This window comes from Erpetoichthys calabaricus, chromosome 3, assembly GCF_900747795.2.
Source record: "Erpetoichthys calabaricus chromosome 3, fErpCal1.3, whole genome shotgun sequence".
NCBI classification, from domain to species: domain Eukaryota; kingdom Metazoa; phylum Chordata; class Cladistia; order Polypteriformes; family Polypteridae; genus Erpetoichthys; species Erpetoichthys calabaricus.
In genome coordinates, this window is record NC_041396.2 from 237,378,007 (window position 1) to 237,441,195 (window position 63,189).

Below are 63,189 nucleotides of genomic sequence, written 5' to 3' on the forward strand. Positions count from 1 at the left end.
AGTAACATCAGGAACTCTTTAGAATGTGTGAAAAACAATACAGACACTATGCAATGCTATACCAGCACAACTTGAGACAAGGTTACAAGTATATTATAACATAAGTTTTAGAACAAAGTGTATGGTCAAATGAAACTGATCTTTACCAGAGTGAGGAAATTAGGAAAGTGAGGAGGCAAAAAAGGAACAACTTGTGTTCAAAATTATACAACCTTATCTGTCAAAAACATCAAATTGGACTCAAAAAAACTCACAGGCTGACACTTCACTGTGCAGCTGTGCCATAATCCTATACATAAAGTCAGTGCCTCAAATTGGAATCAAATAAAAAAAAATCATAGAACAAACAAAACTTAAATGTGGTGGTAGTACAGTAATAATAATAATAATTCATTACATTTATATAGCACTTTTCTCAGTACTCAAAGCGCTATCCACACAGGGAGGAACCTGGAAGCGAACCCACAATCTTCCACAGTCTCGGCAGAGCATTACACATCTAGTGAGGTTTATGGATTAGAAATGGCATGATCTGCAACCAGATACTGAATTTTATTTAATTTTACCTTGTGTTAAATTGTCCAATTACTTTTGCCCCTTATTCAAGTAATTGACTTGTGTACACAGCTGAAATTCTTACACTGTTTACTTAATATGAAAGAAAAACTCACTAAATTATACTTTTGGCAGTTGCACCCAGTCACTGTTTCATTTCAAATCCAAATTTATAATGCCTTTAAAAAGTTTTCTTGTCTTAAAACACTAAATCACAGTGCATTTCATTTGACTTTTTTGACACTGATCAACAGAAAGATTCTTTCATTTGAAAGTCAGAAGAAGTTTCTACAGGTTTGCTTAAATTTATTACAATATTTAAACAAAATAGATTACATAAGTATTCAGCCCCTTTAAATGACATGCCTAAATCATCACTGGTGTAGCAAGTTGGTTCTAGAGTGTAACAATTAGTTAAATGGAGATAGAGTTCCTATTTACAGTATTAAAATGGACAATATTGTAATTAGGGACTCTCCTAGAAACAGTTGGATTATGCTTTACAAATGCATATTTTTGAAGTATTCAGAACAATTTTAAAAAGTGTGGGCTGAAAAAAATCACTAAATTTGTCCTTTGTTGGAAGTACCTGACCATTAAGCAAAATCCGGATAACCCATATCATTTATGTTGTTTAACCTCTGAATACCTTTCATTAAAGGAGGTTTGCACCCTATTCTGTACAGTATGTATAATCTGCTACTTGATATAAAAGCAAGCTTATTACATAAACCTATCAAACTGCATGTCTAGGCAGGTTAGAAACTAAGGAGAAACCCCCAAATGAGCTCCTTCCAGATTCAGTGATAAAACACTGTCTACCCTGATCTACCAAACTGTGTCATATCCATCCATTCATTATCCAACCCGCTATATCCTAACTACAGGGTCACGGGGGTCTGCTGGAGCCAATCCCAGCCAACACAGGGCGCAAGGCAGGAAACAAATCCTGGGCAGGGCACCAGCCCACCGCAGACTGTGTCATATCACATAAGAAAATGTTCACCACCAATTCCCTAATAAAAACAAACAGCAAGAAGGATATGCCCATGTACCTAACAGATCTTGACAAGCTTGGTAGACTTCTCTCTGAGGAAATAAGGAAGGCCAAAGAGGACCACAGCTCTCTTATGCTGGTTTGAGTTTTGTAACAAAGACACTAGTGATCATAATTAATTTAAGTGGTACCCATTTTAGAAAAACAAATTGATCAGATTTTCTATTGGTTGACACACTGGATTTAATTTAATCAAAGTAACAAATGTCATCAATTATGATTTCTTTTTTTTTTTTGCTAAAATGCATTCAGTAATAAATCGAGCTTTGAAATCTAAGTACAAATACCAGAACCAAAGTAAAATATTAAAAATGCTTACATCAACATTAACAGACTGGACAAGGCTTCTGTGTTCTTCAATTCCTGGGTCTCTTGCACAATACAGCCTCAAAAATCCATCCATCCATCCATTTCCCAACCCGCTGAATCTGAACACAGGGTCACGGGGGTCTGCTGGAGCCAATCCCAGCCAACACAGGGCACAAGGCAGGAACCAATCCCGGGCAGGGTGCCAACCCACCGCAGGACACACACGAACACACCCGCACACCAAGCACACACTAGGGCCAATTTAGAATCACCAATCTACCTAACCTGCATGTCTTTGGACTGTGGGAGGAAACCGGAGCGCCCGGAGGAAACCCACGCAGACACGGGGAGAACATGCAAACTCCACGCAGGGTGGACCCGGGAAGCAAACCCGGGTCTCCTAACTGCGAGGCAGCAACGCTACCACTGCGCCACCGTGCTGCCCGCCTCAAAAATCCTGGCAGATATTTGTCAAGAACATCAAAAAAGGTTTTCTTAAGGTCTGCAGACACTACTCGTCGAAATTCTGCTTCAATCTGATCAAACGGCACATATACAATATGAATATATTACTCTTGTGCTGAGAAGATACAGAAAAAGATTATAGGAATTTGTTTTGAGATTGTCAGGTAGTTTAACAATCTTAATCATCTATATTGCAGTCCAGTAAACTGTTGAAAAAGCCAAGCTCCAGAAAAAGGATACTAACCTTTCTTTCTGTAAACAAAGCAGGCCACCTGGGGCCTCATGTATAACGCCGTGCATAGAACTCATACTATAACATGGCGTAAGCACAAAAGCGGGAATGTGCGTACGCACAGAAAAATCCAGATGCAGGAATCTGTGCGTACGCAAACTTTCACGTTGTTCCACCACATATATCCCGATCAGTGTGAAAAGTAACGCACGTGCACACGCCTTCTGTCCCACCCCAACTCCTCCCAGAATTATGCCTCTTTGAATATGCAAATCGATATAAATAGCCTTCTGTGAAAAGACAATGGGAAAAGCACGGGGGAAAATATAAGAATTTCAGCGAATACTAAGTGGAAGCAAAGGAAAACGTACTATTTGTTGGTTTAAACAGTGGTATAATCAACAAAAGAAAGTTGATCGAGTGACATAGTGTTGGAGAAACTCGAAAGCTCAAGTTCACAGTCGCACAGTGCCCGAAATAAAAAAGAAGTTGTCACATATCAAAGTTGGTGTGAAAAGGCGACTCGTAGCCGACCGTCTCAGTGTCATATAAAAGCTTATTAGGGTACAGAGAAAAAAAATAGGCACACAGTGGGGAAAAAAGCACAAAATGTCAACTTTAATCTCGAAATTTCCACTTTAAACACGTAGTTTATTTTGTCATTAAAGTAGAACATCATAAACTTCATCTTAAAATCGTTTATTTTACTAGTTTCTCAAATCCCATCGTAACTAAAGTAGGACGTTAAATGCTTTGTTCTGTGTTTGATCTTTTATGTGCTCTATGTGTGTGAATCACTACGTGCTTCCATCCTTTCTCTTTCTCTGACAGAAAACAGAATCCATTACATTCGTGATATTACAGGTCTTTGAATAATTAAAATACTGAGATGTATACGTGATATCTTTTTCATGATGATAGGAATGAAAGCATGTTATTAAACATGGGAACACGGTGGCGCAGTGATTGTTAATATCTCACGCAAGAGGCTTGCTGCTCCATGCGCGACCTTCGATGAAATCATTTATTACAGAAGTACTGTCTCTTTCAAACGTACTAACATCCAGTTCCTGTCCTTACTTTTCTTTCTCCAAATACCCAATCGCCACACAATCAGCTCTGTAATAGACGTTAAGCCATCTGTAAGCTTAGAACGCCGATTCTTCAGAACTTTTAAGGAACATTGAAATATCTTCGTAGTACATGTTTAATTATTCTATCCATCTATCCTTCCAGTGTCGCGTCAGCACCAGCAATAATACAGCGCAAGGCAGGAGCTATCCGTGAACTAGCTAGCGCTGCGGCACCGTGTCCTCACATGTTTAATTATTAACAATACAGATTATTTAAATGAAGTTAAAGTTTTATCTGTATACTATAAGCAACATATTTTGCTGCATTTCATCTTAAAAATGATATTGTCATCATACGTGCTTTATAAAGTGGCGCAGGTTGTGCAATATAACTGTAGTGCAAGTTTACAGTGGGGTAATTGTACTTATAAGTACAAACAGTTCTACAAGGAGCACTTGATGGACTAATTGAGTGCGTTTATAGTTCTTGGGATGAAACTGTTTCTGAAACGCGAGGTCCGTACAGGAAAGGCTTTGACGCGTTTTGCCGTGGCTGAGGTAGTGTGTGCTTGAAACTGTATACCGATAATTCTCTTTCCGATCAGCTGCTGCTGTGATTCCCCACTCAGATACGGTGATATAAATACTCCGAGTGGTGCAGTGAGAGTAATATGGAAAAAGATGATCCGCTGTGGCTGTGGAGCAGCTGAAAGAAGAAGAAGATGCAGTGAGCGTAACAATGCTAAAGCAGTTATGGTATTTGGAATACTATGGCTATTCCCTGGACCCTTATATTGCTACAGGTTAATTACAATCAGATGCATTACACTAATAAACAATATACAGTTAATTTCAGTGTATTTATAAAGCCGCGTCAGGAATGAGGGTCTAAGAAAGAAAGGGTAACCACACAGGAACAGTAGCACTGCTTTGACGCTGGGTGCCGCCAGTCTGCAAAACCGAGCGGAGAAATTGCGTACGCCAGGGTATGAGGTACCGTGGAAATGTGCGTGGCTTTATGCCAAGTTTAGGTTTTATACATTGCGATTTGAGCATGGAAACGTTCGTACGCAACATTTCTGTGCATATGCACCGTTTATACATGAGGCCCCTGATCATCACGTCTTTCACCTCAAAGAAAATTTACTGCCCATAAGGGCATCAACTGGCTTCCAGTCCACCACTCTTTTCTTTATTTCATACTCCAAAGTACTTCTTTCTGTTTCAAGACTGTTAACCATCCCTCCACACCAACCCCCCCCCCCCCCCCCCCCCCCCCCCCCCCCCCCCCCACACACACACACACACACCCCCGACAGTCAGGCAGAAAATTCACCTCTGATTTCTTAGGCTTCTTCACCATTTTAGTTTTTTCCCCCCAATGCTGATCTTTTCTGCCTGTTAACAGTAAGCTCCGAACATCCAGCAATGCGTAATTTCTGCCTGAAATTTCCCATTTTAAACTTCAGGCTGAACTTCCATCCATACCATCCACATGATGACCCAGGCTCTTTCAAACATGGATGCTTCTCTACCAGGGCTTTTGCAACAGGATTATATTGCTCTCCTCTTGGATAAGCCTTGATGGCATACATAGATTCTGCCAGCTTGTCAAGAATGTCAGTTTTCATGTCTTTGGATGACTGCAAGGTGAGTTTTTCGAAGAGGTGCCTAAGCTGACAGTGTCTAAAGAAGAGTCAGAGAGCTGTCAGTCAACTGAAAACAGTGGTGAGTTCTTCTGTATTATCTTTAGCGTTTCCCTCCCTTCAGGCAGGTCAGGTATGTTGGTTAAGTTACAAAGTTCATTTTGGAAAGCTGGGTCTTCAAATTGCAGGACCAAAGCACCTTCCAACCTCAGCTCTTTGCGCAATATGGTGACCAGCTCCTCTATTGTCTCTGGAAGGCTTTCAAGTGAAACTCTTCTAATATCATCAGGAGTAATGACAACTCAGAACAACATGGCTACTGAAGAAACTGTAAGGAGAAAAGAGAAAAGTTACTGTATAGATATTAATATATTCATTCAATGAAACTACACACAAAATTAAAGATGAAATAAACACCATATAGTGGTTAGCTGATATTTTGTTTTTAAAAAACTTAGTGAAACAGGCAGGAGATTTTATTTTTTCTTTTGTGGTCATAACATGGTAAAAGTTTAACAATATCAATCGCTTACTGTAACTATTGTACTGTGTCCCAGTGAACCAGAAATGCCTTTGGTGAGATGAGATTTTTTCCTTGGATGGTATATGATGAAAGTGGGCTATAGTCATTCAGGTCTTGTGGATCTACAATAATGATATCAAAAAAACCTTCTTCTGCATAATTCAAAACACCTGAGGTGCTCCACATACCATGCAGTATAAGGTTCAACAATGAATGAAGCCTTCTGAAAAATAATTAGCACTTTAACTATTTTTCCAAAGTTAGGCAGCCCACTTTTGTGACCAAAAGACACAAACATGCCATCAGAGTACTTTGTGCCATATAAGGATACAGCAGAGGTTAGACAAACAGACTCCACATTTGTATATTTACTCTGAATAGCTGTTTTTTCTGGAGATATTTAGAGAAATATTTGTTACATTCACTACCTCCAAGGCTGGCTTAAAGATAGTTGGCATTTCAAGATGGTAAGCAAGGAGGAGCTGATGATGTGTGGACATAGTGAGCAGAATGTTTCTGAAATTGTTCACATCTCTATCAACCTTTTTTAAAAAACTGTGCTTGCCTTCAAAGCGGATGATCTAAAACTCCAGTAAGGGGCCAAAGCACCGAATAAGATGTGGGTAATGTTCTAAATAATGGTGTTTGGGCCGCAACTTTAACTCTGGAAATACCTCTTGAAGCAGATGTCTGTGGTCTGATATTTTAGTTTCAAGGTAGCACAGAGATTCATCTATAAATTTAGAGGTTGACACAATTTCAACAATGTCTTTTAATCCCATAAATATTCCACATGTCTTGTTATTTTCAAGCACTAAATGACCAATCATTAGGGGGAGCAAACGCAGCAGCGTCCACTCCATTTTTCATGGCCATTGCCCCCAATAGTTCTACTGACATTAAATGTTTTTGGTATTTTCTGAGGTCGGTTAACTCTATCAGCAAATTTGTAAGGAAATGTCTAAATCATACTGTTCACGTCATCTAACGTAAAGAACATGCTAGAAACGAAATCATTTAAACAAAAACTTAGCTCTACTGCGAACTATGCCCTCCAACAGATCATGCGAAAAGTCTGGAGGGAATCGTCGCAATGTCTGAAAATGAGTCACTCTGTTCAACACACAATCCCTCTTTACAGCATTAAAACTTGTCAAACTTTCATTATGCTGCAGTTCAGATACACATTTATCAAGAGACTGTTGGGTTCTGAGGGGAAATAGTCAACTTCTTACTTCACAACCTTGTATGTCCACCCAACTTGCTAAACAAAACCTGCAGAACTTGTCTGTATTGAAACTTTCCTGAAACCCAGCTAAAGAGTGTGCACCCAGGTTATCGGAGGATACATAAAGTATGCTTCCGGTAACACTTGCACCCAGTCTCTGAACAAAAACACCCCGATTTTCAAGCAGTTCAATATCTTTTATAAGACGGCTTAAAACTCTACCATACCCAAAGGCTTTGATATCACTACTGTAACACAAGGTTGCAAGATAGATAGAGGACAAGGATGCTCTGTATTTAACAGGCAAATTAGCAAGCACCCAATAGACACTACAAATCTTGTGTTTTTTTAGAAGTACCTAAAGGGTTGCATATTTCAAAATCATTAATATAAAATTCCAAAGCAATGTGAAATCTATCTCCAGCAAGGAGATGGTTTTCTTTCCAAATTGTACTATCATGGAAGGATCTACATTGACCAGCTGGTGAGCTTGAACTACTTTCAGTCAGAACTTTATCAAGTACTTCATTTCGATTTAGTAACTCTGTGAGAACATTTAATACTGGCACATAAATAAAGTTTCTCTTTCTAGCAGCATCTAGGATGTACTGAACTGGTTCAATGACTGTGAAATTTTCTTTATAGAAAGTTGAACTTTTATGAATTGTGCTTAGAGGACCACCTTTTGAAAGTGTACTTAATGGATTTGTTTTCTGAATAATCTCAGACACCAAAGTCAATACAGAGCTATCAAGGTCACATTTATGTTGTTGCAATACATTTCTAATTGACCTATGGGCAGAATCTTGAGCTAAAAGGCTAATTTGATAAAGGTCTTCTATTATCTCTTGAATTACTGACTTAGAAACATGCAGAACTGTTTGCATTAGTAAAAACAAGGAAGCAAGACTACGCCTTATTGAGTCTTCATTAACATCTTCCTGGAGTTCATTCTCTTCATCAAATGGTCTATCAAGATCTATTGTGGCGTGTTCAAGTTCTACAACTATACTGATATCCTCATGCCCATAATGTGCAAACTCAGTTTTTAAATCTTGCATACTAGAAACTCGATGATATCTGCTCTTGTGAGCTTTAAAAGTATTATACACATCTGACTTAAAGGAACAGTGTTTAAAGGGGCAAAACACACTTTCTTTGTTTTTAATGTGCCTTCCTAAGTGAACAAAGTACTTGGTCAAGTTGCAAGGTTCACAAAAATTGCACAAACTGCACAGAAACTGTGTGTTTACTGGCTTAGAATCTAAACATCTTTCATGTTGTGTCACAAGATGTCTTTTTAAAGCAACTTGAGTTCTGAATGTACAATGACAGTCTATGTATATACATGGCAAAGGACAAGACCTCCCATAATGTCCATGCTTCATTCACTTTATAATGTCTTCTTATTATATGCTAATTTCCTGAAGAAAACGTGCAGAACTTACAGGTCCAAAACATAAGGCAACCAGTCTATCTGGTCCAGTGAAATCTGAACTTTGTAGAGAAAATAAATAAAATAAACATTAGCACACCTTAATGTGCAGCAAATGCTGCTTTAAATCTATTCTGAAATTCAAACAGACATCAAACAAGTTACAGAATACCAAGGAATTTACTTTAAAAAATGTTACTGTAATGGTGGTAAGCATAACCTAACCTGAACTTGAAATACTGAATTAAAAAAAAATATTTATGTTAGTTTGGACTGAAATAGTCTAAAAGGGAAGTTTCCTTGCAGAAGCAAACTCAAAGTAAATCCTCATTTCAGGGAGAGAAAAATGGAATAAAATAAGTAATTTCAATATATAAACTTTATCCTACATATGAAACTCCTGGTGGTCTCTAAACAACAAATACTGTACATTATATGTGTCCTAATGTTTCATATAATTTTCAGCAATCTTATCAGCGGAGAGTGAATTAGCCCAAACAATTGATTAAAAATAAATTACTTCTAAGTCTGTAAAGATCAAGTCAAGAAAAAAGCAACTTTGAATTAGAGATTTGTATTTTTTTAGATGTAAATAACTTTAATTAAACATACTATTGTTATATACTTTTTAAAACTGGAATTCTGTTTATAACATGAAACTCCCATCAGGAGAACATGCAGAGTGCCACATAGTGGATGGAGTGATGGAACCACAAATACTTCAATTACTGACAGCTTTTCTGTGTTATCTGATATTTGGCACATTTTATACAAAAAGCGTTATAAGCATGAACAGACATAATTGTCGATAAGCAGTTCTCCTAGATGAAATGCTGAAGCCATTTGGCGCAGTGAAAGTCAAATAAGCCCAACAATGTCTGGAAACAAACTTTAGAAATCTGCTAATGTAAATAATACTATCCCCTATTTTGAGCAAGATCACACTCGATTGCAAAGAAAAGACAGTGCAACTTGTGTGAACCTTTCATGGGCAATTTGAAACAAATCACTGGTGACAGTATTATCACATCACTCTGCATATCGCCAGAAGTGGACTGATACAGGTGCTGTTCCACTTTGGATGAACTCTCACACTTCCAATGGAGAAACCTATATAGTTAATGTGCATCAGCACGCGCTCTGAACTCCCCATCCCCAAATTAACTTGTGTATGGTGTATAACGCATCATGTTATATATGTACGAAGAAGAAGAAGAAGCCGACACGTCAAGATGCAACACCACTTAATTGTTCAGCTTCAAGCATTGACTTAGCATGGCAAGTAAGTTATTTGTCCAAAAGATAGTGACTGCCCCGCACTGAATAGAAAACAAAACGAGATGGGAGCTGCCAGACACCAACAACGTGTAGAGGCAGTGCAGAAAACACAAGCAGCAAAATAACAGTGAATCCAGTGCACGCCAGCCACAAAAATTATTGCAAGCTGGTGATGTATACAGCATAATACCTGCTACATCACGCTGCCTCACATTAGGTGACATAATTCGTGAAATATTAAAGTAATGTTGTAATTTTATGAACGATTCACTTGACAGAAAAATGTTGCTTTGACTTAATATTACATGCTTCCAGATGATCAAAAACTGTAATTGTGCTTTTTTCAATTAAATACTGAAATGGTTTTAGCCGTGTCAGAAATAAACTTGGTAAAGCCACTCATTCTCTCTCCCGGTAAAATGATGCATTGCAAAATTTAAGAATGCACACGTGCAGACACACAAAAGCTGTGTAAAATCATGTCACCATAAAAATAAGTTTCTACTTTACTATGTATTCTTTTATGAGCCCAGCTGAATTAAATGTGTTGACGTATTAGATAGATAGATAGATGGATACTTTATTAATCCCAAGGAGGAATTCACATACTCCAGCAGCAGCATACTGATAAAAAAACAATATTAAATTAAAGAGTGATAAAAATGCAGGTAAAACAGACAATAACTTTGTATAATGTTAACGTTATAGTCCAATTAGTCCAATTTGTCATCCAGCTTCACTCCCAGGTATTTATAGGTCTGCACCCTCTGCACACAGTCACCTCTGATAATAATGGGGTCCAAGAGGGGCCTGGGTCTCCTAAAATCCACCACCAGCTCCTTGGTTTTGCTGGTGTTCAGGTGTAGGTGTGGTTTGAGACCCACCATTTAACAAAGTCCTTGATTAGGTTCCTATACTACTCCTCCTCCTGCCCACTCCTGATGCAGCCCACGACAGCAGTGTCATCAGCGAACTTTTGCACGTGGCAGGACTCTGAATTGTATTGGAAGTCCGATATATATAGGCTGAACAGGACCAGAGAAAGAACAGTCCCCTGCGGCGCTCCTGTGCTGACCACAATGTTAGACCTGCAGTTCCCGAGACGCAAATACTGAGGTCTGTCTGTAAGATAGTCAACGATCCATGTCACTAGGTATGAATCTACTCCCATCTCTGTCAGCTTGTCCCTAAGGAGCAGAGGTTGGATGGTGTTGAAGGTGCTAGAGAAGTCCAGAAACATAATTCTTACAGCACCACTGCCTCTGTCCAAGTGGGAGAGGGATCGGTGTAACATATAGATGATGGCATTCTCCGCTTCCACCTTCTCCTGGTATGCGAACTGCAGAAGGTCGAGGGCTTAGCAGACCTGTGGCCTCAGGTGGTGAAGCAGCAGCTGCTCCATGGTCTTCATCACATGTGACGTCAGAGTGACAGGCCGGAAGTCATTCAACTCACTAGGACGTGATACCTTTGGGACTGGGGTGATGCAAGATATTTTCCAAAGCCTCGGGACTCTCCCCTGTTCCAGGCTCAGGTTGAGGATGCACTGTAGAGGACTCCCCAGCTCCAGCACACAGGCCTTCAGCAGTCGTGGCGATACTCCATCTGGACCCACTGCTTAGATGGCACAAAGTCTCCTCAGCTATCTGCTTACCTGCGCTGCTGTAATTGTGGGTTGGGGGAGACTCTCTCCTATGCTGGTATCAGTAGAAGGATGGGTGGAGGGTGCAGTACTCCGAGGTGAGAGTGGGTTAGGGTGGTCAAACCTGTTAAAGAGGTTGTTCATCTGGTTTGCTCTCTCCACGTCTCTCTAGATGGTGGCACCCCGCTTCGAGCTTCAGCTAGTGATGATCTTCAACCCATCCCACACTTTCTTCATGCTGTTATTCTGCAAATTTTGCTCCAGATTTCTCGTGTACTGCTCCTTCGCCGCCCTGAGCTGGACTCGGAGTTCCTTCTGTACGCGCTTGAGCTCATGCTGATCACCGCCTTTAAAAGCCCTTTTCTTCAGGTTCAAAAAGCCCTTGATGTCACTTGTAATCCATGGCTTGTTGTTAGCATAGCAGCGTACTGTTCTTACTGGAACTACAATGTCCATACAGAAGTTGATGTAGTCAGTAGTGCAGTCAACAACCTCCTCAGTGTTCTCACTATATGATTCCTGCAGGATATCCCAGTCCGTAGTTCCAAAGCAGTCTCTCAGAGCCTGCTCTGCCTCAGGGGACCACTTCCTGAATGAGCGTGTGGTTGTAGGTAGCTCCCTCACTCTTGGTTTGTAGTGAGGCTGAAGCAGAACCAGGTTATGATCTGCTTTCCCAAGCGCAGGCAGCGGGGTGGCGCTGTATGCATCTTTAACGTTTGCATACAGTAGATCAATAGTCCTATTTCCCCGGGTGTTACAATCCACATACTGGGAGAAGGCAGGTAATGTTTTATCCAGCGTCACATGGTTAAAGTCTCCAGCGATTAGCACAAGCGCCTCGGGGTGCTGCGTTTGCAGTTTAGCAACAGCAGAATGGATGATGTCACCCGCTATCTCCATGTCCGCCCGAGGAGGGATGTATACAATAACAACAATGACATGTCCAAACTCTCAGGGCAAGTAATAGGGACGCAAACTTATGGCCAACAGTTCGATGTCCCTGCAGCAAGTGGAGATTTTAACGTTTACATGTCCAGAGTTGCACCACCTTGTATTCACATAGAGAGCGAGTCCTCCTCCTTTCCGCTTCCCGCAGGTATTTGCGTCTCTGTCCGCTCTAACTGTGCTAAACCCGGGTAGCTCCACGTTAGCATCTGGGATGGTAGTTGTTAGCCACGTTCCACAAAAACACAACAAACTGTATTCTCCGTAGGTCCTGACATTTTTCACCAGCACGACCAGTTCATCAATCTTATTTGGTAGTGATTTTCACATTTCCCAGGGTCACAGAAGACACCGAAGGCTTGTAACGTCACTTTCTCACAAGCCGATTCGTCTTTAGCTTAGCTTCCGGCTCTGCTGCCACGATACCACCTTCTTACCTCGTCAGGTAAATAGGGAACCACACCGGCGCAGGCATTTGTTCTCAGCGCTTGAAGTTGACTACCTGAATAGACGAGTCTCTGTGTGTAAAAATCCATTTCCAAGTAGTAAAGAGTAGTAAAAAAGTGTAAAAAGTGCCCAGGGAACTAGTCCACATAAAAGAAAGTGGTAGGAGTGATCAGTGAAATAGATAAAAAGGCAGAAAGATAAAGTCGTACACGGAACTGCTGGAAAGGCTGCCACTCGTGGCGGCACCTGAGTCATAGTTATTTTACTAATAAATACTGAAACAGTTCTCTGCCCCACAACGCCTTGGCGGTTTTACTATTGAAAAAAAAAATGCTTGGCAGTTCTAGTGTTAATAATTATATAGATGGACGCATTTTTTTATTTTCTTCACCATGGAATAAAACCTGAAACTGTTCCAAAAATGATAAATGTGAAATTCTACATAATTTTAAACCAGGATACTCTCTATTTGGATTATTGATTTCAAAATAAAATGGTGCCTCCTCCTTAAACATGAAATGGTTTTTTGCATTCCACCTGTGCATGCGGCAACATGATGATGCAAACACACAATTAATGAATGCCTATTGTGGAACCAACATAAAATAATAATTTGTTTCAATTAATTAAAAATGTAATGTTAGTTTCCAAGACAAAAACACACATAATTAGGTTATCTTAATAGCATTGGTGATTCTAAATTGACTTGACTTGACTTGACACATAAAGAGTTATGAGAACAGAAAGTCAAAATAATTTTTTACACCATGGAGTGGCCTGATTCATGTAAGGCTGAGGAGTTGTAGCAATAGTTGGTGGAGCAAGGCTCGGTGCGGCACCCAGCTGGGTGTTTGTGGGACAGCAGGGACCTGAGCCTGTGATGGAAGTTTGGCTGGGCCTGTTGAAAGGACTTCTCCTCTGGGGGCAGGATCCCGTGTTGGGTAAGAGTGGGAGACATTGGTTTAAGAAGAATGCACTAGTGCTTGTGCATTTTTAAAAGAGCATATTCCTACCTGAGATTTTAACCTCGTTTGAATGGAATGGAATGTTTACAATTTGGATATTTTAACTTCCACACGAACACTATGTTTTTATAGATTATTTATTCATTGATGATTAATTGGATGCACTGCACTTTTGTATAAACACTGACAGACAGAGGGAAGAGAAAGAAAAGACATGATTAATGTTAATTAAAGAACCTGCCCTTTTTGCACCTACCCCTTGCTGGATGTGCATGTCCTCATTTCCCCGACTCATCTCGGTTCATGACTATCAATGGTTTTGGTTAAAGAGGCTACTGGATGCAACAGGGAGCATGGAGCCAACCTGGACCATCACAATGAAGAAATCTGAAATGTGAATGAATATTATGAGAAGTGGAAAAATACTATTTACTGTGACTTACATAGGTCTCAGTATAAAAACAATATATTGTCAGTTAAAAGATTGGCAGTTTAGTTCTAATCATTTAACCATCAAAACTGGATAGTAGTATATTCCACTGTACTTTTTAAATGAATGAATGAAGAACTTTGATTTAGACCCATTCCTTGAAATTTTAGCAAACCTTTTAAATATTAGGATTTTTGTATTTTTGAAAATATTGTGGAACAGAAATTTTTTCAAAATATTTTCAAATTAAGTACAATATCTTGCACAATGAAGCAATGAATTTGATATTGGAAGCTTAACAAGTCAAGTCAAGTTGGGGAGCATGCACTGCTACAGTGTGTTGCCACACCCACTACACGACGAAACAACTCAGGATCCCAGTTGGCAACCCCCCAGGCATACATGTGGTCCAGACCCACCCTCTGCAAATAACCCTTTATCTGCCGCAGCCAGGTGTTACGTGGGCGACCCCTTGGCCTGGTCCAGCCGTTTGGATCCCCAACAATGAGGATCTTACAAGCTGAATCAACCACGGGGAAAAGCGCCACATGGCCGTAGTGCCAGAACTGACACTCCCTCAAAATGCAGGTAATGTGCCTCATTTGGGACTCCATGAGCAACCGCTCATTCGACACAAAGTCAAACCAATGGTACCCAAGGACTTTCCGGAGAGACACAGTACCAAAAGAGTCCAGTCTTCGTCTCAGGTCACTGGATAGCGTCCATGTCTCGCAACCATATAACAAGACAGGAAGCACCAGGACTCGAAAGACTTGGACCTTAGTCCTTTTGCATAGATATCGGGAGCGCCACACAACCCTTTCCAGCGACCTCATGACCCCCCATGCTCTCCCAGCCCGTCTACTGACTTCATAGGAAGAGTCACCAGAGACATGAATGTCACTGCCAAGGTAAGTAAACCTCTCGACAAGGTCGACACTCTCTCTGCAGACAGACACACTGCTGATGGCTGTGCCCAAGAGATCATTAAAGGCCTGGATCTTGTTTTTTATCCAGGACACTCACAAACCCAGATACTCAGATTCATCGCTCAATCTCTCGAGCGCCCTGATCAGAGCCTCCATTGACTCCACGAAGATCACAGCATCGTCAGCAAAGTCAATATCAGTGAATCTTTCTTCACTAACAAATGTCTCACAGCCGCTGGACCCCACGACCTTGCCCAACACCCAGTCCATACAAGCATTGAATAGAGTAGGAGCAAGAACACACCCCTGACGAACCTCAGAATCAACTGGGAAAAACACAGAGGTTCTGCCTTCACTCTGCACAGCACTCACAGTACCAGTGTATAGGCTGGCCAAGATATCCAGGAAGCTTGAGGGGATCCCATGAACCCTCAGGATGTCCCACAGGGCAGCTCAATCAACTGAGTCGAACGCTTTACAAAAATCAACAAAGGCTGCAAAGAAACTCTGACAATATTCATGTTTGTGCTCCACGAGAACCCTCAGTTCCAGGATGTGGTCAATGGTAGACTTCTTAGGCATAAAACCAGACTGTTCCGGTCGCTGGCAGGTGAGCAAGTGATCATGGATCCTATTTAGGATGACCCTAGCGAGGACCTTACCCATCACCGAGAGCAGTGTTACCCCCCTGTAGTTGCTGCAATCCAGGCAATCACCCTCCCCTTTCCAGATAGGGACAACAAGTCCCATTTTCTAGTCAGTTGGGATGATGCCAGTCTCCCAAATGGAAGCAAAGATTGCTTGCAATGCCAGGAGAAGTTCACCCCAGATACCACAGATCCCTGCAGCCTTTCCTCCCCTCAACTGGTTCACCACGTGTGCAATCTCAGTAAGATTGGGTGGTTCACAGCTAATTGGAAGATCAGCCTCAAGAACCATGGACCTAGAGATATTCAACGTCCCAGCTGGAGGATCAGCTTTGAATAACTGCTCAAAGTAGCCAAACCAGCGGGCTGGGGAAGCTTAACCACTGCTTAAAAAGAAATATTCATGAATGTTATCTCTTTAAATCAATTAATCACTAATTGTATTATTAGGGTATGACTAATTTAATGTATTTCATGATAATGAATACGATATATTACTAAAATAAATCTCCAATAAATGTTAGTATTTTCTTAAATGTTTTTTTAAATAAAAACCAGTGGTAATATGTTAATAATTAGCTACTACAATTATTGATCCGTCTTGTCTTAAGTAACTCTCTCTTGTGCATTGCCTATCCTTAAAACAGAGAAATATTCAGAATGGCTTAAATATAGATTAGTATATTGTTTCTAATTTATCTTGAATAAAGTCATTTCTGCTTATATATTTTGCTCGCTGTACTGTCTTCTTTTATAAGTCACATAGTCACTACTCTTGGCAAAACATCTCAAAGTCAGTACTGAAATGGCATAATGTGTGCAACAGTTTGTACAAATCTCTATTACGTGTTACACACACCCCTGTTAGAACATATTTATTAAAATGTCCATTTGCTGAAGTAAGTAAAAAAGTACAAACTCTTCAACTCTGAAACCTGTTCCCGAAAGCACTTGAATGTTATGCCAGGTGTACATTTTCTACGAAAACACTTCTTTTGTCACAATTCAAATAAGTAAAGAAACCAATTTTAAAAAGAGAAAGTTCTTTCATACTTAACCAACCTAGGTACTACTGCATAATTTTGAGTTTTAAATGTGTAAATGTCAGTAAAATGTATTTTATTTTATAGCTTTTAATTACAAACACCTTCTGATTTTTGACTTGGTATATGAGTTCAATGTGAAGCTAGGTTGATGACTTCAAAAATGTATTTTGATGATTCCCCCCAGCGTAAATGTTAGACGTCACCCATGGGATAAAATTTATTCAGGAATTCTGAAAGTTCTGAATGTTATTTAAATTTCTTGTTCAACACAACGCCTTGGGATGAATGCAGGGTGAAATGCTCCTGAATTGTCAAATTAGGGTGCTAATGCCCATTTGCAAAGAATGGGTTAAACGGTTGAAAAGTTTATAATTCTCAGCCTTTCCAGAAAAGTGTGATCGTTAATTTAGTTCCTAGCCACAGTTTCTTAAACCTTGTGCAGTAACTATGGGGACAGAAACAGAATAAATAAAATTCACAACTTGGCAGGTTTCTGAAGGTTTACAACGTACACTTAAAATTTCATAAATTTTATGATGAAATGCATTAATGAATTTGTGTGATTTTTTTATATATAAAGTAAGTTAACAAATAAATGAGCTGATCATAATTACAAATTTACAAGTTAATATTTTCTTTAAATGTTTTGAATTATCTGGTTAAAGCTAATTTTGCTTTGAAGGAGATGTTTTCTATATTGCAGCTGGATGTTAGGATAAGTGGGACCAAAGCAAGAACAGACTAGGATAAGAGCTGGGGGTTGGTATGTATGATGTAGCTATATTAAACAAACATTATCCAGAAAAATGTCACTTGAATTCTGTGCCCAAGTTTCCGATGACCACCTCACAAACCCAACTCTTCTACATATTGAATGAAGTGGATATACTTAAGTTCCTTTACTGTCCATCTTATTATGATTTATTTAAAAAAACAAAAGTGACAGGAAGGTTCAAGCACAGATACAGTATATTGAATCAAGTGTTAAGATATAGTAATATTCGATTGAAACACGGGGAATGTAGGGTGTGGGGGTTGTTAATAACTAGCACCTGTTTATTTTTCCAGCCACCAGCCTAGTACCATCTGCCATAAAGGTTTTCTGCATTAAACATATTGGTGATTTTGTAAGCAATTAATACTTTTCAAAGATTTAGTGGCAAATTGGCTTGTATTATATCATGATATCTTCATCTCTTCCAATTTCATGGTGTGTCAAAAAGGAAGAAATGGCAAGTTTGGCCATGGATGACTTCTTGAGAAAGCAGCTGTTTCCTTCATGCAAATCTATTGACACATATAAGTAACTCTCAGATTGCAGTCAAAGAGCAAAAAAACTCAACATATGAGCAAATCCGCAGCCTGACGGAACATAAGGTATAGGTATATGGGCAGAGCAGTATTGAAAATGTGCTTCTGATGTCCCCATAAATCAAACAAATGAAATCAGGTTTCATTCCAGATATGTCTTACTGTGACTGTTTTGTGTGCTATTCTCTACAAAAGTCACATTAAAACTGTCCTGGGACCTACAAACTTCAAGATTCACGATTTTACAGAAGAGTGTGTATATTAGCTTGGTGTGGAGATTAGCCAGGTCACAATCACTACTGTTTTACATAGATATTTTGTTTAGTTCACCAGTTTCTAATTAAGAGATTTTAGTTATTTTGAATGATCGAGACATAAATACAGCGTGCCCAATATGAGGAATTCTGGCAATTTTTAATACACACTGGAAACTTTTTACTCATTTTTATTTACAGATTGTGGAAAAATAATAGGTGATACAAATTAAATATATACATGAACAATTTCCAAGTTCATAGGCTGTCCGTGTCATATCTGTGTGTCCGAAAGAGAGTAAAGTTAACTTGGAATTTGCTGCTTTGAATTGTCTTTTTTTCTCATTGTTGAAATGGTAACACATTTCTGTCATCTAAAAGTGAAATAAGTTCCTCTTTACAAAATTGGCATTTTGTTTTAAGGCAGAAAGAACTGGTGTCTAATTTGTGTTTATCTATATGCTTTAACTTTATTTCATTCCACCAAAAGATCAAAATGTTGTCTTATAATGACAGTATTGCCAATTGATTGTTTATTAATCGACTTATGATGATTTACTGTAGGTTAATTCAGGGGCAAGCTTAAAAAAACAGACATCACTTGTAAAGTGGACAATTAAGAGGAGTTTGGTGACTCATTGTTAAGTTGCATTGTAAAGTTGCTCTTTACTTTCTAAAAGTAATTATTTTGGGGAAATGCAGTTCAGGATTTTCTTTATTTATAGTGTAGGATACAAAGCTTTCTGATGTAGTTAGTTAATTTTTTATACTGTATTACTGTAATCTGAATCTGAAGTTTATCTGAATAAACTTTTCTGTTTTTAAAACCTTATCTCATAACACTTATGCATATAGTGTTTTGTCAATCAATTTTAGTTTGATTTCAAAAAAACATTACAGTAACTATTAATATATATATTTAAAATCGTGAAGGACTGAATCTAAGGTCAAAGTTGAATAAATCATTTGACCATGAAAAAAAAGTTTTGCGGGTCTTTTATGCATATACAGTATGGTAGGTAATGAAAAAATCAAACAGGAAACGGAAATGAGTCTTGATGGAAATGACGGTGATTGTGAGGGATGGAGATGACATCATAATCAGGAGCTGGAAGTGATGTCATTGGTAAGGGACTGGAAGTGAAATCATTACTCAGAGGCGGAAGTGGCATCTATGGAAAGGGACCCGGAAGTGGAGTCATCATATGGCGCCGGAACGAATTTTACCTCATGGGATTTCCAGAAGGTACGTTTGTAATCAGAATAATAAGTTTAATGTCACTGTGCTCTGTACAAAATTATTTTATAAATCCACTCACATGTACAGGCCAGGCCAAACTTAGCACACATGGGCTCTCAGCATTTAGAACTGCTGGGAAGCATTTGAAGAGAGAAAGGTACAACTACGAAAAATGGCATTGTACTACTTCTGTATGTTAGAGATGAAATTGAATCCTCTCCTTACCTTGTTTGGAACCTAAGTAAGGGCCTGCACATGGAGAAAACAGTATAAAAGACTTGGACAGCAGCCAAACACTTTGAAGCTGACTGACGGACGGGAGGTATCGTCATTTTGTCCTGAAAACCCCTTCCAGCGCAGCGACAAAAATGGCAGACTGTATACATCGAGGTCCCACCTCGATAATGGTCTTGCTATGGCTTCCTTCGTCTGTAATGCTGCGTAAATCGTCATTAAAGAAAGCCAAGTTATTTTCTCTTATGTGATTTTTTACCACCATATCATTATGGGAGGGATATCGCCTTTTAGTATTATATCTATATAGTTTCAGCTTAAGTAAAACGCCGCATTTGAAAAGAACTTATTCCAACTAGGGAGCTAGCGACCCCTAGAGGAACAATGTTCTCTAATCTTCGTTTTTCCATTGAAAAAGAAAAAAGGCATTAATACTCTGTCCTAATCCCTAGCGGCATCCGCAGTGATGCGGGCTCTGCATCGGTCTGTCATGGTGAAAAAGGAGCTGAGCCGTAAGGCAAAGCTCTCAATTTACCAGTCGATCTACGCTCCTACCCTCACCTATGGTCATGAGCTATGGATAGTGACCAAAAGAACGAGATCGCGAATACAAGCGGGTGAAATTAGTTTCCTCCGCAGGGTGTCTGGGCTCTCCCTTAAAGATAGGGTGAGAAGCTCGGTCATTCGGGAGGGGCTCAGAGTAGAGCCGCTGCTCCTCCACATTGAGAGGAGTCAGATGAGGTGGCTCGGGCATCTGATCAGGATGCCTCCTGGACGCCTCCCTGGTGAGGTGTTCCGGGCACGTCCAACCAGGAGGAGGACCCGGGGAAGACCCAGGACACGCTGGAGGGACTATGTCTCCCGGCTGGCCTGGGAACGCCTTGGGATTCTCCCGGAAGAGCTAGAAGAAGTGGCCGGGGAGAGGGAAGTCTGGGCATCTCTGCTCAAGCTGCTGCCCCCGCAACCCGACCTCGGATAAGCAGAAGAGGACGGATGGATGGTTGGATGGATGGATATATTTATTGTAAAGGACAAAAAACACAGAAAGAACACATTAAGGGTTGGGGAACCACCCTCATATACTGTGTGCAACTAAGGCAGTGAAAACAGCTCTGAGCCAGCGGTCGTTGGCATACAAACTGCAAAAAAGACAATGAATAGTTCACAGAGGGAGGTTTTACGGAGTCGGAACCGGAAGGATTACAGATGCAGGGGAAATGAGGATGACGTAAACAGAGTGGGATGGAGGTGATGTCATCACTGGAGCTGGAAGTGAGGACATCAGTGAGGACCCGGAAATGAAGTCATCACGGGAGGACTGTAAGTGGTGAGTAAGTGGGCTTTCTTGTTGGGGGGTCGTCTTCCGAATGTCCTTTTATGCATTGTCAGACCTCAGATCTTCGGGTTTTCTGGTAAGGAAGAGAGAAAGGCAATAATATGCTCTCCTGTACTCCCATCCCATGTCTTTTTGTGCTCTGTTGGGCCCATTGACTGCCCTCTAATCGCACGTGTGTGACTATATATATATATATATATATATATATATATATATATATATATATATATATAAACACTGTACATTTACATATATATTATTTAACATAACCAAAAATAATATACAGTATTATTTATTTGTTTTTACATTTTTAGGAAGGATAGAAAAAACAGGAAGGGGGTACCATTTACGCAAAACAAAATCTCAGTGAGGAAGTCTGGATTAATCTAGAAAACATGAAGGACAGAGGCCTTATTTTAGGACTTTGCTATAGATCCCCCAATACATAAAGTAATTTCAGTGTGCATGTTTTAAATAATATTAAAAATGCAAGTTTAAAGGGGGGTATAAAATTCCTGGGGGACATTAACTACTCACATTTTATCTGGGTTAAACTTGGAAAGAGTGAAGTACTAATGCAGAAGTTTGTAGACGTAATGAGTGACTGTTGTTTAAGACAGTTACGTTAAAGCACCAACATTGGGGGATGCCTGTCTAGCTTTAGTAAGTCGTAATAATCTGGACAGAATAGATGGTTTAGAAGTGATTTAACAGCTAGGGTCAAGTGTTCATAATATAATATAATTCTCAATGTTTTGGCGGTGCAAAAAAATTTGGTAAGGCAAATTTTGAACAGATGTGTCAAAGTCTTACAGGGATAAACTGGAACAATCATTTAAGTGTGGAGACAGTCAAGGAGTAGTGGAACAGGTTTAAAAATGTTTTAGATACAATGGAAGACAGGTACATCACAAAATTTGAAAATAACAGGAAATTAATCTTCCAAAAGAGTCTGTCTGTTTTGGTAAGCAGAGACTGAAACCAGATTGACGAGCCTGGATGCAGAAGAAGTTAACACTAAAATCTATAAATGTAGCGTGCAAAGGCCACAAGGTAGGTGGGAAAAAAAAAACTGCAAAGGAAAAAAAGCAGTTGTATAAGGCCTGTAAGACAACAAACACTAATGCTGTGTATGAGAGTATAAGGACAACCATTGAGAACTATATTAGAAAAGCTAAAAAGCAGTTATATGGCAGATAAGATAGATGATGACTCAAAGAGATTCTTTCAGTGTTTTAGTTGAAAAAGAAGTGTCAAGGAGGAGGTGAAGTGTATCAGTAATAGTGAAGGGGAATTAAAATATACAGACAGTGAAATATGTCCATGTGCTAAACTTGTATTATTCTGATTTCTTCACATGGGAAGATATGGATGACCTCCCAGTGGTGACAGAGACTACTAGGGAGGTACTGAGGCATTAGTAAATTGTGAAAGGAGAAGCATTGCTCTTATTAAATAGAATGAAATGAAACGAGACACCAGGACCAGATAATATTTATCCTCAAATGCTTAAGGGAAGTTATTGAGTAAATATACTGTTTAAACCATTGACGCATTTTTTAGAAAGTCACTGCTACGTCACTGGGTTAATTGGCAAATATTTTCCCATTCTATAAAAAGAGCGATCAGGCAGATCCAAGCAACTATAGGCCAGTAAGCTTAATGTGCAGTCAGTATGGAGTTAGACGAGGAAATTCATGTTTTACTAACAAATGCAACAAAAATATATAACCAGTGTGGACCATATGATATTATGTGATATTGACTTTCAGAAGGCCTTTGATAAGGTCCCACATGGGAGTTCAGCATGTAACTATGTAGATTGTACAGAATTAGCTAAAACACAGGATTCAGAGGGTTATGGTGTGAGAAACCTAATCAGAATTGGGTGAAGTTAAGACGGTGTTCCTCAGGAGCTAATGCTTGGGTCACTGTTATTCTTAATATACATAAATGATTTGTATAGGAAAACAGATAACATGCTGGTTAAGTTCAAAGATGATACCAGGCTAAGTGGATTGGCAGATAGTTTTGAATTTTTAAGTAGAAAGAGGCTAGGATAGCCTACAGGCTTAGGTAGATTTGTGGCATATGAAATTTATTGTGAATATAGTGTTACATATGGGAAGTAAAAATGTTAAGTTTGAATACACAGTGATAAGTCTGAAAATTGAAAGTATGCCACATGAGAAGCATTTAGGAGTCATAGTGGACACCTCACTTTCAGCTTCCAGACAGTATTCAGAAGCCATTAACAAGGCCAACAAAATGCCAGGTTATTTAGCACGATGTGTCGAGTACAAGTCAAATGAGGTTATGCTCAAGATTTATAATGCACTGGTGTGGCCTCATTAGGAGTACTGTGTACAGTTTGGGTATGCAGGTTACAAAGGAGACATATAGAAGTACTAGAAAACCTCCAGAGAAGAGTGATTAGAGTGATTCCAGGACTGCAGGGTATGCATTATGAGAAAAGATTGAAACAGCTGAGAATTTCAATGTAAGCAAAAAGAGATTAAGAGATGACATGATTGAAGTGTTTAAAATTATGACGGGAATTTGTACAGTGGATTGAGACTGTTGCCTTAAAATGAATTCAACAAGAACACGGAAACACAGTTGGAAACTTGCTAATGGAAAATTTTGCACAACATTAGGTTGTTTTTCTTCACACAGAGAATCATAGACACATGTAATAAGTGACCACGTACTGTGGTATACAGTAGAACTTTAGGGTCCTTTAAAACTTGACTTAACGTTCTTTTGGAGGAATTAAGTGGATAAGATTGGCAACTTCTTTTGGGCTGAAGAGCCTGGTCTCGTCTACATTTTCTAATGTTGTAATATTCTAAAAAGGAACTATTTATTTAAATTCATAACAAGTTCCATAGCTATCCATAAATGGATGATTTGAAATACCAATGGGTAGAAGATTTTAAAAGGACTCTTGCTGCATAGAGTAGCACAGCTAGGTAGTATATGTTATGGATTTCTGTTTTGCCTTCTTCTTCTTCTTCTTTTTTTTCGGCTGCTCCCATTAGGGGTCACCACAGCGGATCCTCTTCTTCCATATCTTTCTGTCCTCTGCATCTTGTCCTGTTACACCCATCACCTGCATGTCCTCTCTCACCACATCCATAAACCTTCTCTTAGGCCTTCCTCTTTTTCTCTTGCCTGACAGCTCTGTCCTTAGCATCCTTTTCCCATTATACTCAGCGTCTCTCCTCTGCACATGTCCAAACCAACACAATCTCCCCTCTCTGACTTTGTCTCCCAACCGTCCAACTTGAGCTGACCCTCTAATGTACTCATTTCTAATCTTATCCATCCTTGTCACACCCAGTGCAAATCTTGGCATCTTTAACTCTGCTACCTCTAGCTCTGTCTCCTGCTTTCTGGTCAGTGCCACTGTCTCCAACCCATATAACATAGCTGGTCTCACTACCGTCCTGTAGACTTCCCTTTCACTTTGCTTATATCCATCTGTCACAAATCACTCCTGATACTCTTCTCCACCCATTCCACCCTGCCTGAACTCTCTTTTTCACCTCTCTTCCACAATCCCCATTACTCTGTACTGTTTACCCCAAGTATTTAAACTTATCCACCTTCACCAACTCTACTCCTTGCATCCACACCATTCCACTGACCTCCCTTTCATTTACACACATGTATTCTGTCTTGTTCTTACTGACCTTCATTCCTCTCCTCTCTAGAGCATATCTCCACCTCTCCAGGGTCTCCTCAACCTGCTCCCTACTATCGCTACAGATCACAGTGTGATCAGTAACCATCATAATCCACGGGGACTCCTGTCTAATCTCGTTTGTCAACCTGTCTGTCTCCATTGCAAATAAGAAAGGGCTCAGAGCCGATCCATGATGTAATTCCACCTCTACCTTGAATGCATCCATCACACTTCCCTCATACATATCCAGTACAATTCTTATGTATTTCTCTGCCACTCCCGACTTTCTCATATAATAACACAACTCCTCTCGAGGCACCCTGTCATATGCTTTCTCCAGGTCCTCAAAGATGCAATGCAACTCCTTCTGGCCTTCTCTGTACTTTTCCATCAACATCCTCAGAGCAAACATCGCATCTGTGGTGCTCTTTCTTGGCATGAAACCATACTGCTGCTCACTAATCATCACCTCACTTCTTAACCTAGCTTCCACTACGCTTTCCCATAACTTCATGCCGTGGCACATCAATTTTATCCCCCTGTAGTTACTACAGCCCTGCACATCCCCCTTATTCTTAAATATCGGCACCAGTACAGTAACCTCAGGCATCCTCTCACTTTCCAAGATTCCATTAAACAATCTGGTTAAAAACTCCACTGCCACCTCTCCTAAACACCTCCATGCTTCCATAGGTATGTCATCTGGACCAACGGCTTTTCCATTCTTCATCCTCATCAAAGCTGTGCTTACTTCCTCCTTGCTAGTCCGTTGCACTTCCTGATTCACTATCTCCACATCATCCAACCTCTTCTCTCTCTCATTCTCTTCATTCATCAGCCTCTCAAAGTACTCTTTCCATCTGCTCAACACACCCTCTTCGCTTGTGAGTATGTTTCCATCTTTATCTTTTATTACCCTAACCTGCTGCACATCTTTCCCAGCTCGGTCCCTCTGTCTAGCCAATCGGTACAGGTCCTTTTCTCCCTCCTTAGTGTCCAACCTCTCATACAACTCATCATATGCCTTTTCTTTAGCCTTCGCCACCTCTCTCTTCACCTTGCGCCTTATCTCCTTGTACTCTTGTCTACTTTCTGCATCTCTCTGATGGCACTTCTTCTTTGCCATCCTCTTCCTCTGTATACTCTCCTGTACTTCCCCATTCCACCACCAGATTTCCTTTTCCTCCTTCCTCTGTCCAGATGTCATGCCAAGCACCCTTCTTGCTGTCACCCTTACTACATCTGCTGTAGTTTCCCAACTGTCTGGTAATTCTTCACTACCACACAGTGCCTGTCTCACCTTCTCCCAAAATTCAACCTTGCAATCTTCCTTTTTCAACTTCCACTATTTGATCCTTGAATCTGCCCTCACTCTCTTCCTCTTCTTGATCTCCAACGTAATCCTACAGACCACCATCCTATGCAGCTTAACTACACTTTCCCCTGCCACCACTTTGCAGTCTTCAATCTCCTTCAGATTGACTCTTCTGCATAGGATGTAATCTACCTGTGTGCATCTTCCTCCACTCTTGTACTTACCCTATAGTCCTCCCTCTTCTTAAAATACATATTCACCACAGCCATGTCCAATCTTTTGGAAAAATCCACTATCCTCTGACCTTCTTCATTCCTCTCCTAGACACCATACCTACCCATCACCTCCTTGTCTCCTCTGTTCCCTTTACCAACATGTCCATTGAAATCCGCTCCAATCACCACTTTCTGTCCCTTGGGTACACTGTTCATCATTTCATCCAACTCAATCCAAAAATCTTCTTTCTCATCCATTGCACACCCAACTTGCTGTGCATATGCACTAACAACATTCATCATCACACCTCCAATTTCCTTCTTGACAATTCCCTCTTGACGTACTGTTCCTTCAGAATAACCCATACTTCATTTCTCCTCCTATCCACACCATGATAGAACAATTTGAATCAATTTCTGATCCACCTAGCCTTACTCCCTTTCCATTTAGCCTCTTGCATGCACATCCTTCCTTCTCTCCATCATATCTGCTAATTCTCTGCCTTTACCAGTCATACTGCCTACCATCAGTTCCACTATCTTTACATTCCTTCTCTCCTCCTGCCTCCGGACATGTCTCCCCCCTCTTCTTCTCCTTCTTTGGCCAACAGTAGCCCAATTTCCGCCAGCAACCTATTGGCTAACAGTACTGGTGGTGGTCATTGTTAACCTGGGGCTCGAGCGATCTGGTATGGAAATTTGTATTGTTGCCCGCATATTGATTTTGCAAAATTTTAGGATCCCTTCCTAGAATGAAAAGGTCCTTTATTTAATTGTGGTTCAAGAAGGACCACATAACCCTGTACATTTAGATCCATTATTTTTAAATTGTAGTTTGAAAGTTCTTCCTATAATTTATCAAATTATTCTTTTTGCTTTACATTGTATGATGTTATTGTAATATATCCTATACTTAATTGTATATTCCACCATTTCTACATGGTTCAGCTAAGGGTGCATTCTGTTAATGTGGCTATTTAAAATCAAAAGGACTAAATCATCTCTTCTTTTTTTGGCTGCTGAAGCCATTTTCCACATATTGATGTTGGATTTATGGAATACAACATATTTGGTAGCCTCATCACAATGCAAGATGGGACCTTTTAATGAACAGTGCACATATGGATATGTATTATTGTACATCCATCCATCCATCCATTTTCCAACCCGCTGAATCCGAACACAGGGTCACGGGGGTCTGCTGGAGCCAATCCCAGCCAACACAGGGCACAAGGCAGGAAACAATCCTGGGCAGGGTGCCAACCCACCACAGGACACACACAAACACACCCACACACCAAGCACACACTAGGGCCAATTTAGAATCGCCAATCCACCTAACCTGCATGTCTTTGGAATGTGGGAGGAAACCGGAGCGCCCGGAGGAAACCCACGCAGACACGGGGAGAACATGCAAACTCCACGCAGGGAGGACCCGGGAATCGAACCCAGGTCCCCAGATCTCCCAACTGCGAGGCAGCAGCACTACCCACTGCGCCACCGTGCCGCCCATTATTGTACATATATTTGATTAAATTTTTACAGCAATGACTGCACTATTTTGCTTCTATTTGTTTTAATTGTTACTCTTTTAAGTCTGAAAGAATAATTTCTTCTGTGTAATAATCATCCAATTCGAATTTTCTGAAAATGTACCATGAAAAAGAAAAGAAAAAAAAGTTAGATATTCCATATACTGTTTAAAAAATCCTAATGTATGCAAATGACTATGAATTTCAAGTCTGGTACTTTCATAAATTTGAATGAAATTTAATTGTGCCAGTAAACAAATAAATGCTGGAGATAGTCATTAATCTAAGTTTTAATAAAAACAATTAAACATTACTCATGTAAAAAATAAACTATAAAAAAGTAAATAAATAAGAAAAAAATAATGAACAAAAAGAACTACTAATTTCATATTCTTTAAACAATACTTTAAAAGAGCAGATCTATACCAGCACTGGCAGTCAGTCTCATAACAGTTTGCTTAGTTACAGACTCTCAAGTGAGGAACAGGAACCCTCACAACCGCTCCCTCACCGCCACCACCCAACAAAAACCAAACAAACAAAAAAAAAAAGAACAGGTTTTGGAAGTGCCTGTTACGGATATAAAAGAACCTTCAGCACAATGTCTTCCACATTTATTACAGCTTGCAACTTCAGTGTAATGTAAAACAACCACTTCAGACATCTGAGCGCCGACCTCTAATCAACAGCAATGCAAGACGGGCTAATCGATCACGTGGAGTATTTTTGTTACTATCCAGGCAATGTCTCCTGCACAAAAGAAATTCGAACGCCTTCTGCTTCAGTGCTGCTTTACATTGTGGCGGGCGTTTCGGTAGTAGTAACATTTTGTGGAAATTTAGTGGTAATTATTTCTATATCTCATTTCAATCAACTTCATACACCAACAAATCTCTTAGTACTGTCTTTGGCCGTAGCAGATTTTTTTGTTGGCGTATTTGTTATGCCCATCATTATCATTCAGTCCATAGAAACATGTTGGTATTTTGGTGAATTATTTTGCTTTATATATACATTCTTCCTTGCTCTTTTAACTACAGTTTCGATGATTAATTTGGCTGTGATTGCTATTGACCGATACATCGCTATTTGCCATCCGTTAACATATTCGAATAAAATAACGGTTCAAATCGGCGTTATGGCTGTTGCAGCAATCTGGATTTCAAGCGTCACATATAGCGGCACAATGATACTTTCTGGTGGAAATACTGAAGGAGTTATTGGAGTAGATCCTTGTCCAGGTGACTGTGCTTTTGTGTTCAATTCTACATGGGCTACGATAGATCTTATATATTCGTTTCTTCTACCTTTTTTTATAATGACAACTCTTTATGCGAAGATTTTTCTAATTGCCAAACGACATGCAAAAACAATTTCTACTCAGCAAAGGAATTCTTTTGGAAAAAATAAGAATATTTCTAAAAAATCGGAAAGAAAGGCAGCAAAAACGTTAGGTATAGTGGTCACTGTTTTTATTCTGTGTTGGCTACCATTCTACGTGTGTTCTCTACTAAATCAGTTCATGAATTTAGCGGTACCTTCTGCAGTAGCCTGGGCATGCTTATGGATAGCATATGTTAACTCTGGAATTAATCCAATCATATATGCTCTGTTCTACCCCTGGTTTAGAAAATCATTTAAACTTTTAATAACGTGTAAAATATGCAGTCCGGAATCATCACTGATCAGTTTAATGAGTGAGCATTAAGTGTCAATTCCCTTATTGTTCTGAATTGAAATATTGTTTAACTTTCTAATTTATATACTCATTGATTTTTTTCGTTGAATGTAGTTGCCTGTTTTTTGAGGACTTCAACTAAAATACCGAATATATACCTATTTCAAAATATATTGTAAATGTATATGATTTACGCAGTACAAGAGTTTGCTTACCTAAGTACGACCTCAAATGATTTTAAATGAAAGATGAAAGTGAAAAATATTTCGTAAGTTCATGTTGTCTTTTTTGGTGAGAATCGACATTGTTCTTATATTCAGTTTCTTTGTATAAATGTTTAAAGAGTATTTAAACGGCATGTACATCTACCTTTGAATCTTAATGTGCGCATTGTATTTAAAAACTAGATCTATTTATTTAATCAGTATTTTTTCTGTATTTTGCATACTTTTATATTTATATCTTATTATTATATTCTTTTAATAGTTATTTTCCTTACTGCAACTTTGCATAAAATTAAATTTTAGGTTGTATTCGAAAACAGATCATTATTGTTTTTATTATTCAATTATGTTTTTATTTTTTTAAATTTGAGGATATTGCTGCAAGTTTCCGTACGCTCTTCTTAAAAATACACTTCTTGAAACCTTATAATTTAGTTAAATTTCCTTAAACTATTTTGCTGGAAACCCAGAAAAGAATAAATTAATTCCGTTTGACATTATTTGTCTTGTGCCACATGTTCTCTTTGTAACGTAGTTTTCAGTAACAATCTTTACCATAACTTTTTTATTTAAAAATTAACAATAACTTGTATTGTATTAGAATGTTCTATTTTATCAATCATTATAAAGAAAGAGAGATTTTGGAAATCTTGGAAGGTTGCTAACGAACAGCAGAAATACTTCTCTTACTGTTAGTGGCTTTTTTGTGTGTGTGTGTTCGCACACACGGATATGTATTTATGTATTTATTTATTCAATGAGCGGTGTTTTACCTTTCATTTTTATTAGCATCTTGACTGTTTCTTCTTATCTATATTCCATTCCATTCCAGATTGACTGCATGTTCAAGACTTATGACATATGTATTGTTTTTCTCATTTTATACTTTGGTGTGACGAGTGGAGTTTAAGTAAACGTCATTTTTGTGAGCACTGCCAGTTACACGGTTGTTGATTAATATTTTCCACTTGTGCTAGGAAGAAAACATAAAGCAATGTAATGCTCATTCTTTCTGGTGAAGTGATCTGTCATTGTCTGACATGTATTTTAAAAATGTTACAACAGAATTATGTTATTTTTTAAACATATTTCTTCGTAATGTTTTTTCTAAGTTTAAATACACTTCCTCTTTATGCAAGACTGTCCTAATGAAATTGTTATGTTCTGTAGTGTATGTGATGCCTCAAATATTTCATTAACTTTCATCCAGCACTTTATAAATCGTATGCATATTTACATTTATTGAACTGATGCTGTAAATTGGCTTTTTGTTATAGTTATTTTATAAGCAAGTATGAAAACTATTATATTTAAACAAACTATGTTACAGTAAAAATAAAAAAGAAATTATCAGAAAGTAATAATTAGCATTTTCTTTTTGTTAAAGCTATTCAGTTTCTTATCCTCTTTAATAAAACCCCTGTGTAAGTCCAGTGTCCGTGTGCGTGTCTTCTGCTGAAGTGCGCAGGCGCGGGGCACGGTGCGACGCTTCAAAGCAGATGCTTCAAAGGCCCCTGACGCGTTACACAAGACAGAGAGGGCGGGACCTATAAAATATCGCGCGGCCGATCTAATCAGATTTCGGTAAATGAGATAAGACTTAAAACAAGGCACGAAAAATCCAATCGGGTACTGAGACGCGGAGACCAGCTTCCCCAAAGAGGTGGGATTAGTGTTTGTTGTTGTGTAAGTGTTCACTCTGAGGATGTCAGCTTGGCCCGGTAAAGTGTAAAGTGTCAGTCGTTGAAGGGGTTTTCCTAAATATACGAATTTTCCAGATATTACAATAGGGTGACTTTCAAAAGTAGATTTATTTTCGCGCACATAAAATCCGTTGCTGGGGAGACGCCACACATATAATAATCAGCTGCACGCCAGCACAGATTAAAATACTTGCTAGGGAACTGCACAGTACTTGCTGGAGAGACGCAACAGGCACGACATTACATCAGTTGCTGGGGAGAATCTGCTAATTGCCCACTGTTGTGACAGAAAATTAAACGCATTTTACTGACATCAAAGCCAGTATTACTGTCAGAAAAAATTACAGGCATTTTACCGAAATACAAACCAGTATTACTGCAAGAAAAAATTAAAGGCACACAATACAGTGACGCATATTACAGCCACATACTAGCCTGTAAATATACAGCCATTTAATATAGACTGTTCCTACTAATGTTTATGTTCTACTGTTCTAGCGCCCGTTATTGTAACGGGCTTAATGTCTAGTAAAAAATAAAATAGAACGTTCACACTTTAAAAAAATGCTGTATAATTTAGAGTAAAATAACTGGGAAAAGAAGTTTAAAATAATATATTCTGAAACTGTTAATTACTGTAAAAAGATGTACATTGTTTTACGGATTCAAAATTGCAGCTTCTTCTTGTACGTTAAATAAAGCTCTTTGTTATTGTTGTTGTTTCCATAGTAACACTTGAAATCCTATTCTCACCAGTATTTTTGTAATCTCATTTTAAGGGAGTTACCGGGCAATGAAATGCTGTAAATGCTCTAAATTGATAACATTTTGTTGTGAAATATTTGAAACAGTTGGATACAAATAAATTATAGCAGTGCAGTGTAAAATTATACTTACAGTAATTAACTGGATAAAATATCATCAAGAATATACTGTTAAATTGTTGTGTGAAAAGAAATACAGTGCATTACTGAAATCCATTTTTGTAATTAAAATACAGCCTCTGATGTCTTTATTTATTTATTGATTGATTGATTTATTGCCAAGGAAATGCTATGACTATATCCTAATATGACATATTTTTGCAAAATAATTTTACATTGTGATTTGCAAATACATTAATTGCACTTTCTTTTAAACACTGAATGTTTTTCCGATTGATGTTAATAAAAGAACTGGCACTTTTTGCACCTGCCTCTTACTGGATATGCATGTCCTCATTTCCCCAGCTCATCTTGGTTCATGACTATCAATGGTTCAGGTTAAAGAGGCTACCAGATGCAATAGGGAGCATGGAGCCAACGTGAACCATCACAATGAAGAAATCTGAAATTTCAATGAATTTTTTGAGATGTGCAAAAATACTATGTACTGTGACTTAGGTAGGCCTCATTGTAAAAACTATATATTACCAGTTAAAACACTGGCAGTTTAGTTCTAATCATTTAACCATCAAAACAGGGTAGAAGCATATGCCACTGTACTTTTTATACAGTGTAAATGAAATGAATGAATAAATAAAGAACTTGTATGATTCTTCTTATAGACCCCTTCCTTGAAATTTTAGCAAACCTTCTAACATTGGGATTTTTGTATTTTTGATAATATTGTTGTAGAACAGAAATTTTAGAGGAAATATAGGCATTACATATATTATTTTCAAATTAGATCTTGCACATTGAAGCAATGAATTTGATATTGTAAGCTTAAACACTGCTTAAATAGAAATATACATGATTGTTATCTCTGTAAATCAATCAATCACTAATTGTATTATTAGGTATGACTATTTTAGTTTATTTTATGTTAACGAATACAGTATATTACTGAAATAAATCTCCAATTAATGTTAGTATTTTCTTAAATGATTTTTTAAAATAACAACTAATGTTAATAATTACATACTACAATCATTGATCCATTTTGACTTACACCTCATAGTCTTTAAATGTTTTGAAATATCTAGTTGCATCTATGTTTACTTTGATGGAGATGTTTCCTGTATTGCAACTGGTTGTGAGCATAAATGGGCGGAAGTAATATTAGAGTAGGATAAGTATCGAGGGTTGGTATGTAGAATGTAGCTTTAAAGAAACCTTATCCAGTTGAATGTCAATTGAATTCCGTGCCCAAGTTTCCAACGACCACCTCATAAACAATACTTCTACACAGTGACTGAAGTGGATATAAATAAGCACAGGTACTGTCTGTTTTATACTGATTTATTTTTAAAAAGTGAGGAAGGTTTGAGCACAGGTATATTGTAATATTTGGTCAAAGATGGGGGAGGGGGACCCCCCTTGAAATGCCAAGATATACTAACATTCAATTGAATTTTGGGGAATGGAGGTTCTAATAACTAATGCCTGTTCATATTTCCAGCGACAAGCCTAATTCCATCTGCCATAAAGGTTCTCTATTGAACATGCAGGTGATTTTGTAATTAATTCAAACTTTTTAAGGATTTAGTGGCTAATTGGCTTGGAGCTACCAATAGTATCTTTATCTTTGCCATTTTGATGGTGTGCCAAAAAGGAAGAAAGTGTTTGGCAGTGAATGACTACTTGATGCCAGCGGTTATTCCCTTTGTGCATATCTATTAACACATATAACTAACTCTCAGATTGCAGCCAAAGAACAATAAAACGCAACATATCAGCAAACCTGCAGCCTGATGGAACATAAGGTATAGGTATATTGGCAGAGCAATATCGAAAATGCTCTTCCGGTGTCTTCATAAATCAAATAAATGGAATCAGGTTTCACTCCAGCTGTGCCTTACTGTGATTCTTTGTGTGCTATTCTACACAACAGTGGCATTAGAACTGGCTCAGGAGAGAAGCTTTGATTGCAAACTTCAGGATTCATAATTTTAGAGCAGAGTGTGTATATTAGCTTGGTGTGCTGGTTAGTCAGGTCACTATCAGTACTGTTTCACATAGATATTTTGTTTAGCTCACCAGTTTCTAATTAAGTGATTTTAGTTATTTTGAATAGAGTATGATTGAGAAATAAATACAGCACGCCCAATCTGAGGAAGTATGGTAATTATTAATATACACTGGAAATGTTTTACTCATTTTTATTTAAGGATTGTTGAAAAATAATAGGTTATACAAATTAAATATATACATGAACAATTTCAAAGTTAATAGCGTGTCCAGGTCATATCTGCGTGTTTGAATGAGAGTAAAGGTAAATTGGAGTTGGCTGCTTTGAATTGTCTTCTCAATCTCATCCTCATTGATGAAATGGCAACATTTTTCTATCATCTAAAAGTGAAATAAGTTCCTCTTTAGAAAATTGCCATTTTCTTTTAAGGAACAAACAATTGGTGTCTAATTTGTGTTTATCTATATGTTTTAGCTTTATTTCATTCCAGTATTGCCAATTGATTGATTATTAATTGACTTATGATGATTTACTATAGGTTAATTCAGGGTTTCTCTTAACAAAGTAGACATCATTTGTAAAGTGGACAATTAAGAGGGGTTTGGGGACTCACTGTTATGTTGTCAACATGCATTGTAAAGTTGCTCTTTAATTGCTAAATGTAATCATTTTAGGGAAACACAGCCTAGTTCAGGATTTTCTTTTATTTATAGTGTTGGATACAAAGCTTTCTGATGCAGTTGATTTTATTTTTTTTTATTACTGCAGTCTGAATAAATAAACATTTTTGTTTTTACAACCTTATCTCATAACACTTATGCATATAGTGTATGGTCAATCAATTATAGTTTGATTTCAAAAACACATTAGAGTAATATATATTTGTCACATGCGTGTTTAGGAGGCAGTCAACAAGCCCAGAGGTTAGTGAAATATCGCAAGACGAGGGGTTGCCTTACGGTACTAACAACTCTCTGTCTTTTTCGTCAGAATGAAAAAAGAAAAATAGCACACCTACCGTGCTTCCGGGTTCCCAAGATGGCCACCAAACATCACTTCCAGGTCACTCCAATGACGACACTTCCGGTCTCCAGAAATCAACATCACTTCCGGGCCCTGTTGATGACATCATATCCATCTCTCTGTTTTGTTGTCATCTGCTGCCAACTCACTTCCATCTGCCATATTTGTTGTCTATTAAAACGCCATCTTGCCATGTTAAATTTTTCTGACATTTCAGTAAATGTTTCTTGACCATCTGATTTTGATTTAGCATCTTTTTTTGTCCAATGGACATTTTACAGGGACGGTCCCCAAATCTTTCCAGTAGTGGAAATATTTTCTTTATTACAATATTGTAAGAGAGTGGATGCTAGGTTGCACTATTATCCCTTTTCTCCCAACAGACAGAAGCAGGACACAGGTTAAAACACCAAGAATTTGTTTAATTTCTTCTTCCTTCTTCTGCAGTGCCCAAAGCACCTCTAGCACAATAAACCGTCAAAACCAATAATAAAAATACAATAAATCACAATATTCTCTCCTCCATGACTCCCACAAAGCTCTGTCCTACTCCTCCCAACTTCGGCTCGCTTGCTGGGTCTCCAGCAGTCCTTTATATAGTTCCTGACCCGGAAGAGCTTCTGTTCTTCCTACCCACATGACTTGCCAGCACTTCCGGGTCAGATGGAGAATCTCAAATCTTTAATCAGCACAGAAGTACTTTGGAGATTCCATCCTCATGACTTCCTAATACTTCCAGGCTGCAAGGGAAGCATGGCTCACTAGGTCCTTTCACAGCTCCCCCTGGTATCACCCATGGCACCCAACAGAGCGTAAAAACTGGACTCCAAGTTCCAGGATGCCCTGCAGGAATCTGGGGCACCGCTGCACTCCAGAGGAGCTGCAATGTAATGTTTTGGGGGAATCATTGTCCTTCCTCCATTCTTCCATCTCATGGGCATCCTGGCAGGGTTGAGCTGCCGGCCATCGGCCCCAATATATATATATATATATATTCACGGCATTCGTAGTCTGTGTCACAATCTGATTATATGGGTGGTTACCTACCAGGTAACGCTTGTGGTTGGCCAGCAATCTGCTAACATCCGCCACGGTGCCCTCAGTTTGTGAGGAGCAGATCATAGAATGGTTGAAATAGTTTACTGTCAAATAAATGCAAACAGTACACGACACATGTTTCGCCCTCATTCTGGGCTCATCAGGTGTACACACTCCACTGCACTCCCTCTCGGGAATCGAACCTCGGACGTCAGCGCCAGAGGCAATGCCCCTAACGTTGCGCCACGGCGTGTGGTTCGTTTATTTGACAGCATGTAGATCGGGGTAATTACATTCACGGCATTCGTAGTCTGTGTCACAATCTGATTATATGGGTGGTTACCTTCCAGGTAACGCTTGTGGTTGGCCAGCAATCTGCTAACATCCGCCACGGTGCCCTCAGTTTGTGAGGAGCAGATCATAGAATGGTTGAAATAGTTTACTGTCAAATAAATGCAAAGAGTACACGACACATGTTTCGCCCTCATTCTGGGCTCGTCAGGTGTACACACTCCACTGCACTCCCTCTCGGGAATCGAACCTCGGACGTCAGCGCCAGAGGCGATGCCCCTAACGTTGTGCCACGGTGTGTGGTTCGTTTATTTGACAGCATGTAGATCGGTGTAATTACATTCGCGGCATTCGTAGTCTGTGTCACAATCTGATTGTATGGGTGGTTACCTACCAGGTAACGCTTGTGGTTGGCCAGCAATCTGCTAACATCCGCCACGGTCGTTACCTGGTAGGTAACCACCCATACAATCAGATTGTGACACAGACTACGAATGCCGCGAATGTAATTACCCCGATCTACATGCTGTCAAATAAACGAACCACACGCCGTGGCGCAACGTTAGGGGCATCGCCTCTGGCGCCGAGGTTCGATTCCCGAGAGGGAGTGCAGTGGAGTGTGTACACCTGATGAGCCCAGAATGAGGACGAAACACGTGTCATGTACTCTTTGCATTTATTTGACAGTAAACTATTTCAACCATTCTATGATCTGCTCCTCACAAACTGAGGGCACCGTGGCGGATGTTAGCAGATTGCTGGCCAACCACAAGCGTTACCTGGTAGGTAACCACCCATACAATCAGATTGTGACACAGACTACGAATGCCGCGAATATATATATATATATATATATATATATATATATACATACTATATATATAGTAGACTGGGCTTGCCACTTCACCCACGGAGCACAAAGACCGAAACGATCTGTCTGAATGGAAGGTAATGATTGCCGCAAAGGCCACTGCTCAAGACATAAAGGAGCTCAAGAAAAATATTAAGAAAGAAATAAATTATATAAGGAAGGTAATAAATGATATAAGGAAAGAAATAAATTAAATACACAAGACAAATAAGCTGCTGCAAGATATGAAAGACCAGGGGAAACTTGTAAATAATCACTTTGAGGCAGCCTTTAAAGGTATGCAAGAAAAAATTGAGGAACAAATTCAGGAAAATGCGTCTAAGTTTGAGAATAAACTGAGCACACTTGGCAATCAGTTGGAAGACATTAAGCAAATGTTCACAACTCGAATTGAAATATTGAAATCTACCGTTGACAGAAAAGCAATGGCAGCAAATTCCGAATGCAAAATACTCGGTGACAGACTTGCTGCACTGGAAGATCGATGCAGAAGGAATAATATTAGAATCAAAGGTCTCCCTGAGAATCATCAAAGTCCACACTCAGTGAAATTCGTAGCTGAACTATTCTCTAAAATAATTGGAAAGGACTTCAAATCAGACACCGAGATAGAAGCAGCTTACTGCATACAGGGATCAAATACCTCTAAACCTAGGACTCTAATTGTGCATTTCGAAAAATTACAATCTAAATTACATATAATGTTACTTCTCAGACAGAAACAAGAGATTATATTTGAAAATAACCACATTCGTATTTTCCCTGATTTCTCACCTTCAACAGCTGCTTAACATGCCACTTTTTTCAACATTATATAGCGCTTACGGAAAGCTGAGATACAGCCTCTTGAATCCTGCCAAACTGAAAGTGGACATTCAAGGCAAGTATTACATCTTTACCTCTAAGGAGGAAGCAGAAAATGAGCTAAGAAAACTGATCCCGATACTTTTTTGAAATACGATCATATGTCGCATCCTGTCATGGCATGGCAAAGAAGATCTTACTGGCTGTTTGATCCGCTTGCAATGATACAGGTACCGTAATTATGTATCCTTCTCTGCCACTTTTTGTGTATACTTTAATTACAATTATATGCTTGTATGTATGTATGTGTAAAATGTTTTTTTTTAAATTAAATATATATTTTTTTTTAAAGTAGACTGTTTAACATCATATCCTTGGTATATTGTATTAGGGCTTACCATGCCTATCTAGGGCTACTTTTTAACATCATTCCCTGAGTTTACTATCTCAAGATTGTTTAAGATTATATTTTATGCCTATAGTAATTGGACTGTATTGTCAATAGATATTTCAATTTTAATCCGCTAAAGCCACTGCCGCTGGGGGGGCTTGTTTTGTTTTGGACATGCTCTGTCTCTAGGTATGTCAGAGGACTGGGACTTTTTGAAGTGTGGTCCAGCCTCACGTGGGCAAAATGGGGGGACAGGGGGACTAGGGGGAGAGTAAGTGAGCAAGCTATCTGTAATCTACCCTTTTAATCTTTATAATTATAAGTGCAAATGTAACAATAGGCTTCATGGCAATAACTCCTGGGAAAATTGGAAATTAAGGTCAAAGCTGTCTAATTTTCAGTTAAGGCTACAAAATGACAACAAAAGTTTAGAAGCAATGTCTCCATGACCAAACTGTTAACTTTGTGAGATGGAATGTTAAAAGTCTGAATCACGAATTAAAGGGAAAGAAAGTATTCTTTCACCTAACAGGTCTAAATGCTAAAATAGTATTTATACAGGAGACCCACTTATTAAGCAAGATCAGTTTAGGCTGCACAGAAACTGGACTGGCCAAATATTCCATTCCAGCTTTACAAAGAAAACGAGAGGTGTGGGAATTCTTATACATATAACAGTCTCATTTGCAGTATCAAATGTAATATATGATCCTGAAGGGAGATATGTGATTGTCATTGGTAATTTATTTAACTGTAAAGTGATTTTGATAAATATTTATGCATCCAATATAGATGATAGGGACTTCATCCAAAATGTATTTGCATTCATTCCCAATGTACCATATTCCCAATTCCCATAAAATTATAATGGCTGGGGACTTTAATTGCATCTAACACTGCAAAGACAATTACACAGTTTGTAACTGATCACAACTTATCAGACCCTGGGAGATTTCTAAACCCAAACTCAAGAGCATATTTATTCTACTCAGCAGTGCATCATTGCTACTCAAGAACTGATCATTTCTTTGTAGATAACAATTTCTTGCCTATGATTAAATCTTGTAAGTATGACGGTATTGTTATCTCCGACCACGACACTTTGTTTTTCGAGCTAAAATTATTATTCCCCACATACTCATCTTGCAGATGGTGTCTTAACCCACTTTTAATAGCAGACAAGATCTGTACAGAATTTATATCCAAACAAATCGATTTTGTTTTAGAGACAAATACATCCACAGAGGTTTCTGCAGGAATACTCTGGGAAACCCTGAAGGCTTGTTTAAGAGGACAGATTATCTTATATCTTTCCCACAAGAGAATTATCGGTATACAGCATCAAGCACACGCTGCCTCAGCCATGCTGCCTATTTGAACTGCTCTCACATGGCAAATGCTTCAGAGCCTTTCCTGTACTGACCTCGCATTTCAGAAACAGTTTCATCCAAAGAACTATAAATGCAATCAATCAGTCCATCAAGTGCTCCTTGTAGAAATGATTGTACTTATAAGTAAAATTAACTCACTGTAAACTTGCACAACCTGAGCCACTTAGTAGTAGTATTTACATATGATGATGATATCATTTTTAAGATGAAATGCTACAAAATATGTTTATTATATTGTACAGATAAAACTTTAACTTCATTCAAATAATCTATATTGTTAATAAGTAAACATGTGAGGACACGGTGTCACAGCGCTAGAAAGGAGCTGGCGCCCCAATTGTTCGTGCCTCATGCTGTATTCTTGCTGGGGCTGGCACGACACTGGAAGGATAGATGGATAGAATAATTAAACATATACTACGAAGATATTTCAATGTTCCGTAAAGGTTTTGAAGAATCAGTGTTCTCAGCTTACAGATGGCTTTACATCTATTACAGAGCTGATTGTGTGGTGATTGGGTATTTGGAGAAAGAAAAGGAAGGACAGGAATTGGGTGTTAGTACGTTTGAAAGAGACAGTACTGCTGCAATAAATTATTTCATCGAAGGTCGTGCAAGGCGCAGCAAGCATCTTGCGGGAAGCATGAACAATCTCTGGATGGGGAGCCAGCTCGTCACTATCACTGTGCCACTGTGTTCCCATGTTTAATAACATGCTTTAATTCCTATCATCATGAAAATGATATCATGTATACATCTCAGTATTTAAATTATTAAGAGAGCTGTAATATCATGAATGTAATGGATTCTGTGTCCTGTCAGAGGAAGAGAAAGCCCGTTTAAGAAGCACGTAGTGATTCACACACATACAGCACATGGAAAAACACATACAGATAGATAGATAGATAGATAGATAGATAGATAGATAGATAGATAGATAGATAGATAGATAGATAGATAGATAGATAGATAGATAGATAGATAGATAGATAGATAGATAGATAGATAGATAGATAGATAGATAGATAGATAGATAGATAGATAGATAGATAGATAGATAGATACTTTATTAATCCCAAGGGCAAATTCACAAGACCATTTACCAGACCAGAAGCTTCAGTTTGCACTAATATTAATTCAGACTACTTCAAATTAGAATGTGGTACCAGACAATGAAGCCCCTTGTCTCCACTGCTTTTTGCAATGGCCATTGAGCCACTGGTAGGTCACTGTCAAAATGCTTATGAGATAAAGGAGATTATTAGAGAAGGACTTGAGAAAATTTCTCTATATGCAGATGATATGGTACTGTATATATCAGATCCACAAAATACTGTGCCTGCAGTCCTAAAAATACTAAGAGAATTTCAAAAGATTTCTGGTCTCAGAATTAATTTGAACAAAAGTGTGCTCTTTCCAGTGAATTCTTAAGCACACAATATTAGATTGGACATCTTCCCTTTTATCATTACAGATTAGTTTACATACCTAGGGGTAAACATTACAAGTAAACATAAAGCTCTTTATCAACAAAGTTTTGCTGTCTGTATGGAAAAAATTAAGGAAGACTTGCATAGATGTCTACCCTTCATTTCACTTTAGCTGGAAGAATTAACATTGTTAAGATTAAAATCCTTCCTAAGCTTCTTTTTTATTTCAAAACATTCTGATATACATCAATAAATAATTTTTAAGAAATTAGATTCAACCATAACCTCATTTATTTGTAATTCAAAACATCCACATATCCAAAGTGCGACCCTACAAAGACCTAAGGCAGAAGGTGGAATGGCTCTACCTAACTTTCAATTTTATTACTGGGCAGCAAACATACAAGCTATAAAAACCTGGACATGGACACAAATAGATGAACATACACAGGCTTGGTCTGCAATAGAAATAAAATCCTCTAGTGCTTCTTTATAATAAGTACAAGTCATCGCCAATATACTAACAACCCAATTGTGCTTCGCTCATTCGGAATATGGAACTAATGTAGGAAGTATTTTAAGATAGAGAAGCTTTTATCTGTAGCACCTCTGCACGAGAACCACCTTTTTCCGCCCTCTCAAACGTTCACAGTTTTAAATGTCTGGAAAATATTCAGGATTAAATCACTTGTACATACGCAACATCTCTGTATCCTACGAACAATTACTCTCCAAATTTAACTTCCAACCTCACTAGGGGCCTCATGCATAACGTCGTACATAGAATTCACACTAAAACATGGTTTACAGACAAAATAGAAATGTGCGTATGCACAAAAAATTCCAGATGCATGAATCTATGTGTACGCCACCTTCCACGTTCTTCCGCTCCATAAATCCGGGACAACGTGAAAAGTAATGCACGTGCACACACCTGCTGCCACTCTCCAACTCCTCCCAGAATTATGCCTGTTTGAATATGCAAATCAATATAAATAGCCCTTAATCTCAGCATTCTATGAAAAGACAATGGCAAAAGTACTGGGAAAAAGAAGAAATTCAGCAAATACCGAGTAGAGGCAAAGAAAAACGTACTATTTGTTGGTTTTAACAGTGGTATAATTTATTTAAATGATGTTAACTTTTTATCTGTATAATGTAATAAACATATTTGCTGCATTTCATCTTAAAAATGATATTGTCATCATATGTAAATACACGCTTTATAAAATGGCTCAGGTTGTGCAATATTATAACTGTATCGCAAGTTTACAGTGAGGAAGTTGTAGTTATAAGTACAAACAATTCTGCAAGGAGCACTTGAACTGATTGAGTGCGTTTAGAGGTCTTGGGATGAAACTGTTTCTGAACCGCGATGTCGTATAAGGGCAGTTCAAATAGACAGCATGGCTGAGGCAGCATGTGCTTGAAGATGTATATCGATAATTCTCTTTCCAATCAGCTGCTGTAGAGCTGTGATTCCACACTCAGATACAGTGGGATAAATACTTGAGAGTAACAACGCTACAGCAGATATGGTATTTGGAATAGTTTGGCCATTTCGTGGACCATTATATTGTTACAGGTTAATTACAATCAGATGCCTTAAACTAATAAACAATATGTGGTTAATTTCAGTGTATTTGATAAAGCCACGTTAGGGATGTGGATGTTAAAAAAAGAAAAGAAAGTAAAAAAGAAAGGGAAACCACACTGGAACAAAAGCACTGCTTTGACGCTGGGTGGTGCCAGTTTGCAAAAACTGAGCGGAGAACTTGCATATGCCAAGGATTTAGCTGGTGTGAAAATGTGTGTGGCTTTAAGCCAAGTTTAGTTTTTATACGTCGCGATGTGAAACCGGCATATGCCACATTTTTGTGTGTTTGCACCGTTTATACCTAATGCCCTAGATCACATGTTTTGGGAGTGCACCAAATTAGCATCATTCTGGACCAAAATCTTTAAATGCCTATCAGACCTTGGCATCACAATACCTCCTAATCCACTAACAGTTGTGTTTGGTGTACTTCTAGATGGACTTAAAGTGGAGAAGGACAAACAAACTGTAGTTGCCTTTATTACACTATTGGCACGTAGACTTATGTTGCTCAAATGGAAGAATCCTAACTCTCCTATTTTAAGTCAGCAGGTAACTGATGTTATATACTATTTGAAATGGGAAAAAATCTAATTCTCACTTAGAGGATCTGTGCAAAACTTTTTCAAAACTTGGCAGGATCTAATCAATAACATTTTAGAATAAGCATTTTAATTGAGGAAGCAATTAATTAATAAATGAATAAAAATAAATAAAGAATCTATTTACTTACTTTTACTCTCTTAAAGTTTTACTCTTTCTCATGGGTGGGGGTTGATTTGTTTCTAACCTAGTATCATAAAATTTGACTTATTTGTATGGAATATTATTTGATTTTAATAAAATCCAAAAAAAAAAGATTGAAAAGTTTCTTTATCTAATAGTGCTTCTACGAGGCCACATAACCCAATAAAATTAGAACAATTGTTTTTAAAGTGTAGTTTGACAGTTCTTCCTATAATTTATCAACTTATCCTCTTTTTTACACTGTATGATATTATTGTAATATATCCCAGTCTTTAGTTTTATACTCTACCAACTCTATCTGGTGCACCAAATGGTGTATTTTGTTATTGTGGCTATATAAAATTTAATAGACTAAATCAGCTCTTCTTTTTTTGGCTGCTGAACCGGTTTTACACATGTTGATTATATGTTGGATTTAAGGAATACACTATATTTGTTAGCCTCAGTAGAGTGGAAGCTTGGACCTTTTAATGTAATGTGCTCATATACAGTAGGTATGTATTATTGTACATAAATTCAATCAATTTTTTCAGTAATGACTGCAGTAATTTGCTTATATTTCTTTTAATTGTTACTTTTTTCATAGCTATAGTATTTCAATTTCAAACCAGGAACGTTTATTAATTAACTTTCCATGAGCTTCATATTCATAACTTTTGGCATTTTCTGGCAAAACAGTGGAAAGTCAGAAAGTATAATTTCTTCTGTGTAATAATTATCCAATTCTAATTTCTGAATATGTACCATCAAAAAAAAAAAACAATGTAATGGATGCTCCTGCGGTGGGTTGGCACCCTGCTCGGGATTGGTTCCTGCCTTGTGCCCTGTGTTGGCTGGGATTGGCTCCAGCAGACCCCCGTGACCCTGTGTTCGGATTCAGCGGGTTGGAAAATGGATGGATGGATGGATGTAATGGATGCCATATACTCACTTAAAACAAAATTTAAAAAAAAATCTTGACTATGAATTTCAAATCGGGTACGTTCATAAATTTGATTCAAATTTAATTGCCAGCACTGCCAGTCTAATGACAGTTTGCTTAATTAGAGACTCTCAAGTGAAGAACAGGAACCCATCCATCCCAACCGCTCCATCACCACCACCACAACAACAACATATATCGGATATAAAAGAACCTTCAGCGCAGTGTCTTCCACATTTTTTACAGCTTCCAACTCCAGTGTAATGTAAAACAACCAATTATCTGAGCGCCGACCTCTAACCAACTGCAATGCAAGACGAGCTAATCGATCACGTGGAGTATTTCTGTTACTATCCAGGCAATGTCTCCTGCACAAAAGCAGTTCGAACACCTTCAGTTTCTCTGCTACTTTACATTCTGGCGGGCGTTTTGGTAGTAGTAACATTTTGTGGAAATTTTGTGGTAATTATTTCTATATCTCATTTCAATCAACTTCATACACCAACAAATCTCCTAATTCTGTCTTTGGCCGTAGCAGATTTTTTTGTTGGTGTTTTTATTATGCCCATCATCATCATTCAGTCCATAGAAACATGCTGGTACTTTGGTAAGCTATTTTGCTATATATACACATTCTTCATTGTTCTTTTAACTACAGTTTCAATGATTAATTTGGCTATGATTGCTATTGACCGATACATCGCTATTTGCCATCCATTAACATATTCAAATAAAATAACGGTTCAGATCGGCGCTACTGCTGTTGCAGCAATCTGGATTTCAAGCGCCACATATAGTGGTACAATGATGCTTTCTGGTGGAAATACTGAAGGAGTTATTGGAGTAGATCCTTGTCCAGGTGACTGTGCTCTTGTGTTCAATTCTACATGGGCTACGATAGATCTTATATTTTCGTTTCTTCTACCAGTTTTTATAATGGTAACTCTTTATTCGAAGATTTTTCTAATTGCAAAACGGCATGCGAAAACAATTTCTACTCAGCAAAGGAGCTCTTTAGGAAAGAATAAGAATATTTCTAAAAAATCGGAAAGAAAGGCAGCAAAAACGTTAGGTATAGTGGTCACTGTTTTTATTCTGTGTTGGCTACCGTTCTACATATGTTGTCTCCTTAACCAGTTCATGAATTTTGCTGTGTCTTCTGTAGTATCCTGGGCGTGCTTATGGATAGCATATGTTAACTCTGGTCTTAATTCAATCATATATGCTCTGTTTTACCCCTGGTTTAGAAAATCATTTAAACTTTTCATAACGTGCAAAATATGCAGTCCGGAATCATCACTGATCAGTTTAATGAGTGTGCATTAAGTGTCGATTCCCTTAGTGTTCTGCATTGAAATAATTTTGTAAGTTTCTAATTTATATTGTCATTAATTGTTTTCGTTGACTGTTATCACGTTAACGCTTCTTTGTAGTTGCCTGTTTTTAAGGACTTCAGTTAAATAATGTGTAATATGTACATATCACATAATGTTTAGTAAACGTATACGATTTACGCAGTACAAGAGTTTGCTTACCTAAGTACAACCTCAACTTATTTTAAATAAGTTTATGTTGTCTTTTGTGGTGAGAATCGACATTGTTCTTATATTCAGTTTCTTTGTATAAATGTTTACTGAGTATTTAAACAGCATGTACACCTACCTTTGAATTTTAATGTGCGCATCGTATTTAAAAACTAAAAAATAGATTTATTAGTTTAAGCAGTAATATTATTTCTAAATTTTGTTTACTTTTACGTTTATATCTTTTTTATATTTTTTAATAGTTATTTTCCTTATTGTAACTTTGCATGAAACTAAATTTTAGGTTGTACTCGAAAACAGATTATTTTTGTATTATTTATTTATTTATTTATTTTTAATTTGAGGATGTTCTTGTTGCAAGTTTGTCGTTTGCTCTTTTTTGAAACCTTGTAATTTAGTTACATTTCCTTAAACTAGTCTGCCGGAAATAAACAAAAGAATAAATTAATTCCGTTTGACAGTATTTGACTTGTGCCACATGTTCTCTTTGTAACGTACTTTTCAGTAGCAATTTTACCATAACTTCTTAAATTTAAAAATTAACAATAACTTGTATTAGAATTTTCCATTAAATAGGAAGAGAATTTTTCAAAATCTTGGAAGGTTGCAAACCAACGGCAGAACTTCTCTTACTGTAAATTATAGGGTTTTTTTGTGGATTGAATTCCCACACACTGATATTTATTTATTTATGTATTCATGCATTCAATAAGCGGTGTTTTACCTTTTTTATTAGCGCCGTGACTGTTTCTTCTAATATACAGTATATTCCATTCCTTTCCATTCCATTCCAGATTTACTGAGTATTAGAGACTTATGACATATTTTTTGTTTTTCTCCTTTTATACTTTGGTGTGACGAGTCGAGTTTAAGTAAACGTCATGTTTGTAAGGACTGCCAGTTATACGATTGTGCATGAATGTTTTCCACAGGTGCTTGGAAGAAAATTAAAACCATGTAATGTTCATTCTTTCTGGTGAAGAGATCCGTCTTTTGTCTGACACATGTTTTAAAAATGTTACCACAGAATTGTTATTTTAAAACATTTTTATTAGTAATGCTTTTTCTAAGTTCAAATACACTTCCTCTTTGTGCTTATGTAATTTTTACTAGTCTTTCCTAATTAAATTGTTATGTTCTGTGGTGTATGTGAGGCCTCAAATATTTAATTAATTTTAATCTAGTACGTTCAGTACGTTGCTGATGCATATTTACATTTATTGAACTTGACACTGTAATTATGTTATAGTAATTTCACGAGCAAGCAAGCAGACTATTATTCTTAAACAAACTATTTATGTTACAGTAACAATAAAAACGAAATGATCAGAAAGTAATAGTTTGCATTTCCTTTTTGTCAAAGCTGTTCAGTTTCTTATAAAAAATAAAACAGAACATTCATCACTGTTAAAAATGGTATAGAATTTACAGTCAATTAACTAACATACAAGTTTCAAATTATATACTCTGAAACTGTTAATTACTGTAAAAAGATGTACATTATTTTACTGGATTTATATGTACAGTTTCTTCTTGTAAGTAAAATAAAGCTCTTTGCTGTTGTTGTTTTTTCATAGTAACATTGTATTGTACTTGAAGTCCTATTCTCACCAGTATTTTTGTAATCTCACTTTAAGGTAGTTACGGGGCAAATTGAGTTGCAAATGAAATGCTGTAAACGCCCTAAATTGATAACATTTTGTTGTGAAATATTTGAAACAATTGGGTATGTATCAATTGCAGCAGTGCAGTGTAAAAGTATATTATACAATTTACAGTAATTAACTGGAAAAAAATGTCACCAAGAATATACTGTTAAAATGTTGTGTTAAAACACTTACAGTTTATTACTGAAATCCAATTTTGTAATTAAAATACAGCCTTTTTTGTATTTATTTATTTATTTATTTGGGTGGTGCAGTGGGTAGCGCTGCTGCCTCGCAGTTGGAAGACCTGGGGACCTGGGTTCACTTCCCGGGTCCTCCCTGCATGGAGTTTGCATGTTCTCCCCGTGTCTGCGTGGGTTTCCTCCCACAGTCCAAAGACATGCAGGTTAGGTGGATTGGCAATTCTAAATTGGCCCTAGTGTGTGCTTGGTGTGTTTGTGTGTGTCCTGCGGTCAGTTGGCACCCTGCCCGGGATTGGTTCCTGTGTTGGCTGGGATTGGCTCCAGCAGACCCCCGTGACCCTGTGTTCAGATTCAGCGGGTTGGAAAATGGATGGATATTTATTTATTTATTGCCAAGAAAATTATATGAATATACCCTAAGATGAAATATTTTGCAAAATATTTTTAGAATGTAGGATTTTTAAACATTAATTGCAGTTATAACTTATGAAGTGATTTAACTGTGAACTTCTGTAAATCAAGAAAACATTAATGAAAATGTCTTCAAAATTAATAACACAAAAATTACAATTAATACAAAATAACATATTTCTTAATTCTCATAGTATAGAAGGCATTATTAAATCACAATATGAATTACAAATTAATTTCCACTTCCATCATTAAGGCACCAAGATGCCAAAAATATCATGACAGTAGATAGATAGATAGATAGATAGATAGATAGATAGATAGATAGATAGATAGATAGATAGATAGATAGATAGATAGATAGATAGATAGATAGATAGATAGATAGATAGATAGATAGATACTTTATTAATCCCAATGGGAAATTCACATTCTACAGCAGCAGCATACTGATACAATAAATAATATTAAATTAAAGAAAGATAATAATGCAGGTGAAAAACAGACAATAACTTTGTATAATGTTAAATGTTAACGTTTACCCCCCCGGGTGGAATTGAAGAGTCGCATAGTTTGGGGGAGGAACGATCTCCTCAATCTGTCTGTGGAGGAGGACATTGACAGCAGTCTGTCGCTGAAGCTGCTCTTCTGTCTGGAGATGATACTATTTAGTGGATGCAGTGGATTCTCCATAATTGATAGGAGCCTGCTGAGCGCCCTTCGCTCTGCCACAGATGTTAAACTGTCCAGCTCCATGCCAACAATAGAGCTTGCCTTCCTCACCAGTTTGTCCAGGCGTGAGGCGTCTTTCCTCTTAATGCTGCCTCCCCAGCACACCACCGCGTAGAAGAGGGCGCTCCCCACAACCGTCTGATAGAACATCTGCAGCATCTTATTGCAGATGTTGAAGGACGCCAGCCTTCTAAGGAAGTATAGTCGGCTCTGTCCTTTCTTGCACAGCGCATCAGTATTGGCAGTCCAGTCTAATTTATCGTCCAGCTGCACTCCCAGATATTTATAGGTCTGCACCATCTGCACACAGTCACCTTTGATGATCACGGGGTCTATGAGGGGTCTAGGCCTCCTAAAATCCACCACCAGCTCCTTGGTTTTGCTGGTGTTCAGTTGTAGGTGGTTTGAGTCGCACCATTTAACAAAGTCCAACATCCTCCAGCCAATTCCTGATGCAGTCCACGATAGCAGTGTCATCAGCGAACTTTTGCACATGGCAGGACTCCGAGTTATATTGGAAGTCCGATGTATATAGGCTGAACAGGACCGGAGAAAGTACAGTCCCTTGTGGCGCTCCTGTGTTGCTGACCACAATGTCAGACGTGCAGTTCCCAAGACGCACATACTGAGGTCTGTCTTTAAGATAGTCCACGAACCATGCCACTAGGTATGAATCTAATCCCATCTCTGTCAGCTTGTCCCTAAGGAGCAGAGGTTGGATTGTGTTGAAGGCGCTAGAGAAGTCTAGAAACATAATTCTTACAGCACCACTGCCTCTGTCCAAGTGAGAGAGGGATCGGTGTAGCATATAGATGATGGCATCCTCCGCTCCCACCTTCTCCTGATATTCACACTGCAGAGGGTCAAGGGCGTGTTGAACCTGTGGCCTAAAGTGGTGAAGCAGCAGCCTCTCCATGGTCTTCATCACATGTGATGTCAGAGCAACAGGCTGAAAGTCATTCAGCTCACTAGGACGTGATACCTTTGGCACTGGGGTGATACAAGATGTTTTCCAAAGCCTCGGGACTCTCCCCTGTTCTATAAGCAAAATGAGATTAAGAGGTGACATGATTGAAGTGTTTAAAATTATGAAGAGAATTTGTACAGTGGATTGAGACTGTTATTTAAAATAAGTTCAACAAGAACATGGACACACAGTTGGAAACTTGATAAGAGAACATTTTGCACAAACATTAGGATATTTTTCTTCACACAGAGAACCCAACACCTGGAATAAGTGCCCACAAAGTGTAATAGACAGTAGGACTTTAGATACCTTCAAAACTGAACTTTATGTTATTTTGGAGGAATTAAGTGGGTAGGACTGGCAAGTTCTTTACATTTTCTAATGTTCTAATATTCTAAAACTGAACTATTTATTTAGATTCATAACAATTTCCATAACTATCCATGAATAGATGATTTTTTGAAATATGAATGGGTTCCTCTTGCTACATAGAGTAGCACAGCTAGCTAGAATATATTACAGATTTTTGTTTTGCTTACATATTAGGAACATTTTCAAAGCCCAAAGAACCAAAAACATATGCAAAGGGCCTTTCCTCGAATGAAAAGGTCATTTGTCTAACAATGGTTCTAAGAAGACCATATAATCCAGTAAAATGCCATTGCAGAACTATTATTTTTAAAGTGCAGTTTTGACAGTTTTTCCTATAATTTAACATTTAACCTTTTTGCTTTACATTGTATGATTTTAATATATCCCAGTCTTTAGTTGTATATTGTACCAGCTGGCATCTGACCCTACTGTAGTGTTTTTTCTTTGTTTTTTTTTACCATAACACACATTTACAATTTAATTGCAGTCCTGTTTTAAAGCATCTTCTCATTGTGCATTCTGTTAATTTGGCTATTTATGATAAAAATGGAATGAATCAACTCTTTTTTTCAATGATGAAGTCATTTTCTACTTGCTGATTATATGTTGGCCTTTTGGAATACTGTACAACAGATTTGTTAGCCTCAGTACAGTGTAGGTTGGACCCTTATAGTGCACTGTACTGTATTCATAAATATATATATATATATATATAGTAATTTATGTACATTGAGATTTTTTCTAAATGAGTATGTGGCATCCACATCCTACATAACAGTTTTTTCTTTTGTTTTTGATCATATATTTTCAGAAAATTAGATTTGGATATTACACTGAAGAAATCACGATTTCAAACTTTCCACTTTATTTTTGCCAGCAAATGCCAAAAGCTATGAATATGAAGCACATGGAAAGTTAAAGTCTAACTAGGCAGCATTGGTGCTGAGAAGGATATACTGTAATTATGAAGAGATTAAGAAAATCTACAGTTATTTCTGTAAAGATTTGATTGAATATATGTACAAATATATATATACAGTATATATATTGTATATATAGTGCCTTCCACTATTATTGGCATCCCTTGTAAACAGTCAAAACAAATTGAAACAAAATACTGCAGTCATTTCTGTCATATTTGATTCAATATATAGATATATATACAGTATATATATATAGTATATAGTACAGTGCCCTCCACCATTATTGGCAGCACTTGTAAAAATTAGTAAGAAGGGTTAGAAAAAAATCACTGTTTTCTGAAGAACCATCATCTTGCACTGAAAAAATGTGAAACATTACAACATTACAACAATCTACACAAGAACAGGCCATTCAGCCCAACAAAGCTCGCCAGTCCTATCCACTTATTTCTTCCAAAAAACATCGTCGAGTTTTGAAAGTCCCTAAAGTCTTACTGTCTACCACACTACTTGATAGCTTATTCCAAGTGTCTATCATTCTTTGTGTAAAGAAAAACTTCCTAATGTTTGTGCGAAATTTACCCTTAACAAGTTTCCAACTGTGTCCACGTTCTTGATGAACTCATTTTAAAATAACAGTCTTGATCCACTGTACTAATTCCCTTCATAATTTTAAACGCTTCAATCATGTCACCTCTTAATCTTCTTTTCCTTAAACTGTATAGGCTCAGCTCTTTTAACCTTTCCTCATAATTCAAGCCCTGTAGCCCTGGAATCAGCCTAGTCGCTCTTCTCTGGACCTTTTCTAGTGCTGCTCTGTCCTTTTTGTAGCCTTGAGACCAAAACTGCACACAGTACTCCAGATGATGCCTCACCAGTGCATTATAAAGGTTGAGCGTAACCTCCTTGGACTTGTACTCCACATATTGTGCTATATAACCTAACATTCTGTTAGCCTTCGTAATGGCTTCTGAACACTGTCTGGAAGTCGATAGCTTAAAGTCCACCATGACTCCTATATCCTTCTCATAAGGTGTATTCTCGATTTTCCGACCGCCCATTGTGTATTCAAACCTAACATTTTTACTTCCTATGTGTAATACTTTACATTTACTGACATTAAATTTCATCTGCCACAAATCTGCCCAACCCTGTATGCTATACAAGTCCTTCTGTAATGATATAACGGATTCCAAATTATCTGCTAATCCACCTAATATTGCTGAAATAAATGTACCACGCAATCTAGTCAGTTCTTCCTTAACGTTATCCACTCCTCTCCTTTCCTCTTTCTTTCCTCCTCCAACCCTTTCCTCACAGCGACCTCTACCTTCTGACTGATTACATCAATATCCCACATATACCCCCTTTTGAAGAAAAAAAAACAACAACAAAAGGGAACAATCATCAATAAAATTAAAACATTACAATAAAGAGAAAACTGCAATCTCTAATTTTCAACATTATAATAACCAACCAATTCAACTATCCCATTCCTTTATAACTGTTAAGGTAACATATGCAGCTTCCAAATGCTGTAAACCTTTATCTGACATAGTCCTTTGTCCACACCGGAGCCTACTTCTCTGTGTATTTGAAGAAAATTGACCAGGTATAGCAGTAGAAATAGCATTCGACTGAATTGGACGGGTTGGAACGTATGAATCCTCTGGCTGTGTGCCTGAAGTCAGACTGGACTGTGCTGCTGTAGCTGGGGCAAGGTGAACTACATTCCAGATCTTGCCATCTGACAAGAGGTATGTGGCAGTGCCTTTCTGAGCAATTACCTGGTAAGGTTGACTGAATTTGGAGTGATCCTTTTGGACTATGCCAGGCTTCCTAATACACACAAAACTCCCACAAGTGAAAGAAGGTGATTTTGCTCTGCAACGTATATCTGTATTTTTTCATTTGTTCTTGTTTCCGTTGTACATGCTGTGCCACACTAGTATGTTGCTTCAAAGGCAAAGTTGGAAGCAGGTCTCTAATGTTTCATTTATTTATCATTGGGCGACCATGTAACAGTTTAGCAGGTGACTTTCGTGTTACTGCATGTGCAGCAGCACGGTATGTCTGTAAAAAATCAGTCACAAATGACTTCCAAGGCTTTCCTTCAATATTTGCCATTTGCAAACAGCCCTTTAATACCCTGTTAAAATGCTCTATCTCACTATTTGCTTGTGGATAGTAAACAGAACTGCAAGCGTGTATGATGTCCCTATCACTAAGAAATGCTTCAAATTCAGAAGACGTAAACTGAGATCCATTCTCAGTAACAATTTCCAGTTGATTCCCTTCCCTACTGAAAACAGTGCACAAAAAATGTATAATGGTTTCTGAAGTCACAGCAGATGCAAAAGCAACCTCTGGCCACTTACTGAAGTAGTCAATAAGTGTAATTGCATAGCAATAGTCATATGGTGCATTTTGGGATGGCTCCACAATATCAATGGCAAGTTTGTTCCAAGCATTATTTGGGATAGGCACTGGTTGTAATGGAGCTGTCTTTGTGTTAGCAGTTTTATTGTGCTGTATGCAAGTTGTACATGATTTGATAGCATCTTCCACTTTGGTGTCCATGCCAGGCCACCAATTTAAATCCCTGAGTCTCTGTTTCATTCGTACATTCCCTTGATGGGTAGAATGTGCCAGCTGAATCATCTTAGACTGTAATTCTGATGGAACAATGACCTGATGAGTGCCATGAATAATAAGTTAATTTTGTACAGCCAACTCTGTCTGAATTCTAAAATATGGAATAACATTAAATTCAAGTCCTTTTGAAGTACAAGGCCAACCTTTAGTAATATAAGTCTTGACCTTTTGTAGAATAGGGCATGAGGCACAAGCACTTTGAAACTGCTCTGCAGTCACTGCAGCAAAGTCAACAGACACCATCGCAACAAATTCCACACCAGGGTCTTGTTCTGATATTGTCTCAGACAGTGGCAAGTGTGATAAGCAGTCATCAGTGATAGTTTCATGCCCAGGTTTATACTCAATACTGTAGTTGAATGACATAAGTCACACTGACCACATTGCTATTCTCATGCCCGCTCGTCCAAGCCCCTTGCTAGTAAGTAGTGCGGTTAATGGACAGTGGTCAGTGCGTAAGGTAAAATGACATCCCCACAAGTAGGTACGCCATTTCTCTGTGCCCCACACTGAAGCAAGAGCCTCTTTTTCAATAGTAGAATACTGTCTTTCACAGTCTGAAAATGTACGAGATGCAAAGGCAATAGTTTTCTCAAATCCACCATGATTCTGCGCAAGAACAGCACCAATACCATAATCTGAAGCATCTGTAGTTACAATTGCAGGCAATGAAGGGTCAAAAATTGCAAGCACTGGACTGGTAGCAATAAGTTTCTTAATACAATTATAGCTTTCTTGTGCCGCATTTGTCCAAGAAAATTCTCCAGAATTCCTAAGCAGTTCACGAAGGGGTTCTACCACAGTGGCATAATTTGGAATGATTTAACTGAAATGGTAACACTAAGAACTGTTACAGCTATTTTACTCCTTGTCCCAGCTCCTGTACTGTTCTCCCTCTCAGCTGCCTGCTGTTTGTCCTTCTATGAGGTTAACTTTACTTTTCTCTGAGTATTCTCCTAACTTTGTGCTCTTCTTATTCCTTACTTAAAAGCTTTCTACTCACACTGCTTGTATTATTATTATTATTACCCCGTATTAATGAACTCTTAGGCTGTCACCCGCTTAACTGTTCTACCTCTGGACTGCTAAGAACTGTTCAATCTAAAATAAAGAAATAAATAAAACTTTACTACCTTTTCTGCTCCTATAGCCCCTTGTGCCTGTTACCTGAGCACCTCTGAGCCTTCCCCCATACTGCTTTGAAGTCAGCCGCAGCCTTTTTTTCCTTTTCTTTTAAACTAAGGAATAGTTGTTATGATGGTTATTTGCTTACAAATGCCAATATCAGTTACTGCTGCTTTCTACCCTGCCTCCTCAATTCTAGTTCAAATACAGATAACAAAAACAAGTACACGTACAAGTACAAGTAACTTTTCCAAGCGCACCTCCAAACACCCAGCTACTTTTGCTCTTGTGTGGGCAAAAAAAAACCTTCTAAAGGGAAAAAAGCTTTAAAAATTCCCGCACGGTTCCTTAGTGGCAACCAAACCCGAAGTTTTAATGTATTTTTTTTAACTCTCACACCACAGAAAACACCAAAACCTCTCAACAGCCTCTAGCGTTTGCAAAGTACACATTAGCATGTCATGATAGATAGACAGATCTCATCTCAGAAACATCTTATTAAGAAAAAAATATTTCTAACAAAAACACGTGTCACAATTGTTGGCACCCCTGCATTAATACTTTGTACAACCTCCCTTTGCCAATATAACAGCACGGAGTCTTCTCTTGTTACCTTTTATAAGGTTGTAAAATAAAGAGCATGGCATCTGAGGCCATTCTTCTTCATATAATATCTCCAGATTATCCAGGGTTCTTGGCCCTCTCCTGTGTACTCTCCTCGTCAGCTCATTCCACAGATTACGGGACTGAGATGGCCAAGGCAGAACTTTGATTTTGTGGTCAGTTAACCTTTGCAGGATTGATTTGGACATATGTTTCAGATCATTATCCTTCTGGAAGATCCAATGATAACCCAGTTTTAGTTTACTGGCGGAGGTAGACATTTGATTTAAAATCTCCTGATACTTCATGGTATCCATGATGCCATGTATCCGAACAATGTTTCCAGGGCCTTAGGAGGAAAAACAGCCCCACAACATCATAGAACCTCCACCATGTTTCACAGCTGGGACAAGGTTCTTTTCATTATAGCCATCCTTCTTTTTACACCAAACCCACTTTGCATGTTTATTGGCAAAAAGTTCAATTATTGTTTCATCAGACAATAGAACATGGTTCCAGTCAAAGTTGTAGTAATGTTTTACAAACTCCAGGCACTTAGATTTGTGGATAACTGACAGAAAAGGCTTCTTTCTGGCATACCTTCAAATAATCTGTTGGCATGGAGATGCCATCTGATGGTGGTTATGGAGACTTGATAAACCCAGGATGTTACTTTTTCTTATAATTCCCCAAAAGTGATCCTTGGAGATATTACTGCCTCTTTTACCATACTTCTCACTGTATGTGGGGGTAAAATAAACTTGGGTCCTCTTTCAGGCAAGTTTATCACAGTTCCAGTTGATGAACACTTTTTTTTATTATTGCCCTAACTGTAAGAAATGGGCATTTTCAGGCAAGTACAGCTATTTTATTTTATTTTTATAACCATTCCCTGAGTTATGAAGGACAACACACTTCTCCTTCATTTGGATTGAGTGTTCTCTTTTGTTTGCCATGATGATGGTTGGCTAAGGAAATCTGGTTCTGTGTCTCCTAACATTTGTAACCCAGTTAATCAGGAAGTCATTGATTTGAGCTGGAAAGTTATACACTGCAATCATCTTAAAAATGTCCAATTTAAATGGGAAACATGCTTCAGTTATATTGCTTCACGTTAATTTCCAAAGGTGCCAACAATTGTGGCACATGTGTTTCTGTTAAAAATATGTATTTCTTGATGAGGGTTTTGTTTTTCTTTGAATGAACTTGTTTCAATTAAAAGTCAGATGTTTCTCATTTTTTCAGTGCAAGATGACGGTTCTTCAGCAAACTGATTTTTTTTGTAACCCTTCTTACTAATTTTTACAAGTCCTGCCAATAATAGTGGAGGGCACTATATATATATATATATATATATATATATATATATATATATATATATATATATATATATATATATATATATATATATATAGTATATATTGTCAGAAAGTCGCTATACTGCACCCAACCCGACAGACATCACACAGGAGGCACGTATAAAATACAAATATTTTATTAGTCTTCACTCATGGGCGCCAGTCCCACGCACTAATAACCACCAGTACAAGCACTTTTCTTCTCCTTGGCACCACCACTCCTCTCTAGCAACCTTGTCCTTCTCCACCCGACTCTGGCCCCTGAGTGGTGGTCGCTGGCTCCTTTTATAGGTCACCTGGAAGTGCTCCAGGTGTTTGATCACCGAGTTCCGGCTGCACTTCCAGGTGTGATGAATCTGTTGCCCACACGGTCCCAAACACAGCACTCCCTGGCGGTACCTGCAGGACCCAACAGGGCTGCCCCCAACTCCAATTTCCAGGGAGCCCTGTGGGAAACCGAGGCATTACTCCAGCCCAGGGGGGCGGCCATCTAGCGTCCAGGGGGAGGTATTGCACTGTCCAGGGCTGCTCCCTCTGAATATAGTGTGCAGGGGCATCCCAGCTGGGCATGGACGCCAGCCGACTGCCACTATATATATATTTGTACATATATTGAATCAAATATTACAGAAATGACTGCAGTATTTTGCTTCTATTTGTTTTGCCTAGTTAGACTTTAACTTCCCATGAGCTCCATATTCATAGCTTTCGGCATTTGCTGGCAAAAATAAAGTGGAAAGTCTGAAAGCATAATTTCTCCTGTGTAATATCCCAATCTAATTTTCTGAAAATGTATGATCAAAAAGAAAAGATAAAACTGCTATGTAGGTTGTGGATGCCACATACTCACTTAAAAAAATCTCAATGTATGTAAATGACTGAATTTCAAATCAGATATGTTCATTAATTTGATTCAAATGGTGCAATTAAACAAACGGTGGAGATGGTAAACTGCCGACGTTTTAATAAAAATAGTTAAGCATTACCCCTGTAAAAATTAAACTATAACAAAGAAAATACTTTTCAGATTCTTAAAAAAATACATATTTTAAAACAGCAAGCACCTATTGCAGCACTGGCAGTCTCATGACAATTTACTTTGAGACTCTCAAGTGAGGAACAGATGTGCAACAAATAAACCAAGTCCTACCTGGTCACCACCATCAACAACAACAACAAAAAAGGAAGTGCTTGTTACGAATATAAAAGAACCTTCGGCGCATCGCTTTCAATGTTTATTAGAGTATCCAACTCCAGCATAATGTAACAACACAGCCTCTTCAGATATTTGAGCGCCGACCTCTAATCAACTGCAATGCAAGACGAGCTAATCGATCACGTGGAGTATTTCTGTTACTATCCAGGCAATGTCTCCTGCACAAAGGAAGTTCGAACGCCTTCTGTTTCAGTGCTGCTTTACATTCTAGCGGGCGTTTTGGTAGTGGTAACATTTTGTGGAAATTTAGTGGTAATTATTTCTATATCTCATTTCAGTCAACTTCATACACCAACCAATCTCCTAGTACTGTCTTTGGCAGCAGCAGATTTTTTAGTTGGTGTTTTAATTATGCCCATCATCATCATTCAGTCCATAGAAACATGCTGGTACTTTGGTGAAGTATTTTGCTTTATATATACATTCTTCCTTGCTCTTTTAACTACAGCTTCAATTATTAATTTGGCTGTGATTGCTATTGACCGATACATCGCTATTTGCCATCCATTAACTTATTCGAATAAAATAACGGTTCAGATCGGCGCTATGGCTGTTGCAGCAATCTGGATTTCAAGCGCCACATACAGTGGTACAATGATGCTTTCTGGTGGAAATACTGAAGGAGTTATTGGAGTAGATCCTTGTCCAGGTGACTGTGCTCTTGTGTTCAATTCTACATGGGCTACTATAGATCTTATATATTCGTTTCTTTTACCTTTTTTTATAATGGCAACTCTTTATGCGAAGATTTTTCTAATTGCGAAAAGGCATGCGAAAACAATATCTACTCAGCAAAGGAACTCTGTAGAAAAGAATAAAAATATTTCCAAAAAATCGGAAAGAAAGGCTGCAAAAACTTTAGGTATAGTGGTCACTGTTTTTATTCTGTGTTGGCTACCATTCTACGTGTGTTCTCTCCTTAATCAGTTCATGAATTTTGCTGTGTCTTCTGTAGTAGCCTGGGCGTGCTTATGGATAGGATATATTAACTCTGGTCTTAATCCAATCATATATGCTCTGTTTTACCCCTGGTTTAGAAAATCATTTAAACTTTTAATAACGTGTAAAATATGCAATCCGGGATCATCTCTGATCAGTTTAATGAGTGAGCATTAAATGTTGATTCCCTTATTGTTCTGTATTGAAATTATTTTTAAAGTTTCTGATTGATATATTGATTTTTTTTCATTCAATATTGTTACCATAACGCTTCTTTGTATTTGCTTGTTTTGGAGGTCTTCAATTGAAACACCGAATACACGCATTTCATAATATTTTGTATATACAGTATATACGATTTACACAGAAGAGTTTCCTCACCTAAATAGAAACTCAAATCATTTTAAATGAAATGTGAAAATGAAAAATATTTTAAAAGTTCGTCTTGTCTTTCGTGGTGAGAATCGACATAAATTCAGTTTCTTTCAATAACTGTTTACTCGTAAATACTTGTAACTAGTATTTAAACGGAATGTAAACCTACCTTTGAATCTTAAATAAATAATAGATCTTTAATTTAGCAATTATTATTATTTCTATATTTTGCATGCTTTTATATTTATATGTTATTATCATACACTTTTAATAGCTATTTTTCTTATTGCAACTTTGCATAAAATTATATTTTAGTTTGTATTCGAAAACAGATTATTAGTTTTTAAATTATGTTTTTATTTATTTATTTTAATTTGAGGGTTTTCTTGTTGCAAGTGTGTCGTTCGCTTTTCTTAAAAAATGCCTTTCTTTAATCATATTAATTTAGTTAAATTTCCTTAAGCTACACAAAAGAATAAATTAATTGACAGTATTTGTCTTGTGCCACATATTCTCCTTGTAACGCACTTTTCAGTAATAATCTTCACCATAACTTTATTTATTTAAAAATTAACAATAACTTGTATGGTATTCGAATTTACAGTTTTATCAAACAGCGAAGAAGGGAAATTTTGGAAATCTTGGAATGTTGCAAACGAAGGGTAAAAATACTTCTCTTACTGTAAACTGCAGCTTTTTTTAACTTTTTATTTTGTTTTATTTATTTATTTTTTGGATGGAATTCGCAGACTCGGATAATTAATTATTTATTTATTTAATGAGCTGTTTTTTACCTTTCCTTTTTATTAGCATCTTGACTGTTTCTTCTAATCAATATTCCATTCAATTCTATTCCAGGTTTACTGCATGTTCAAGATTTATGACATATGTATTGTTTTTCTCATTTTATACTCGTACTGTGGTGTGACGAGTGAAGTTAAAGTAAATGTTATTTTTTTGAACACTGCCAGTCGTTGTTGATGAATATTTTCCACATGTGCTAGGAAGCAAGCTAAAACAATGTAATATTTAGTCTTTTTGGTGAAGTGATCCGTCTTTGTCTGACACGTGTTTTAAAACTGTTACGACAAAATTATGTTATTTAAAAATATACTTCGTCATGTTTTTTCTAAGTTCAAATACACTTCCTCTTTGTGCTTATGTAATTTTTTCTAGTCTTTCCTAATAAAATTATGTTCTGTAGTGTGTGTGATGCCTCAAATTTTTAATTAATTTTAATCCAGCACTTTGTAGCTGATTTGCATTTACTGAACTGATGCTGTAAATGGGCTTTTCTTATAGTTGTGTCATGAGCAAGTAAGCAAACTATTATTTTTAAACAAATTATTTATGTTACAGTAAAATAAAAAATGATCAGAAAGTAATAACTTTCCTTTTTGTCAAAGCTGTTCATTTTGTTATAAAGAAAATGAGAACATCTACACTGTTAAAGGATACTGTAGAATTTGCAGTCCAAACACGTTTGCCAATAATTAAAACTGCTAATTACTGCAAAAAAGAGATATAGATTATTTTACTGGATTCAAATTTACATCTTCTTATTGTAAGTAAAATAAAGCTCTTTGTTGTTGGGTTTTTTTTTTCATAGTAACATTCTCACCAGTATTTTTGTAATCTTACTTTAAGGTAGTAACCACGTAACTTGAATTTCCAATTAAATGCTGTAAATGCCCTACATTGATAACATTTTGTTATGAAATATTTGAAGCAATTGGGTACGTATCAATTGCAGCAGTGCAGTGTAAAACTATACTGTAGAATTTACAGTACTTAACTGGAAAATACCACCAAGAATATACTGTTAAATTATTGTGTGAAAAGAATTACACTGCATTACTGAAATCCATTTTAAAATTTATTTAAAATCTATTTTAAAATAATCCATTTTAAATTACAGTTTAATTTTAAATTACAGCCTTCTGTTGTCTTTTATTTAGTTATTTGTTTATTAATTTATTGCAAAGAAAATGCTGTAAAACCTAAGATGACATATTTTTCTAAAATCTTTTTACATTGTAAGATTTGGAAATGCATCAATTGCAGTTGTAACCTACTGTATCAAGACTATTTAACAATGCATTTCTGTAAATCCAGGAAACACAAGAGTACAAGAGTTCAAAATTAAGAACACAAAAATTAGAATTGATACAAAATAATTTTTTTATTAATTCTCATAGTGTAGAAGGTATTATTAAATCACACTGTGAAGCACAAATTAATTGCCACTTCAGGCATTAAGGCACCAAGGTACCAAAAATACCATGACAGCAAAGGCCAACTTTCTTATATCAAAATACCTTCACATAAGAACCCCAAATCTTTCTATTCATTAAAAATGACACAAATTGAAATATTGACATGAACTCAAAATCTTAAAGCATCAACATGAAAGTCTTTTTTGTAATTTCGGATCCAAATTTCTAAGAATTGCACAAGTCAAGTTTTTAAAGAACATTTTGGGCATGATGAGCAATGATAAGGATAAAGATGAAAAAGCACTGAAAAAGGAATGAGAGGAGCCTCAATGTTTACAAGGCAAAAATGTTTCAGATGAAAAATCCATTAGTGTTACATGTGCAATACTGTACTCATGTGTATAACTATTAACAGTCTAATAAGCATCTGAAGACACATGTGAGGGTTGCCATCTTAGTGCCAGTGGCTGGATTATTACCAATTAGACATCTGAAACCTTCTTCTTTCGGCTGCTCCCATTAGGGGTTCCCATGGCGGATCATCATTTTTATCTCTTCTTGCCCTCTGCATCTTGCTCTGTTGCACCCATCACCTGCATGTCCTTCTCTCACCAAATCCATAAACCTTCACTTAGGCCTTCCTCTGTTCCTCTTGCCTGGCAGCCCTATCTTTAACATCATTTTCTCAATATACCCTGCATCTCTCCTTTGCACATGTCCAAACCAACACAATCTCGCCTCTCTGACTTTGTCTCCCCATCTACCAACTTGAACTGACCCTCAGGCGGAGTGGTGGCTCTGAGGCTAAGGATCTATGCTGGTATCCAAAAGATTGCCAGTTCGAATCCCTGTCACTGCCAAAAAAAGAGATCCTACTCTTGAGCAAGGCCCTTAACCTGTAATTACTCCAGGGGTGCTGTACAAT

The 63,189-nt window shown here is 37.7% G+C and overlaps 2 protein-coding genes across 2 annotated transcripts; both read left to right on the forward strand.

Moving 5' to 3' along the window:
- Positions 1-28,624: 28,624 nt before the first annotated feature.
- LOC127526946 (trace amine-associated receptor 13c-like) lies at positions 28,625-29,685 on the forward strand. The gene has a single exon (XM_051924187.1). It carries the CDS (start codon positions 28,669-28,671, stop codon positions 29,683-29,685), a length of 1,017 nt encoding a protein of 338 aa, XP_051780147.1. The 5' UTR covers positions 28,625-28,668.
- A 15,564-nt stretch (positions 29,686-45,249) lies between these two features.
- On the forward strand, positions 45,250-60,211 carry LOC127526941 (trace amine-associated receptor 13c-like). The gene is made up of 2 exons (XM_051924182.1): positions 45,250-46,051; positions 59,597-60,211. The coding sequence occupies exons 1-2, from the start codon at positions 45,289-45,291 to the stop codon at positions 59,848-59,850; spliced, it is 1,017 nt and encodes a 338-aa protein (XP_051780142.1). The 5' UTR covers positions 45,250-45,288; the 3' UTR covers positions 59,851-60,211.
- The last annotated feature ends 2,978 nt before the right edge of the window (positions 60,212-63,189 follow it).

What these genes read in the sequence shown, in the direction of transcription:
- LOC127526946 (XM_051924187.1), top strand. Translation starts at nt 28,669, where the DNA reads ATGCAAGACGGGCTAATCGATCACGTGGAGTATTTTTGTTACTATCCA.
- LOC127526941 (XM_051924182.1), top strand. Translation starts at nt 45,289, where the DNA reads ATGCAAGACGAGCTAATCGATCACGTGGAGTATTTCTGTTACTATCCA. An exon ending in AAAGGCAGCAAAAACGTTAG is followed by an intron (nt 46,052 to 59,596) that starts GTATAGTGGTCA and finishes CAAAAACTTTAG; the next exon opens with GTATAGTGGTCACTGTTTTT.